General features: G+C 43.8%; 1 protein-coding gene across 1 annotated transcript; it reads left to right on the top strand.

The window, feature by feature from the left end:
- Nucleotides 1–8,214: 8,214 nt before the first annotated feature.
- On the top strand, nucleotides 8,215–60,812 carry oafa (OAF homolog a (Drosophila)). Its single transcript, XM_069894608.1, has 4 exons — nucleotides 8,215–8,616; nucleotides 46,778–46,912; nucleotides 49,154–49,334; nucleotides 56,992–60,812. Exons 1-4 carry the CDS (start codon nucleotides 8,368–8,370, stop codon nucleotides 57,255–57,257), a joined length of 831 nt encoding a protein of 276 aa, XP_069750709.1. The 5' UTR covers nucleotides 8,215–8,367; the 3' UTR covers nucleotides 57,258–60,812.
- The last annotated feature ends 4,041 nt before the right edge of the window (nucleotides 60,813–64,853 follow it).

Raw genomic sequence — 64,853 nt, 5'->3', positions numbered from 1 at the left:
CAAGTGAACAACTCTCAGCAGTTTTTGTCCTGTCATGTGCATTGACATCTATTATATGCAAACTTTGTGCCTGAGGTAAACTTGAAAATGTTTAAAACCAATGCAGTACTTTTGGAGTGAAGACAGTTGTACAGTTGAACTGGCAATGCTCACACACTTGGCATTAAAATTCCAATCATTCTACAATTTCTGAGATTAAGATGAAACATTCACAAAGTTTAGCCAACAGTTTTGAAACCTCACTTCAGACCATGGAACATGCAGCCTTGTGTGTTTTCTGAAGAGTTGACCAAGAGGATTGACGAGGGAAGGCTGGTATTCTTTGCTTATATGAACTTTGGCAAGGCCTTTGACATGGTCCCACATGGTAGGGTTATTCAGAAGGTTTGATCCCTTGAGATCCAGGTAAGTTAGCCAATTGGATATAAAGTTGGGTTACTGGAGGGACTCAGAAGGTAGTAGTGGAGAGTTGTCTGTAAGCCTGTGGTCAATGGTGTGCCACATAAATCAGTGCTGGATTTCCTGATGCAGAGCACAAAAGAGCAGGAAAAATGCAGCAGGTCATGCAGCAATGGCAGAAAGCAGATGCCAATTGATATTTCAGGTCCAATCCCTTCTTCACACCTCATTTTAGACCTGAAAAACAACTGCCTTCTGCTTTCCATGGATGCTATAAAACCTGCTGAGTTTCTCCAGCACTTTTGTTCACTGCACTAGACTCCAGCACCTGCAAACTTCATGTTCACTTGGATTGCCTATTTGTCCTATAAACAATTTGGATGAAAATGTCAGTGGCTTCATTAATAAGTTTGAAGATTTAAATACAATTGGTGGAATAGTGGACAGTAAAGAAGATTGCCTAAGGCTACGACAGAATATAGATCCATTGGGAATGTGGCCAAAGTAATTTAACTCAGACAGGTGCAAAGTGATGCAATTTAGCAAGTGAAAACCAGGACAGAACATATAGAGGATCATAGGGCCCTGGCAAGTGTCTGAAGAACAGAGAAACCTAGAGGTACATTATTCCCTGAAAGTGGTTACACAGATAGACCCAGTGATGAAGAAGGCATTTAGCATGCTTACTGCCATTGGACAAGGCAATGAGTACATGAGTTGGGACATGATGGTACAAGATACTGCTGAGTCCACACCTTGTTGTGTTCTTGGCCCCTGCTCTACTTACACCTATGACTTGTACAACAACAACACAATCTATAAATCCATTGAAATAAATTGTATAAAAAGAGGTGATGACTCAGCATAGAGGAGGGAGAATGAAAACTTGGCCAAATGGTGCACTTAACAATAACCTCACACTCAATGTCACTGAAACCAAGGAGCTGATTGTTGACTTCAGGAAGGGAAAACTAGATGTGTACAATCCAGTGATCTTTGGGGGATCAGAAGTGGAGAGGATGAGGAAATTTACGTTCTTGGGAGTCACCATCTCGAAGGATCTTATCTGGACCTAACACACTAATGACATTGTGAAGAAAGCACGTTAGCACCTCCACTTCCTCGGAGTTTGAAGAGCTTTGGTATGACATCAGAAACCCTGGCAAATTTATACTGATGTGTGATGTGTGCTGACTGGCTGCATCACTGTCTGGTATGGGAATACCATTACCCCCAAGTGTAAAGCACTGCAAAAGGTAGTAAATACAGCCCAGCACATCACAGGCAAACCTGTTCCCACCCTCAAGAACATCTACGGAGAATGCTGCTGTCAAGGAGCAGCAGCAGTCATCAAGGATCCACACCACCCAGCACATGCTCCGTTCTCACAATTACTGTCAGGAAAGAGGTGTAGGTGCAGAAGACTCACTCCACCAGGTTCAGGAAAAGCTGCTATCCCTTGACCATCAGATTCCTCAACAACAAACTCAGTCAGGGACTCATTTAAGGACTCTTACTTTTACACTTTTATTGCTTGTGTTTTTTCTCCTCTTTGTATTGTACAGTGAGTTCTTTACAGTTGTTCATTTGTTTACATGTGTACATTGTGTACAGTGGTTTTTGCACTACCAATAAGTGGAAACTCTGCCTGGCCCAGAGGAAGAAGAATCTCAGGGTTGTATGTGATGCCATGTATATACTCTGACAATAAATCTGAATGAATGTGCTGTTCTGGTCACCATATTACGGGGGAAGCTGAAGAAGATGCAGAAAAGATTCACAGGGATATTGCTCGGGCTGGAGTGCTGATTCTTGTGGGGAGACTGGATGGGCTGGGACTGTTTTCCCTGGAGTGAAGTTGGCTGAGGGGTGACCCTTTGGAGGTTTATAAAGTCTTGAGGGCATAAATAAGGTCACAGTCTTTGTCCAGCGGTAGGGTAGTGTAAAACTAGAGAGTATGAGTTTAAGGTGAGAGCAGAAAGATTTATAGGGGTCAGTTTTTCCACGTAGTGGGCTCTGGGTGTGTGGAGCAAGCTCCAAAAGGAAGTGGTAGGGTCTAGTACAATTACAACATTTAAAATACCTTTGGACACGTCCATGGATAGGAAGGATTCAAGAGGACATGAGCCAAATGCAGGCAAATTGAGTTAGCTCAGATAGACACCTAGGTGCGCATGGATGGGTTAGGCCAAAGGGCTTGTTTCCTTGCTGTATAAATCGATGGCACTGTCTTGTTTATCTGCATTAATACAGTTCAGTTGTATGGGGATCTTGAGACCCAGGTGAGTTCCATTTACAATAATTACCAAATGCACAATGACACCTTAACTTAACCCTTTGTAGAAGAAAGCTAGTAAAATACAAAGCTGGAGAAACTCAGTAGGTCAAACAGTGTCGTTTATATAGCAACGGTAAAAATGCATAACTGATGTTTCAGGCTTGAGCCCTTCATCGATGTATGGAAAAATGTCGGCAGGTGTCCAAATAAAAGAGTGGGGGGGGGGGTTGGCATAGGCAGGAGGTGATAAGTGAAGAAGGGAGAGGGGACAGCAGTGATCAAAGGGAGGGAGAGCTGGAAAGGGGAAGGGAGGGGGAAGGTGGGGGGAGAGGAGAGCAGGTCAGCAGCAACTGGAAAAGTTTATGTTAATGCCATCTGGCTGGAGAGAGCCCAGACAGAAAATCAGGTATTGGTCCACAAATTTGCTGGAGGTCTTGGTGGGATAGTACATATGGCCAGGACAGACATGTGAATATGGGAGTGTGACACAGAATTGAAAGGTTGGCTACTGTGAGGTTTCTGTCATTGGTGCAGATGGAGTGAAGGTGTTCAGCAAAGTAATATCCAAATCTGCATCCAGTCTCTCCAATGTAGAGAAGGCCACAAAGGGAGCACCTGATGCAGTAATAAGTCCCATGGATGCACAAGTGAAGTGTTGCTTCACTTGAAAGGCCTTTTTGGGGCCCCAGACCATGGTGAGGGAGGAGGTGAGGACGCAGGTTTTGCACCTCCTGTGGCCAGAGGGGAAGGTGCCGGGGTTGGGGGGGAGGCTGTAGATTGGTTGGGAGGGCAATATACATGAGGGAGTCACAGAGGGGAGGAGAGGGGAAGGGGAAGATGTGTCTGGTAGTGGGATTCTGTCATGTTCTGGAAATTCTGGAGGATAATGTGTTGGATGCAGAGGCTGGTGCGGTGGTAGGTGAGGATGAGGGGGATTCTATGTTTGTTACACCTGAGGGCAGAGGGGCCATGGAAATGAGCGGGAAATGGAGGAGATGCTGGTGAGGTCTGAGTTGATATTGGTGGTGGGGAACCCACATTTGTGGAAGAAGGCAGACATTTTGGAAGATCTGGACTGGAAGACCTCATCTTGGGAACAAATGCAGATGGAGAAATTGAGAGAAGGGGAGATAATCCTTGCAGGGTATAGGATGTGAGGAAGTGTAGTCAAGGTAGTTGTGGGAGTTAGTGGGTTTGTAATATATATTGGTGGAAAGCTTATCTCCCGAGCTGGAGACAGAGAGATTCAGGAAAAGGAAAGTGAGATGGACTAGGTGAGTTTGAGATCAGGGTGGAAGTTGGCCACAAAGAGAATGAAGTTGACAAGCTCATCGCAGTCTGTCTGGTCATTCTCCATCAACTTTTCCAGTTTCTGCTAACCTGCTCTACTCCATTCTACCTCCCTTCGCCTTTCCAGCTCTCCCACCCCCTTCCCCTAGCCATCCCTCTTCCCCTTGATCACTGCTGTCCCCTCCCTCCCTTCTCCACCTATCACCTCCTGCCTTTGCAACCATGCCTCCTCCCCAACTCTTTTGTTTGGACGCCTGCTGACATATTTCCATACCTTGATGAAGGGCTCGAGCCTGAAACATCGGTTATGTATTTTTATCTTTCCTGTATAAAAGATACTGTTTGACCTGCAGAGTTTTTCCAGCATTGTGTTTTTACTTCAACCACAGTGTCTGCAGATTTTCATATTTTACTACTGAAGAAGGAAGCTAGATGGCTATCCTTTTATTCCAAGAGGTTTCTCATGATTATCTTCAATCATTTAATGGTGAATTGTATAAAAACATTATTATCCATTATTCAGTCACCCTGGCTCATTGCCTCGAAGACTCTCGAGCTCTACATTTTATCAGAAGTAGTCTTACAATTAACACTCTCTATGCCATCAGTTTTAATGCTACAAGGCTGCTTTCTCAGTCTGGCTGTTCATCCTGTGCTCTCTCTCTTTCTCTTTTTTTTTGTGTCAATGGCAGATCCTTGAGGGGTCTTGGCCCAGTTCCCTACAGCTTGCTCTACCCTGCAACTAACTCCCCTTCTCCAGCATCTTAACCATGCACTTGATGTATTCTGATCCTTCATCCTTTAACAGTTGTTGAGTGATCCTGTCATTGTGTTTGATGGGATTGTGCCTGGAATGCATTTGTGCACAAAATCTTTTTTTTTCCTTTGCCGTTTACAGTGACTATATTTTAATTAGAGTGTTTGTAAAGGTCATTGGTTTGAAACATAACTCTGTTTCACTCTCCATCAAATCCTACCATCCCACCAAGGTATTCTGGCCCTTTCAGTTGTTATTCCTGACCAGCTAACCGTAGGCCTGTCTAATTGTCTTCTTCACTGACCACCCTTCACTCTCATGGTATCCAGATATTCTCTGTGGGAGAGTAATACATTCTGTGGCCAGAATAGTTCAAGATACCACAATGCCTTGCTTAAATACATTTACAATAACTGCTGTTGTCAACAGCAGCTAACTGATTGTTTAAAAAAAAATTCCAATCACAGTAGGCACACTGTAACTCTGACAACCGTCTCCCGGAGAACATTTTTTCTTCGGGAAGTTTGTTCCTAAAATGGCATTTAGTTAACACCAACAATTACATTTGTGTTGAAATGTCCATATTTAACTCAGAGATCACAGCTTATATGCCACATGTCAAATGTCACATCACTACTAACTTGATCAGAGCAGGGTGGGAATCTGATAGAAATCAAAATTCAGGTAAACTGTGGATAACACAAATACTTCTTGTGCTATGAAAGGGAAATTTTCAAATAGACCTTCGAGGACTCTGAAATGGTGAGGATTCATGGTAACTTTTCAGACCAAACCTTTCTCTTCTGGTTCTGACTTGGCACCAATTCACCAACTTCCTTTTATTATGTTTTTCTGTTGCATCCTCGACACTAAAATCTCGATGGTTAAAATTATAGACTGGACTCTCAGTTCATCAAAGTCCCTCAACTCCTTTACCATCACCTTGGCATTATCAATAATTAACAGTATAAAATGTTTGGAAGAGCAAGATGAAATTCTAATTAGCATGACAAATTGGATGGTATCCGATGTAAATGCAAAGGAAGGTTTTGCATTGCAATGTAAAAATATTTAGATACAGATGCGTAGGACAATATAATCCTGCTTGACTACCACGATGCTATGACATTAACATGAGTCCATAATGCATCATAAGGACAGAAACGAAATAGGATGTAGCAATACCAAGGTAATGGATGTAACAGAATTTAATAATGATTAGATACAGATCTATAGCACAATGTATCAATGTTTATTTATGTGTAATGAAATATGACCATTTTGAAACAGTGTCTTAATGTAGCAATGTTTAGAGTTTTGTATCTTAATGATCCATTTTGACATGTGACCTAACATAACTATTTTAACAGATGTGTAACTCAATGTAATAATGTTTAGATATGCAAGGATGATTGTAGCACCACATAACAATGGTGAGACATGTGTAACTCAACATAGCATAGTATGTATTTGGACATGTTCAAAGTAATTAACAACCTTTGGACAGTAAATGCAAAGTTACAACAGTTGAAGATGTCTCAATGTAACAATATTTTGATGGAGATGTGTAAACCAATGTAACAGTATTCAAACATGAGTAACTCAATGTAATGTTTATATACAAATGTACAACTAAAAGTAACAATAGTGATCCGTAAAAGTATTCAAACCAAATCTTTCCTTTACATTCTTTGTTTTTCATTCTATACCAGATTTGACTCTAATTCACTCTATTTCTTTGCCTGATGCTCATTTGTAACATTCCCAATTCTAATATCCCAATAGACTAGTCTCTGAGTTCAATGAAGTATCAGAATGATCTTTGCCCTTTGTCATGCCAGTATCAGTAAATAATAGCATAAAACAAACTGAAAAATAAGGTCAAACTAAAAAGGAGATGCCCAACCTAAATTTGGGATAGAGTTCAAACAGAGGGATTTGAGAATTTCTCTTCAATAACATAAGAATAATTAAATTATCCACAGTTTATCTGACATGATTTCAATCGGGTTGGTTTATGATTAGAATTTGAACTCAGTTAGAAAAGAGAAATCAGTGAAGGAAAAGAGCTGGGGAACTGAAATGGAAAAATTGTAGAAAATACTGCCAAACTTGCAGCTTGTGTTAGTTTGGATTGAATTAAATTGAACTCCATGTCAATCTCTGAATGCAATATCCATTTGGACAGAGGTGTATAAAGTATTATTAATCAGCACAGGGGCACGTAATAAAATATACCAAGTTAAAACTCAGTTAGGTGACACAATGTTAAGTGTGAGAATGCAACTGAAAGTACCAAGTGCCTACTGAGATTTGTTTCAATAGACCAGGATACAACAAAACACCAAGTCAACAATTCTGATTTCAAAATGTAGCAGTTTATTGTGCCTAAATGCAGTCTGGATTTAGCTAAAGATTATTGGTTTCAACTGGAGACCTGGAAGGCACCAGATGGTTTATGGAGGTCAACAAACTCAAGATCCTTTAATAGGGAGCAGAAAGGAGATGAAGTCCAATCCTGCTTCACAAGGGCAGGTGATGACCTGACAAGGAAGAGGTGAATGGTGTCCAGGAAAATACATACTTCCTTCAAAATCCATCAGGAAGCAGATGTTTTTTTTTAATGTATAAATGTTGCAGCAAACTGACTCAATCGCCCCTCTCCATACGATGTACTGCCCTCCCCCCCCCCCCCACCATGTTTCTTTCCCCCACCCCAAATACTGCCGTTGTTTTTAGAACCATTGCCTCTGTATTGAGCACAGATTCACTGCATTGTATTTTGCTTGACGCGACTGTGCTGCCCCGACTGCAGAGATTGTGCCGGCGTTTAGGACCAACTTTTATGGTCGATTCTCCTGCATGAAAGTTGATGTCTTTCTGGCAGGGATGATATGGCTCTTTTTGACCATGACATTAATATCTCCAAATAAAACTAAAAGTAAGTGTGGGGGGGGGGGGGGGGGTTTCTGATCCGAAACGTTAACTGACCATTTCTCCCCCATGGGTGCTGTCCTTGACTGCTCAAGATTCTCACAGCTGCAGTCTTTGAGTTTGGCCACATTAATGCCAATTTTTGAGGGAAGAATCGCAGACCCCAAACCGTTAGCCGTTTCTCTTTCCACGCTGAAGTCTGATCAGCACTAGTTTGGTTTTGATTGCTCCAGACTCCCAGCATCTTGCAATCTCTTGCGTCTCCAGCGGAGTTCCCCTTGGCTGAAGACGTCCCACGAAGGTGCCCTTCCAATGGGTCTGAGCTGGGCTGCTGTGCCGGGTGACCAGCCTCCTCTTTGGAAAGTCTGCGGCCGCTTGCAGTGCAATTCTGTGGCTGCTCCGCGTCCTGCCGAGTTTCCCCACCACTTATGTGGATTCGCATTACTCTTGGCGAACGTTTTCTTCCACCTCTCCTGGAGCTCTCTTTCTGCAGAGGGAGGCGGCGGCTTTCGAGCTGTTGCAAGCGGGCGGAGCTGCAGGAAGTGACGGGATGTCCCGGGAGGAGAAGTTGGGCTCAGAGTCGCAGAGAGTTTGAGATTGGAGCTGCGGTTGGGGCCGCGGGGGCGGGGAGGGGGACCGACCATGACGCCGACTTGCCCGGGAACTTGCTGCGGAATCGGGCAGAGCCGCTGAGCTGCGGGCACTCACGATGCTCGGCGGGCTGCAGCCGGCGGCGGCGCATCCCCGGCGACCGCTGCTGCTCCTGCTGGCCCTGGTGTTGGCGGCCGGAGTCGGACCGGCGCAAGCTCTGGTGTCCGGGCTGAGGGTTCGCGTCCGGTTGGCGGACGGGCTGGTCGGAGAGGAGACGCTGCAAGCGGATACCGACACCGACTCCATCAGCATCGAGTTCAAGAAAAGTGACGGGAGCCTCATTACCCTTCTCGCCGACTTGAGAAAGGTGGGAGGTTGTGGGGGTCGGGGCAGCGGACGGGGGAGGGGGGGGGGAGGAAGGGGGCATCGCCCGTGGGGCGGGCGGGTACCTGGATCAGGTGGGGTCAATGATACAGTGGAAGGGGTATCTGGATCAGGTGGGGTCAGTGATTCAGGGGAGGGGGCAACTGGATCAGGTGGGGTTAGTGATTCAGGGGAGGGGGCAACTGGATCAGGTGGGGTCAGTGATTCAGGGGAGGGGGCAACTGGATCAGGTGGGGTTAGTGATTCAGGGGAGGGGGCAACTGGATCAGGTGGGGTCAGTGATTCAGGGGAGGGGGCAACTGGATCAGGTGGGGTCAGTGATTCAGGGGAGGGGGGCAACTGGATCAGGTGGGGTCAATGATTCAGGGGAGGGGGCAACTGGATCAGGTGGGGTCAGTGATTCAGGGGAGGGGGCAACTGGATCAGGTGGGGTCAGTGGTTCAGGGGAGGGGGCAACTGGATCAGGTGGGGTCAGTGATTCAGGGGAGGGGGCAACTGGATCAGGTGGGGTCAGTGATTCAGGGGAGGGGGCAACTGGATCAGGTGGGGTTAGTGATTCAGGGGAGGGGGCAACTGGGTCAGGTGGGGTCAGTGATTTAGGGGAGGGGGCAACTGGATCAGGTGGGGTTAGTGATTCAGGGGAGGGGGCAACTGGATCAGGTGGGGTCAGTGATTCAGGGGAGGGGGCAACTGGATCAGGTGGGGTCAGTGATTCAGGGGAGGGGGCAACTGGATCAGGTGGGGTCAGTGATTCAGGGGAGGGGGCAACTGGATCAGGTGGGGTTAGTGATTCAGGGGAGGGGGCAACTGGGTCAGGTGGGGTCAGTGATTTAGGGGAGGGGGCAACTGGATCAGGTGGGGTTAGTGATTTAGGGGAGGGGGCAACTGGATCAGGTGGGGTCAGTGATTCAGGGGAGGGGGCAACTGGATCAGGTGGGGTTAGTGATTCAGGGGAGGGGGCAACTGGGTCAGGTGGGGTCAGTGATTTAGGGGAGGGGGCAACTGGGTCAGGTGGGGTCAGTGATTTAGGGGAGGGGGCAACTGGATCAGGTGGGGTCAGTGATTTAGGGGAGGGGGCAACTGGATCAGGTGGGGTCAGTGATTCAGGGGAGGGGGCAACTGGATCAGGTGGGGGTCAATGATATGAGGAAGGGGATAAGGGGTTGGGGCATGTGGATCATACTTGAGATTGTAGAATGAGCATAGAAGAATGAGAGAGGTATACAAAATTATGATGGATATTGATAGAGTAAATGCAAGTGGGCTTTTTTCCATTGAGGTTAGGAGAGAGACAAACTAAAGGACATGGGTGAAAGGGGAAAAGTTTAGGGGGGAACTTCTTCACACAGTGAGTGGTGGGCGTGTGGTACGAGCTGCCAGCTGAGGTGGTGAATGTAGGCTCAGTTTTAATATTTAATAAGAATTTGGACAGGTGCATGGATGGGAGAGATATGGAGGGTTACAGATTGGGTGCAGGTCAGTGGGACTTGACAAAAAAAAAGGTTGAACACAGACTAAAGGGCCTATTTTGATGCTGTAGTGTTCTATGTATTGGACATAGATGACCCCACTCCTATAAGGAGGGGCTGGAGTGAGTGGGGAGTGTTATCCTGGGAGAGTGAAGTGGGACAATCCACCTGTGATGGGAAAGAGAATATATTCTGGTTAGTGATGACGGTTTGTGCTCTTGTGGTGGGTGGATATCGAAGGAACTTGAACGCTTAGCAACAAGCTGAGTTTAACTTGAAGTCTGGGGCACAAAGGTCTGGAGTCAAATGAGAGGGGTTGGAAGCTTGAGAAGGTGGCATTAACCTCCTCGTATTTAGGATGAGAAAACTGTGGCTTATTGAACGTTTGGGTGTTAGTAAGCCAAGAGATTGAGAAGTGAGAGCACGCATTTCCCGCTCTCCTGAGTTTCCATCTTCCTTATCAGAATTTTGCCACCACTGCTTTTCCTTTTGGGTTCCTTCCTGCAAATTCGGATTTGCTAGTCTTGTTTACAATGGAATACTGGGGGGATTTTTAATAAGAGCAGGAGTGTGGTAAACTAACAAATCTGCTAAAGGTTGGCCAATGTGGTTGCATATTCTGGAGTGACAGTTGTGTGGAAATGGGCACCACGCAGGAAATGCAAATACTGTAGTAGACTTTCATATTTTAACTTCATTAGCCTGTAATTGCCTGGCTTATCCCTGCTGCTCTTAAACAAAGGAATAACTATCCTTCATGCCACCTTCGAACAAAATGAAGTCTCAATTAGGCCCCAGGTATCTCCACCATTACTTCCCACAGCAACCTGGGCAATATATCTTTGTCTCCTATAGATGCTGAAGAGACCAGCTGAGTTCCTCCAGTATTTCAATGTTTCTACTGCAGTCTCAGTGTCTGCAGCCTATTGTGTTTCACTAATGGATCTCATCCAGCTATGGGAATTTATCAACCCCTATGTGCCATGTATCTAATACCTCCTTCTCAATACTGACCTGCTGCAGGTTATCTGGGTACCTGTTCCTGAACTTGTTCTTTCTCACCTCCTTCTCCTTGGTGAATATAGATGTGACATATCTGCTGGAGCTGATGAGGGTCCTGTTGGGGTGGGAGGGGGGGGTGGGGGGGTTTGATCATGTTTTTCTTTTGGGAGAACCCAGAACTAATGTCACTTTTTAAAACATAAATAAGTGAGACAGATTTAGTACCAAGAGGGTGGTGAATCTTTTGAACTCTTCTTAAAGGAGAGTGGAAACAGAGTCTTTGAATATTTTTTATTACAGAGGTAGATAAATTCCTGATAATCATGTGAGTAAGATGTGTCCTGGCTAGGTGTGAATGCAGCGTTGAGATGAAGACATAACACCTATGATTTTGTTGAGGTTCAAGGCAGGCTTGAGTGTTGTAATGACCTACCCTTGCTCCTAATCCTATGTTCATATCTGTTTCCCCTCTTGGAACCTTTGTTACTGAGCTATCCAATTATCTAGTTTACTTTGCAAAGCACAAAAGTGCTGGAGAAACACAGCATGACATACTGCATCCATAGGAAGTAAAAGGTAACGGAAGGTTCGGGCCTGAGCCCTTGTTTAAATCTAGTTTGTTTGACTGTGTATGCATACCTTCACCATTGTGAAAGCAGGCTTTTCAATTCTGTGCCACAGTGACTGACTGAACTTGACATTTCTTATCTTTAGAAGTATAAGGGAATTTAGAGGCAAGATTAGTTGTATTTCAGCTCCAGAACAAGAAGCTCAGCTGTATTACAGCTACGCATGCCTTTAACTTGTTTAATACCCATCAGTGAAGATTTCTTGGGACTCCCAGGTTGGACGGTGTCTGACTGCATTTTCAGCACATTGTCCATTGTCGGAAACGTGAAGGAAGGCTGCAGAACATCTGCAGAGTCACAAGAAGCTCTAGGGAAGACCATTGAGGAGGGGTTAACCATGAGTATCTGTTCAGAGATGAATTCGTAAATGGAGACATGCAGATTGGATCATTCGTCTGACTGCTGAGAGAGTTTAGAAGAGTTGTGATATGATGACACTTACTGATTGGGATTTTCTTCTTCCTTATGGTCTATTTCTTCCTGTTTTCCAAAAACTGACCTGCAAATTATCCCACCCCACCCAGCAGCTTAGGTGGTGGAAATGAAGAACAGAAAGAGAGAGTTCTGTTCGGTATTCCTTCTCATTTAGTTGTCCGGATTAGTATTAGAGGCATGCATTTATGGAAGTTGACTCCTCACCCTGATTGTCTCTGTTATTTATGGGATGCAGGATGGCAGCCAGGAAGTCTATTTCATGACTTATAACACTGGACAACAATTGTTTTTTCAAAAGGGTTGCTTCCTGAAAAAAATGGGGATAATGATAGACATCTTCAAAATGAACACAAAGATAATTTCAGATTTGCTGTATCACATATAAAGTTGGAGAAATTTTGAATTAAATTTTATTTAGTTCATTTAATTGCATAATGATGCTGACACGTTGCATTAGTTCAACTGACCAAAAAGTGTTTTGCCACTGATTTTCATTTGTACTCAGCATCTGATGCCTCTTGTGTCAGTGTCCAACAATATTCAGCTAGCATTGATGGATTCCAGTTGCCCTGCTACCGCTTTTCCATGGTTACAATGTCCTGGTGAAACCTTTCACCGTGTTCGTCATTGACCACACCAAGATCAGCAGGGAAGAAGTCCCAGGAAATGATATGTTGCTCTTCTTGGCTTTGTTCACTTGAATCATGTTAAAAATAGGATAGGAAATCAAAAAAATGGGTTATATTTACAAAACAGTAATGATAGGAAACTTTTAAGGTGATCTTCATGATCAGCAGTCCAAAATCCATAAAATACACCCAAAATTGTTCAAGAAGCAAAATCTTCATTTTCCAGTGTAATAATCAGGTACAGTCAGAAGTTGTCAAGGAAGTAAAATTCAGAAGTGTGAGCCTTTGCAGCTGGAACATTTGTCACAAACGCAGGTCTGCATTCCACACATGTATGCCTAAAGTCGAGTGGAGTCGTTGCTAGGTGAAGCATTACTTCAGAAATTCATTCACAGTGCAAACTGTCTGATGGATCATGTGCTTTTACATAAATGGCACCCATTTCATTGGGTGTGGGTGTGGAATAGGGTGTTTGTTTGCCCCCTCTGACAGTATCTGTCAATGCACTAGAGATATCTGAGGAAAGTGGTGCTCCCTGATCTTCTCACTGGTTCATTTTCACAAAATGTGACAGACACTGGAATTCAGAAATAAAAACAGGAAATTTGATGCTTTGATGAAGAGATGAACAGAATTAACATTTTGAGATGATAACATTTTGCAAGAATGGTACTTTTATTTCTGACGAAATATGATCTTTGAATCCTTCAAGTATTTGAGTTGACTGTGGAATCATTTTAACTGTTGCTTAGCTGATGACAGAGGAAAGTGTGCAGCAAGACTAATTGCCCAGTGATATGATTGGTGTGTCAGTGGTTCATTGCATTGTTAAGCCTGTTGTAAGGAGAGTCAGCTTGTGTTTGGTATGAAGTTCAGTTATTTCCATGAATTCTTCAGGAAGCAGTAAATCACAGGCAAGCTGTAGAGTATGTTGAGCTGTGTCCTGCTCCACTGATTGTGTATGAGGCCTGAGGTTGTAGGTGGGTGTTAAATTGCTGTTGATTACACCACTGTTCAGGCTAATTCCCATGAAATATAATTTCTCCATGTGGGTGTGTTTTTGTTCTGCTGTGACTTGTTCCACTCCTGTAGGAAGTGCGATTAAGAATATTCATTCCCATTGTTTTTTTTATCCCATTCTTGAGGATTTGACAAAAAAAGTTCTTCTGATTCTTGAGCCGATTAAAATTATGATTAACCCTTTCCATCAACCCGAAGCATGTTCAGGTTGTTGAGTTAATTGGAATGACTAAAGTCTGGATCATTCAAGTCTTGGAATTTGCCAACCCCCTTCCCCAACCCCTAGAGCTGATGTTATATTTGGTATCCTATAAGCTGTTCCCGATGTGCCTCCCCCTTCTCAACTTTCACACTGCATTGTAAAATGAAGATTTTTGGGTAATTTTCCCAGGATCCCTCTCGTGAAGTCATATGTAGGGGCTGCGGCCCCGGGAAATGTTCCTGGACCACCCAGTGTAAAAAGACAAATGGCCTCACAGGGTAAACCTTGTGATGTCAGTGCTTGCGTCTTGTGTCACGTAGGCAATTAAAATGAAAACATACCTACCTTCTGAAACAGCAGGCTGCTTCAGCACGTCGCAATGGCAGCACAATGTGGGATGAATGGCCGTCCTCGTTAACTGTAATCCCTTACGCAGCTGGATATCCCTGAGGGGTCAGCCACTCATCCAGCATTTGTGCTGACGTCGCAATGTGCTGAAGTGCGGGGGTGGGGGGGGGGGATGCATGCCAGTGGCCAGTGGAAGGGGGAGAGGGAGTTAGCAAGTGGGCGACCGATGGACCGATGGGGGTGAACTTACTCCTGTGAGTGCAAAACATGTCATTGATTGGGGAGCAGGATCCCCTCCCCCCCCCCTAAATTGCCAAGGAGGGCAAATTCCTGGGAATTTGGACTGCAGTGTGAAAGGCCCTGGAGGTCCTGAATTCCCGGGAATTTCACCGGGACAAAGTGCGGTGTGAAAACGGCTACTGCTTCGTTAAACGTAGGCTCAAAATCCTTCTGGTTCTCCACAAATTCTCTTGCATCCGTCGCTTCATATTCTGGGGAAAAAGAGAGTCGAAAAAATAAACCAAAGACATTAGAGGGAACAGTCTAGGCAACGAAGTTGGAGTAGCCTGGTCAAGTAATTTCAATAGTGAGGGGAATGAGTGTTTAGGATGGGTATGTGTGGAAATCAAGCAGGCTGCTTTGTCTTGGATGGGGTGTAGATTATCCTAAGTTGTTGGCATTGCCCTCTCCACCCTTATCGTGGCTAGTGCCTTGTTTGAGTTCATTGCCACATTAGACCTGGTATAGTGAGAGGGTACATATTGTAAGCAGTTCCAGCAAGTCAACTCGAATGTGCATATAGCAGTATAAAGTAGAAGAGCAAGAGCACATTGTAGTGCTGTGTCACAGTGAAAAAGTCAATTAGTAGATATTAAGGGCAGCATGAGATCTTTATTGTGAGATTCATTCAGGAGCCTGAAGGCTGCAGGGAAGAAACTGTCTTTCAACATGTTGGTGCATGATTTCACACCCTTGAATCTTTTCTCTCCCAGAAGAGAGTGAGGCCAGGGTGGGATGTGTCCTTCAGTGTGCCAGCTGCTTTTACAAGTACTGATGGAGTGGAGGAGGCTTATGTCACTTCTGTGCTGCATTCACCACCTAATGCAGAGCAACTCCCACGCCACGCCGTGATACATGTAGAATCTGGAAAGGCCTTGGCGTGTAAGAGAGTGAGTCACTCACCACAGGTCACCCAGTCTCCGATCTCTCTTGTCACTGAGATAGTTACCTGATCAATCCAATTGTGTGTCTGGCTAATGGTGACCACCAGAATATTGAAGGTGGAGAGAGCTCTGAGCATCATACATAAGTGTTTGTTATCTCACATTGGAGTTGTTGCCGGCACTTTTGGCACAAAGGTTACACATCATTTATTAGTGCATGCCTGAATATTATCTAATGTTCGCTGCATGAATCTATTCACTGCTACATTTGCAAAGAGCTGTGAATGGAGTTGAGTGCTGCACTCTTGCCATCCATCATCCCCTCTACTGATCTGATGGAAATTGTTTGGATCTAGGACATCGCAGCAGTTCTGACTTGGGAATGACTGAGACCCCCCCACTCCCCTTCCTCCATCTGTGAGCAGAGGAATGTCTTCCACTGCAAGAGTATTTCCCCTTCCATCAAGGCTCCTTCATCTTATCCTTCATCAAGAACTGCTTTGACGGTGAGGGCTGTTACTTTTGCCACCATGATCTGTGTTTGAAACAAGGCTGCGAAGGGATGTGGAGTCAAGTTGTCCTGTCTGGGTTTCCGTGCATTGGTTACTAGTGAATAAGGGCTGCTTGGTATTGCTGTCAACAGCTGCTTCCATCACTTTACTGATGATTGAGAATACTGTTATGGTTTGTTTAGGGGAATGTTAATACTGGGAGTGAGTCATCCTGCTGTCCCATACCATTTTATTTGCAATTCCAGTTACTTGCGTTTGGCAGTGATGCTGGGGCCTCATTCATTAATGCCAAAGAGCCATCTGGGATTAGAATGTGGTGTTGCTGCGACGTTTAGTTCTGGTATGAAATCAGCATTGCTGCATCAAACTATAACATCTGGAACTTCCCATCTCACTCATTGATGGGAATGAAACCACTTATTACCATGTCCCTTGAGAGAATCAAAAATTTTCCAATAAAACTTTCTGCAGATTATTAACTTGTTACAGTATAACTAGCGTATTAATTCATTATGTTATTATGTATTATACTGTTAATGTGTAACGAGTCGGATAACCCTTCTGCTCTTTAATTAGTGCATTAACTCTTTATTGTGTAGCTTGAATTGGAATTTTGGGCAATTGCTCATTTTATGAAGTGATATTCTAGTGAGACAGATCGGCAGGGACACAATAATGTACTTTTTTGTGTTCTTGCAATGCTCTGCTTGTGACTTGCAATTCATTTCTAATCTGGAGAGTTTTTTTACTGATATAAATTTGATTGGCTCATTTGGCAGGATTGAGTAATCTCATGAAGTCAGGCAGGCTGTTGTTGACTTTGTTTCTTTCATGGAGAGGGCAAGACACCAAGGGGAGGAAGCTTTCCGAAAATGACTCTTCTTCCTATTCTTTAAAACACCTTTGATACTTCAAAAGTCAAACCATATTAGTGAGCAATTATCTCTTGAGTAACCAATCCTCATACTTTTAACTTCCAGGCGACGAAGTGAAGCAGTTAAAGTTGAAAGTGAAAACTTCACCAGGGAATAAAGACAATCCTGTTCCTGATTCTATCTGTCTTATGCTTTGACTAATATTAAAATAATGTGTGAGAGCAGGTGTTGCTGTGGGCTTCTGCCAATGGTGCTAGAGATTTCCCTGGTAGCAGGTGGAATTACAGGCAATGCTTCCAGAGGCATTCACTCCACAGGGGTGAGGAAGTCACCACTCTTCATTCATCACTGCTTCTGGTTCTTGTACATCTAGGCTCCTCTCCATGCAATGAAGGATGGGTGGGTTTACTCTGGGGCTTGGTGAGACTAGCCCTAGTGAAAGAGAGTGGGCCACAAGCCAACATTTTAAGTGAGGGGAATCTGATGGATGAAACAGAGAATTTACATGATGTTAGGGGTTTTGTGTGGAGCCACTAATCTGAGCGAGCCCTGAAATAATGTTTGGAAAGGGAGATTCTGAAATTCCTTTTCTATTTAATTCCAAGTCGTGGGGGTCACCAGCATGGCCACACTGTTCCTAACTATTAGCTCTGATGAAGATGCTGATGCTCCTCCTTCTGTGTAGGAGGGAGATAATTAGCTAAACACATTCCATAAGGTCAGAACTCTACCGCTGTTGCTTATGGAGGGACCTTGATTCTCACTCACAAGAAGTACAGTGAACTGTGAGTGAATAGCTGAGGTACAAAGTGGAGCAAAGCGCCTATCTATTCTGCAACTTGCTGAATGAGATAGAAATCACAACTATGAACCACAGCTGGTTAGTGCTTCTGTATGTACCAGAAAACAATTGTCTCCAAACAAGGGTAGAGAGTTGTGAGGAAGGAAAATGAGAGATGGGTAAAGGAGAAATGCAGCAAGTTATTGGTGTCTGAGCCTTGGACCCAGTAGTTTTGTGGAATAGTTTGGGCTGCTGGAGTTGATAATTATTACCTACGGCCACCATGCACTGAAATCCCTCCCTAAAACCCTTCCATTGTGATGTTCCTTTTATTCTAATAAAGAAACTTGGGTTCTTTAAAAAAAAAACTATATTAGCTAAAGAACTCACTAAGGACCGTGTGGAGGCATCCATTTTGAATCCAACCGAACCTGCAACAAACTAGTCTCTGACTCCCTCTAGTGGTTGGGAATGTCACTAGCACTCTATCACTACTTGAGATGTTTAATCTAACAACCTGACACACTAATACGGTATTCATTTCAATTTACAGTTCAACACAAAGATATATACAAATATTAACAGCAAAACTTTTTAAGTGTGCAGTATTCTTTCTTTTAGAGATTAAGTCTGTCAAGTGCTTTGGTAACACATGTGGATCTTCTTAACACAGGTGCTTGTGTCAGCTCTATTGGTCCATTATTCTCTAGCACTTGTGGTCTTTCCTCTGTTGCAGTTTAGGCTGGATCTTTTGGATTTGTCTGTTCCTGCAGAGTTTCCTGTGTTTTCAGCAGGCTCTTTCGATTCCTTCTCAGTATTTGACCATCCTCTATTTTGACAGTGTAGGATCGGGGATTTACTTCCTCCAGAATAGTAGCCTTTTTGTCTCAGGTGTTGGAATCTCTGAGTCTAGCTGCGTCATGTTGCACCAGTGGGCCTAAGCTTCTTGCTGACTTGTCAAAGTTTGCTTTTTGTGTCCATTACAGATGCTTTTGTTTCCTTTCGACATCTTCAACAACTCTGTTCTTGTTTGGGTCTGCAGAGTAGGGAAGTGTGGTGCATAGACTACGTCCCATCAGAAGCTCAATGGGTGATATGCCATGTTCAAGTGGTGAAGCTCTGTAACTCAATAGAGATAGATATGAATCTGAGCCACCGTCTAGTGCTTTCTTGAGCAACTATTTAACTATGTGAACTCCTTTCTCTGCTTTACTGTTTGACTGTAGATGCAGAGAACATGAAGTCACATGTCGAAAACCTTGCTCTTCTGCAAAGTTCTGGAATTTTCTACAACTATACCATGGTCCATTGTCATTTGAGGAATTCTATGTCATGCAAAGATTGATTTTGGATATTTGTTCATGCAAGCAGCAGGAGATATTATGAAGCAGTGCATCTCCGGATAGTTCGATAGATAGTCAATAACCAGCAAGTAATTATTTCCATCCATGTGGAACAGATCAGTCTCAACATTCTGCCATGGTGCTGGTAACTCAGTTAAGATCAATCTGCTATGTGTGTTGTTTCAAACAGGTCTCACAGCTTGAAACCATCCTGTCAATGTCAGCATTTATCAGTGGCCAATAAACAGCAGTTCTGGCCCTCCTCTTGCATTTTTCCATGCCAAGGTGCCCCTCATGCATTCTTTTCAGCATATCTTGTTGCATTGATTGAGGAATGATAATCCTGCTCTGTCTGAGCAGAAGCCCATTGACAACACTCAGCTCAGCTCTGATGTTGAGGTATGGCTGACGTTCACCTCCAGGCCATCCTTATTCAGATTCTTGATGACCTTCTGTAGAACTGTATTCTTTTCTTTTCCAGCTGCGATCTGCTTGGACTTCATGTCAGATATGGGAAGAGATTCAGTGATCAGGTTCATGTGGAGATTCACATCTGTCTCTGTAGAACTCTCATTATGTGCTTCATTCTGTGTCGTTGCCCTGGATAATGCATCAGCTAACATAATAAGTTTCTCTGGTGTGTACACTAATTCAAAGTCATAACGTTGTAGCTTCATCATCAGTCTTTGGATTCATGGTGACATTTCACTGATATTTTTCTTGATTATGGCTATTAATGACTTGTGGTCTGTCTCTGCCATGAATGTTGGTTGGCCATACACATAACTGTGGAATTTCTCGAGTCTACAGACAAGACCTGGACACTCTTTCTCTATTTGTGCATATCGACATTCAGACGTTGTCATCATCCTTGATGCATGTGCTGCTGGCCTCCAATCTTCTCCTATAGCCTGAAGTAGTACGGTACCTATTCCATCTTTTGAAGCTTCCATAGATATTTTTATTCTTCTGGATGTGTCAAAGAAAGAGAAAAACATTGGTTCTATAGTTAGAATGGTCTTCTGTTGTCCCCATTCTTCCTCAAGATTAGCTGCCACTTGAATTCACTTTTGTCCTGTAACAACTTCCTTAGGTACATTGTTTTGGAAGGCAGGTTTGGAATAAATTTGCCAATGCAATTCATCATTCCCAGCACTCTCAATATGCTCTTTTTTGTCAGTGGGTCTTGTCATATCTAGAATTGCTTTCACCTTATTTTTGTCTAGCTCCACACCTGACTCTGACAGTTTATCTCCCAGAAAGGTGATTTCCTTCACACCAAACTGATGTTTTTTTCTAGTTAACTTTAATTCATACTTCTGAATGCGTTGTAGCACTTTGATGAGCTTATCGTTGTGTTGTCTTGTGTGGATGCCCATAGGATCATGTCATCCATGTAACCCATTTATACCTTCTATGATGTGCAACAGTTCCAGAGCTGAGGAAATTCGAAAAGGCATCCTCAGACAAGTGTTTCAGTCAAACAGTGTATTAAATGTACAGTATTTTGTGCTATTATCATGCAGTTTTATTTGCCAGAAGCCCTGGGATGCATCCAATTTAGTGAAAAACTGCACCAGCCATCTCATTTGTAATTTCATCGCTGACTGGAGTCTGATAATGTTCCCTCTTTATATTGGTATTCAAGTCTTTTGGGTCAATGGACACACATAGGTCACTGTTCTTCTTTTTGACATACACCATTGAATTCACCCATTCTATGGGCTCCTCCACTTTCTTTAAGACCCCTAGTGATGTTATTCAATCAAGTTCCTGCTTGAGCTTTTCTTTTAGTGGTACTGGAACCCACATCAAGGCATGCACTACTGGCTGTGCATCCTCTTTTAACTATATGAATGGTAGAACTCCAAATCCCTTGAAGATGTCTGGAAATTGATCCAGTATTTCCTCTATGGTGTTCTGTGCATTTGGCGCTGTTAATGTGGTACACCTTCTTGACTAGCGTTAAGTTTTCATATGCTTTGTCACTACGCAGAGATTCACGTTCATCTGGGACTACTGCTCTTTATCTTTAATTTTCACCTTGAGTTTACATGCACCTTTCTTGTCGCTGCTCTGTCCATTGTAGACTTTGAGCTATACAGGATTTGCATAGATGTATGGTGTTATCTTCATTGCCCTGATGTTATGCTCACAGTTCAAATTGACCTTTGCCCCTGTGTCCAGCGTGAAAGGAATATTTGTTCTATTTGTATGCAATGACACAATCTATTTGCACTGCTCAACTTTGTTCATGCTTGGCTGCTTAGTGTCTGTTGGTTTATACTCTTTCTGCACTACCATGCCCACAAAAAGTGTGTAACTGAGAGCAGTTCCTTCTATAGTGTGTACAGTATACACACTTTCACTTCTCTTTTTTTCCCCCTTTGGAAAAAAATTGCTTTGCAAAATGATTCTGCCCTTTGCACTTATTAGAGACTTTTCCATAGGCAGGGCATCGCTTTGGTGCATGTTGAACATTAATTAAACATTAAAACATTACAGCTCTGTACAGGCCCTCCAGCCCTCCATGTTGTGCTAAATCCTTCCTACCCTATAACTCTCCACGTTCCTTTCATCCATATCTTTTAAAGGCCTTTAATGTTTCAGCCTCTACCACCACTCCTGGCAAGGCATTCCATGGCTTCACAATTCTCTGTGTAAAAAAAAAACTTACCCCTAATGTCTCCCCTATACTTCCCTACCTTAATTTTGTACATATGCCCTCTAGTGATTGTTATTCCCACCCTAGGAAACAGGTATTGGCTGTCCAATCTATTTATGCCTGTCATAATTTTGTAGACCTCGATCAAGTCCCCTCTCATCCTTCTACACTCCAAAGAGAAAAGTCTCAGCTTTGCCAACCTTGCCTCATAAGATGTGCCCTCCAATCCAGGCAACATCCTGGTAAATCCCCTCTGCATCCTTTCCATAGCCTCCATATTCTTCCTATAATGAGGCGACCAGAACTGGACATAGTACTCCAAATGTGGTCTCACCAGAGACTTATAAAGCTGCAACATGACTTCTCTATTCTTATACACAAGCCTCCTATTAATGAAGCCCAGAATCCCATAGGCTTTTTTAACTATCCTATCAACCTGAGCAACTACCTTGAGGGATGTACATGAACCCCAAGATCCCTCTGTTAATCTTTGCTCTTAATTAACCGACCGTTAACCCTGAACTCAGCTTTTCGATTTGTGCTGTCAAAATGCCCCACCTCACACTTGTCCGGGTTGAACTCCATTTGCAATTTTTCTGCCCAACACTGCATCCTGTCTATATCCTCTTGCAACCTCTGACAACCTTCAGCTCCATCTACGATTTCTCCAATCTTCGTGTCATCCACAAACTTACTCACCAACCTTCTGTATTATTAACCAGATCATTTATAAAAATCACAAAGAGCAAGGGACTGAGAATTGATCCTTGTGGCCCTCCACTAATCACTGCCTTCCATGCTGAGTACCTCCCTTCCACCACTTCTCTCTGTCTTCTTCCTGCAAGCCAATTTTTTATCCAGATAGCCAAGTTTCCACGACCTTCTGGATGAGTCTCTCATGGGGGACCTCATCAAACGCCTTACTGAAATCCATATAGACCACATCTACCACCCTACCCTCATCAATTTCTTTCATCACTTCCTCAAAGAACTCAAATAGCTTTGTGAGGCATCTTCCTTTTACAAAGCCATGCTGACTATTCTTGAGTAAATTATACCTCTCCAAATACTAGTAGATCCTATCCTTAAGAATCCTTTCCATTAGTTTACACACCACTGACATGAAACTCATCAGTCTATAATTTCCAAGGTTCTCCTTATTACCTTTTTCTAAATAAAGGGACTACATTTGCCATTTTCCAATCATATGGCACCTACCCCAGAGTCAAAGAGGATTCAAAGACCAGCTAACGCTCCCTCAATTTATTCTCTTATTTCCCACAGAGCCTAGGGTATATCTCACCTGGCCCCGGGGATTTATCAATCTTGATGCTATTTAGAAGATCTACCATAATCACCAAATTGTCCAGCACATAGTCCTGCTCTATTGCGACTTCATCCTGATCAATATCCTTTTCTCTTGTAAATACTGACTCAAAGTATTCATTCAGGTCTTCCCCTACCTCCTCCAATTCTAGGCACATGTTGCCTCTTTTATCTTTTAGTGGTCCTACCTTCACTTTCGTCATCTCTATTTTTTACATACGTATGTTATCCTTAATCCTACCCACCGAAGCCTTTTCTTGCCCCCTTCAAGCTCCCCTAATTTCCTTCTTAAGCTTTTTCCTGGCTTCTATATATTTCTCATGAGCCCTATCTATTCCCTGCTTCCTATAACTAACATAGGCTTGCTTCTTCCTCTCCTCAAGTCACCTTACCTGTTTCATCATCCACAGTTCCATTTTCCTACCATGTTTTCCTTGTCCTAGTGGGATAAAACCTGGCCTGGACGCAGCTCAATTGGTCCCTTAACTTCCTCCACATTACTTCTGTGCCCTTCCCCTTGAATATTTATTTCCAATTAATATTCCCTAGTTCCTGCCTAATCCTTTCATAATTAGCTCTTCTCCAGTTAATCATTCTCCTATTTAGCCTGAGTTCATCTTTTTCTATAGCTATACTAAAGGGAGTTGTGATCTCTTTCACCAAAGTGCTTCCCCACCAAGAGGTCTACTACTTGACACAGTTCATTACCCAGCTCCAGATCCAGTACGGCCTCTCATCTCATCGGCCAGTCCACATACTGTGTCAAGAATCCTTGAACACACCTAACAAATTCAGCCCCATCCATCCCCTTTGCAGTCGGGAGGTCCCAGTCAGTATTAGGGAAGTTAAATTCTCCCATGACTACAATCCTGTATTTCCTGTACCATTCTAAAATCTGTCTGCTTACCTGCTTCTCAGTGTCCGGGAGACTATTTGGGGGCCTATAGACAACTCCCTTCCTATTTCTGATTTCCACCCATACTGATTCAGTAGACACACCTTCCTCAATGTCCTCCTTCTGTACAGTTGTGATACCATCCTTAAGCAACAATGCCACTGCCCCCAGCTTCTTCCTCCCCTCCTCTTTTTTTAAAAACAGCTACACCCTGGTACCTGCATCATCTAATCCTGTCCTTCCTCCATCCAGGTTTCAGTAATGGCTACAACATCATAGTTCCATGTACTGATCCAATCCCTAAGTTCATCCCCTTTAACCCATATACTCCTAGCGTTGAAATAGACACATTACAACCTTTCTGAATGGTTGCATTTACGATTTGCCCCCTTCCTGTCTTTCCTCAACATAGGACTCATAGCATTCTGCTTTTGTCCTACTACCCTAGTCTCTGCATTCACAATCTGATTCCTACCCCCATGCCAAACTAGTTTAAACCCTCCCCAACAGCTCTTGCAAACCTTCCTACCAGGATATTTGTCCCCTTTCAGTTAAGGAGTAGCCCATCCTTTTTATAGAGGTCAGACCTTCCCCAGAAGCAATCCTAATGATCTAGAAATCTGAAGCCCTACCCCCTGCACCAACTCTTCAGGCCACGCATTCATCATCCATAACTTTCTATTATTACCCTGTCTAATGCATGGTACAGGTGCAACCCTGAGATTACCACGCTTAAGATCTTGCCTTTTAACTTCCTTTCTAACTCCATAATTTCCCTCTTGAGGACCTCATCTCTACTCCTATCTATATCATTGGTCCCCAAGTGAACCACAACATTCGACTGCTCCCCTTCCCCTTCCAGAATGCTGTGGAGTCGATCCAAGACATCCCTGACCCTAGCACTTGGGAGGCAACAAACCAACCGGGTGTCTCGATACATTTCAACAAACTTCCTGTCTGCCCTTCTAACCAACGAGCCCCCTATTACTAAGACTCTCCTCTTCTTAGCCCTTCCCTTCTGAGCCGAAGTGCCAGCCTCTGTGCTGGAGACTTGACAGCCTTTACTTGTCTCTGGCAGATCCTCCCCATGAACAGTATCCAAAAGAGCATACCTATTGTTGGTGGGAATGTCCACAGGGATACTCTGCACTACCCGTGCCTTACTTTTTCCTCCCCGACAGTCACCCAGCTATCTGTGCTCTGTCTATTTTGGGTGACTACCTCTCTGTAACTCTTCTCGATGATGGCTTCAGTCTCCTTAATAACCCGCAGTTCATCCAGCTCCAGTTGTCGAACTCAGTTGAGTACCAGATTGTTTACAATTGATTGCCTCTCCATATTTTTGTTGTTTTCTATGTCTCATCTTTTGTTTATGTGTGTGGACACACACTGTGGCTATGACTATGCCTTCGTTTTCACTGGCTTTTGCACTCTCTCTGAACTTTGTCATATTCTGTAGAGCTAATTCACTGGCATGGCATATCTTCACAGCGTCAGCTAAGCTAAGTTCTATCTCTTGCAGCAACCTCTCTCACTTTCTTATCAATAAACCCGAACACAATTTGATCACAGATCATTGAATCTTGCAACAATCTGAAATTGCATGTTCTTGCTTTTAATTTCAAGTCTGTTAAACATGTATCAAAGCGCTCTCCCGCAGCTGCATGAACGAGTGAAAACTATAACTCTTGAATGTTTCATTTTTATTTGGTGAACAGTGTTCATCCAACATCTCGGTTACCTTGTCAAACTTGCCCTGGTCTTCTGCCTCGGCAAAAACAAATGTATTGAAAACCTCTAGTGCTTGAGGTCCCACCACGGCAAGTAGCAGTGCAATCTTCCATGCATCAGGTTTGCTATCGACTCCCAATTGCTTGCAGGTACAGTATGAATCTTTGTTTAAACCATCTCCACTCGTGGTTGACATTTCCAGTCCAATTTACAGCATCAGGAGTCATCACACTTTCCATTTCTCTGCTGCTATCAACTTCTCACTCCTGGTACCATGTGATGTTTCTTTTATTGTAATAAAGAAACTTGGGTTCTTTTAAAACAACTATTCTTTATTAGCTAAAGAACTCACTCATGTGGAGGCATGCATCTTGAATCCAACTGAAGCTACAACAAACTAGTCTCTGACTCTCTCTAGTGGTCAGGAGTGTCACTAGCACATCCATGTCCTTTAAGATTTACATCCGGTACCGCACGGATGGCAGTCTCTTCAATCTGAGGCGCCTGCAAGCTCACACCAAGACACAAGAGAAACTTGTCCGTGAACTACTCTTTGCAGATGATGCCGCTTTAGTTGCCCATTCAGAGCCAGCTCTTCAGCGCTTGACGTCCTGCTTTGCGGAAACTGCCAAAATGTTTGGCCTGGAAGTCAGCCTGAAGAAAACTGAGGTCCTCCATCAGCCAGCTCCCCACCATGACTACCAGCCCCCCCACATCTCCATCGGGCACACAAAACTCAAAACGGTCAACCAGTTTACCTAGCTCGGCTGCACCATTTCATCAGATGCAAGGATCGACAATGAGATAGACAACAGACTCGCCAAGGCAAGTAGCGCCTTTGGAAGACTACACAAAAGAGTCTGGAAAAACAACCAACTGAAAAACCTCACAAAGATAAGCGTATACAGAGCCGTTGTCATACCCACACTCCTGTTCGGCTCCGAATCATGGGTCCTCTACCGGCACCACCTACGGCTCCTAGAACGCTTCCACCAGCGTTGTCTCCGCTCCATCCTCAACATCCATTGGAGCGCTCACACCCCTAACGTCGAGGTACTCGAGATGGCAGAGGTCGACAGCATCGAGTCCACGCTGCTGAAGATCCAGCTGCGCTGGATGGGTCACGTCTCCAGAATGGAGGACCATCGCCTTCCCAAGATCGTATTATATGGCGAGCTCTCCACTGGCCACCGTGACAGAGGTGCACCAAAGAAAAGGTACAAGGACTGCCTAAAGAAATCTCTTGGTGCCTGCCACATTGACCACCGCCAGTGGGCTGATAACGCCTCAAACCGTGCATCTTGGCGCCTCACAGTTTGGCGGGCAGCAACCTCCTTTGAAGAAGACCGCAGAGCCCACCTCACTGACAAAAGGCAAAGGAGGAAAAACCCAACACCCAACCCCAACCAACCAATTTTCCCTTGCAACCGCTGCAATCGTGTCTGCCTGTCCCGCATCGGACTGGTCAGCCACAAACGAGCCTGCAGCTGACGTGGACTTTTTACCCCCTCCATAAATCTTCGTCCGCGAAGCCAAGCCAAAGAAGATCATGATCTGCATTCATCAATCTTATGGTTAGTTATCCTCGTATCTTTTCCATTTTGAAAGCCTGGGTGAGAATCAGCACTTTTCTTTCAAAGGCTACCAAAAGCTCACAATGACAATTCAGGCCAAGGTCTACTGTCACCCATTGTGAAGGTTACTCTGCTCCATTGTCTCCTGGTTTGGCCAACCCAAAGGGAGCTCATAGATTAATTGTGCTGACCTGCACCCAGTGACTGTGATGGCTTTGTTCTGGGATCACAGGCTTTCCACAGCAAAATGGCCTTTGATTATAGGACTAATCATAATCTCATGGGAGCCTTGTATTGCTGGACATTGGCTTGGATATGAAGAGTTTGGTGCCATTCAAAATGAGCAATGATTGCTCCTCGTGTATCTAGTTATCTGATGATCTGAACATGGGTAGTGGAAAGGGTGTTTCTATATGAGTATGGTCAGCCATTCATACACAGACAAGATTAGGTTCAGGGGTGCCTGGCTGGATGTGTTTGGATCTCTTGGACTTTCTCTTCTTTCTTATCTAACTGCAAGAACCATGGAGCAGTCACTCTCTGAGGCTCGATGAGGAACACTCACCATGCTGGTGGTGAATGGGCTGATGGATGTGGAACACCACATCCTGGCCAAGTTTGCTTTGACTCAGATGATCTCATGCAGGATTAATCTGGAGAGAATGAAGTATTCTGTTGGGAAGTGGGTTGAAGTTAATTCCTGACTGTTAATTTGCCTTGCACCCAAACTATATTTTGCATTTATGTTCCACTTTTAGAACTAGAAATTGCTAGATCCCTTGCCTGCAGTGACACTAGTCCAAGTGAAGTGATGTTGACCAAGACACTGAGCACACTTTGAGGGGAGGGAAGGGTAAAGGTTCTGGACTGTGGAGAGCCAATAAAAAGATGTGTTAATTCATAAATTTGGGATGGACAGTATCTCTGATAAAGAGGAAGGGACACAATGAGCTGGAACACAGCAGGCAATGTTAGCTCTGACTGGAACTTGTCCAGAAGAGGATAGAGCTCTGTCTTAGAGCTAGAGAATGAAATTGGCAAAGAATGAATAGCAAGAGACTTGGTGATTCAGAGACTGAAAGCTGATCACAGTCTGAGTCACCTCCCTGTGCATTGAGAGGTTTCTCTGGAACAACATTGCAAACATCTGGAATAGAATTCCAGGGGCCAGTTATGGGTCTGCAAATGTCCAGGTCTTTCATTAATCAATTCCTGACAGTACAGAAGTCTCCACTTGCTGGAGGACTATAGTGTTTACAGCTCAGAGCAGGCAGACAGCACTGTTCTCCACTGAGCGTATGTGCTTGCGTGCACAGATATGTGTGTGTGAGTATGTTCAGTGTACGTTGAGTGTGTGTGTGTGTGTGTGTGTGTGTGTGTGTGTGTGTGTGTGTGTGTGTGTGTGTGTGTGTGTGTGTGTGTGTGTGTGTGCATGAGCTTGTGTATCTACCCACAAATGATTCTCTTACCTATCACTACCCTTCACCCAGCTCTTCTGCCCACTGAGATAACACCTACGGGAATACAGAGCAACAGTATGACAGAATTCATTTCTCTGACTTGGCATGCTCCTGCTGTCTTTGGCTATATCCCTTTAACAGTGGGAAAAATCCCAAAGCAGCCTCAGAAGAATCTGCAATGCAGAGAAAAGAAGTCACAGGAAGCACCTGGATTTGGTTGATAAGTGGAATGAAGAGAGGTGGGCAGAGCAGCATGGGGATATAGAATCACTCCACTTTTGGGGGTGATTTTATCATGGGATACTCAGTGGGCAAAAGAAGTCTGACTGCTGGAGGGTGTGGGTGGAGTCTAGCTTGAAAAAAAAAACTTGAGTCAGGGACTAATGTTTTGTCATTCCACTTCAGCCTGTCTTTTACCACCAAGCCTGTACGAGAGTTTGATGAAAGAATATAATCTGGTCAGAGATCATCAATAAACCTGTGGGTTGTTGGGACACAAATGTGAATGCAGTGAAGGATTTCACATGAACACCAACTACGTGTATGGTAAAAATAAAGCAAGGTACGAACACGACTCCAGGCTCAAGGTCATTTTTATAACGAGCGTGTCTGAACCCAACATGACATTGGTGTCAGAAGTGGAGCTTTGAGCCAGAAAGAAGGACAGGCTGTGAAAGAACAAATGTGGAGGTTCCCGATTGGGAGCAGTGGCTCCTCCAATGGTGACATTCACGATAAAACCTCCAGAACCTTTCGACTTCTCAAAGCCACAGGAGTGGGAGAAGTGGATAAGAAGATTCGAGAGCTTCAGACTGGCATGTAATTTAAATAATTCCTCTGAAGCTAATCAGGTGAATATGCTGGTATACTGCATGGGGGGGGCAAGGCTGACGACATGCCACGAGGTTTAACGGGCGTGCAGCAGCAGGACGATGCAGTACGGAAAGGGTTCGATTATTATTTCGTGCCTAAGAATGTAATTTGTGAATGGATGACATTGAATGAGAAACAGTAGCCACGTTCATTACAGCCTTGCAGTTCTCTGTCAGTGCATACGAATATGGGGATCTGCACAACAAGTTTTTACGCGACAGACTAGTAGTGGGTCTAAGAGATTCATCACTGTTGGAGAGGATGCAACTCAACAAAGACTTCACCCTCATGAAAGTAGTCACAATGGCTAGACAATCAGAGGAAATAAAGCAACAGCAAATTTACTTGCGAGAAATGTGTGCAAGCAAACTGGCAGTAGACGCAGTGCAACTTGAGAGAGGAAGGCAGCAGAAGTTTAAAGGCAAAGGGCAGCTGCCAGGACACCAAAAAGTTAAAACAATGACACAGAACAAAGTAGAGTGCAAGGCATGCCCCAAGTGTGGAAAACTACCGTTCCACCCAGCATTTCAAGGCCCAGCCAAGAGTGCAGAATGCCACAACTGCGGCAAACGAGGATATTACGGAAAAGTCTGTAGTTCAACTTGCATATTGAATGAGGTAGCAGAAGACATGGGCAGATTGTTCCTTGGAGAAATAGCATCAGGCGAGGAGCCCTGGATGGCTGATATTAGAAAGCAGCAAAGTGACCTTCAAAATCAACACAGTGGCCGATGTTACAGCCATTCCTGAGCAGGTGTTGAAGAGAATTATATCCGGAGATGGCAAGCTAGGAAAAACACAGAAGCCACTCTATAGTCGGGAGAGTGAAATTGATGGTCCTGGGATTGGCAAAAGAAACGCTCTCATACAGAGAGAGGAGCACCACAGAAGGAGTGTATGTGGTGAGAGACTTACAAGCGGCGCTGGTGAAACTCCATCTAGTGGCTAGATTGGGTCCCCTAGACCAGGAAACGATCAGGAAGGAATACACCAAACTTTGTGATGGACTTGGGCTAGTACAGAAGCCATATGTCATTAAATTCAAAACTGATATGAAACCATTTTCATTGAAAGTACCTCAAAAGGTCCTATTGCCACTCATGGGCAAAATGAAGAGAGAGCTTGAAAGAATGGAGACACTTGGAGTTATCAGCCGCATAGAGTAGCCTACACAAAAGTGTTGTGCAAGGTGGTAGCACTAAAAAAGAACAAAGAAGTTGTTTACATTTGTGTGGACTTGGCACCCTTGAATGGATCAACGGGCTGAGAAAAGTTTAGACTTCCTTTAATGGATCAAAACTTAGTCATGCTCACTGGTGCACAATATTTTACCAAGTTGGATGCAAACATGGGATTTTGGCAAATTCCTTTGTCCAAAGAATCAGCTCGCTACACAACATTTATCATGCCATTTGGGAGTTACTATTTTAACCGCCTACCCCTGAACACTTGCAGAACAGAATGGTGACCAAGATTACTGCACAAAGGACCAACACAACACGAGGGTCCATGCAGTCCTAGAAAGAGCAGAAAAGGCGAGGGTCTTTCTTAACATGGCAAAGTGTGAGTTTAGAAGGAGGCAGGTGAAATTTCTGGGGTACATCATCTCAGCAGACAGCATGAGACCAGACCAGACAAGACCTGTGCAGGACATGAAGAAGCCAACAAACATTAGTGAGCTCAGAAGTTTCCTTGGTATGGTGAACCAACTAGGGAAGTTCATACCAAACCTGGCTGAAAAGGACAAACCAATGAAAGACCTGTTGTCCAAAAAAAACCAGTGGAGCTGGGGACATGAACCACAGAGGGCATTTAGTAACCTCAAGCAAGAGCTATCATCCACACCAGTACTTCAGTTGTATGATCCAAATAGGCAACTGAAAATATCAGCTGACGCTTCATCATATGGACTGGGAGCAGTATTACTACAGACAGATGGAGACAATTGGTCACCAGTCGCTTATGCTTCCAGATCGCTAACAGAAACAGAGCAATGGTACACGCAGCTGGGGAAAGAGGCATTGGCACTGACTTGGGCTTGGGAGAGATTCAAAAATTTTATTTTGGGACTACAGTTAGAGTTGGAGACGGACTGCAAACCACTTGTGAGTCTGCTAGGTGGGCAAGTGCTGGATTCGCTGCCGCCACGGATACAGAGGTTCAGGATGAGGCTGATACTCATACACACCTGGGAAGAACCTCTCACTCCCCACTACAAGACGGAACCACAAGTGCAGACAACCTCACGGAGGACACTAATATTTACATTGAGACAGTGTAAAAGTCTCCCAACAAGCGACAGATACTTGACAGAGCTCCAAGAGCAACTATGCACTGACAGTGTGTGTGCAGGTCAGGAAATACTGCATTGGAGGCTGGCCAGACAGAAACCAGTTACAAGGACCAGTCAAACACTACAGGCAAGAGAGGGTCGTTCTGAGTGTGCACAATGGACTACTCCTGCGTGGTATGAGATTAGTTATTCCGGCTAACATATGGAACAAGGTACTCGAGAAAATACACGAGGGCCACCAGGGGATTGTAAAGTGCTGGGATCGTGCCAATCAAACAGTGTGGTGGGCAGGTCTGAATAATCAAATAAGCAAGGTTGTCTTGAGGTGCAGAGAGTGCATCCAGGAAAGAACAAATGTAAGAGAACCGCTGATGCCGAGTAAATTCCCTGACAGGCCATGGCAAAAACTTGGTGCGTACTTATTCACTCTTGGAGAGACACATACATGTTAGTGGTGGACTATTTCTCTAGATTCATAGAAATAGCACAACTCAGTCTGACATGAGCTACCGATGGAATTGTTCATTTAAAAATCAATGTTTGCACGGCATGGCATTCCAGAGACATTAGTAAGCGTCAATGGTCCACAATTCTCTGGACAAAACCTGAAAGCATTTGCAGAGCATTATGGGTTTGAGCATGTGACCAGTAGCCCTAAGTATCCACAAAGCAATGGTGAGGCAGAGTGAGCAGTACAAACAGTGAAGAACCTGCTCAAGAAATCAAAAGCCCCTTACCGTGCACTATTGGCATACAGAGCCACACCAGTGAGCAACGGCTACAGTTCAGTCCAATTGGTAATGGGACGTCGCCTTCATATGACTCTACCAACCCTTCCAGAGAGGTTGCAGCTGGAACTCCCAGACCTGCTACAACTCCAGAACGAGGAGAGGGAGAAGAGGTGTAAGAATGCAAAGGTGTGTAAGAAAAGACACAGAATGAGCAACCTGGAAAAGCTGGCAGCAGGAGATGAGGTGTGGATCTCCGATGCAAGACATCGGAGATGTTACTGATACAGTAACTTCCGTGCACCACAGCCTATGGCCGTACATGGTTAGTGGACCACAAGGGACAACTGAGATGGAATCGCCAACATCTCATTCCCGTACCAGAGTCTGCAGGTGAAAAGCAACAAGAGCACGGGCTGGAAATGGACACTCCTGCAAAGGCAGGTCTAGAGACTCTACCGACTGAACACAGAGTTCGTCTGGCATAATAAGAATGTCAGGACGAGAAGTAAGAAAACCGCAGAGACTAAATCTGTAGAGACTCACCCAGAGTCAAGAAAGACTTGTGTATTGTAAATGCTGTATGTGCATTTTCATCAGAATGCGTAAAGGTAACTGTAGCAGGTGAAGCCACAGAAAAGGGGGCTTCAAACACAAAGTAAGGGGGAATGTGGTGTAACACTATTGGTGGGACATCGAGCAGGCCGATGATGTCAAGGGGCGGGACTTCCGCTTCTTGGAGAAAGGCTCAGGACTAGCAGGGAAAAGCCTGTGCATGTAGATATTCATTAAGTGTATGGTAAAATAAAGCAAGCTACGAACACGACTTCAGGGTCAAGGTCATTTTTTTAAATGAATATGTCTGAATCCAACACGACAGTTACTTCCTCCCATCTCCCTTTCCACTTGCTCATCTGCCTATCAGTCGCCTTCAGCCTTCCCATCTCCATACTCAGCAGAACTTCTTAGAGCACAAACTGTTCTCTCAGCGAACAGGAATTGATGAATCAAAGACGATACCAGGTAAAAGTACCGATATTGCCTCAAAAGTGAATTATTTAATGCTAAACCAGAAACACAGTAATTGAGTACATTTGTGCTCTTGACACTACATTTGTAATTCTGTGTTAGCAAGGAAACTAGCAATCTGTAAAAATCCGCTGGCTTCAGAAAAGCTGACTATGGTGTCCACCCAATCTTGTCTGTATTGGCTCTAATGCCTGATGACCACTAAGGACCCTGAAGTGAACCAACAACCAGTTGCGTCACCACACCTTCTCAAGGGAAAGCCGTTCAATGTGGTCTTGCTAACAGTGCTGCATCTCCAAAGAAATGAAGGACCTCATTTATTTAATGCCTTAACACCATCAGGACATGAATAACATCCCTCAAACAGCTAAGGGCTGCATTGCAAGATAATCTCTTTAGAACGGTGTCAGTATATGGATGAAGAACTCTGTGGCACACTGTTTACAAAAGACCATGGGCAGATGAAGCCCAAGGGTAATGCTGTATTTGAATGATGATGGTACTGCAGAGCTACATTGCAATGTGGCTTTTTATCTTCAGCACAGACTGGATGGGCTGAAGGGCCTATTTCTGTGCTGTAGTGTTCTTGGACTTGAGCTCATGATCTGTCATACAGATTTTCTGTATTGATCAGTCACATCAGAATGTGCCTGATGAAGGTAACGCATGATGTGTTGGAAAGCATTGACCTTATTGTTCCCCACACATCTTTCCACTTGTTGCTAAATTTCAGTCCTATCACTGTTACCATTTTAAACTGTGATTGAACACCCAGTGAGGCCAGGTCTTGTTTATGGAGTTTTCTCTGCTTTCTGCTCCTGCTAAGATCCACGGGGAGTTTCCTGATTGGACCTGGTTCAACTTCAGACTTTTATCTGCTTATAAACAGGAAGTGGTTTATTTATCCATTCAGTTTCTGAAATATTTGTTAGGAGACACAGAGATTGCAAAATGTGAAACGTAATTTGAGCCAGACACTGATCAAAGGCTATTTTCTTGGAAGTGTTTTTGTTTAGAAGCACAATCCTTTCTGTTCTCGCTTGTAAATCTACAACTTTGTTATGAGCTGCTCTGAGCATGAGCATCATTTGCTTGTTAATCTTCCAATGGATCCAGGTTTGGGGATGAGAGAGACTGGTTGGTAAGTGGGAGTTTTGAAATTTCAGTCCACTGCAGGGAGTGGCTCTACGAAGTAAGTTCGATCAATGTTCAAGTGATTATATTTAGCTTACTGAACTCTTCCATGGGGTAGGTGTGTGTGTGTGTGTGTGTGTGTGTGTGTGTGTGTGTGTGTGTGTGTGTGTGTGTGTGTGTGTGTGTGTGTGTGTGTGAGAGAGAGAGAAAGAAAACCATGTATGTCAAGTGAATTCCCTCCATTAGTGGGAGGTGGAATGAAACATAAAATCCAGGGAACATATAGTAGGCCATGCAGCATCTGGGGTGAGGGAAACAGAGTTAAGGTTTCAGGTTGGAAACCCTTCATTTTGAAATGTTGCCTCCTGTCTCTCGTTCTGTAGAATCTACCTCTTCTAAGTAAATAAAGTTAAGTTTATTGTCATCTGATGGCACAAGTACAATCCGATGAAACAGTGTTCTCTGGTCCTCGGTACAAAACATGCAGACACACAATCAGACATAACACACATACAAACAATACATATGCAGGACAAGCATTCATATAGACTCTACAAATAAATATTATTTTGTAAATATGAGAGTCTTAGATGGTTTAGTGTGAGCAGTTCCTTTGGTCGTTCGGCATTCTTACTGCCTATGGGAAGAAGCTGTTTCTCAGCCTGGTGGTGCTGGCTCTGATACTCCTGTATCTTTTTCCCGACAGGAGCAGCTGAACGATGCTGTGGACAGGGCGGAAGGGGTCCTCAATGATTTTCCGTGCTCTCTTCAGACAATTATCCCAGTAGATCATGTCGACGTGGAGGAGGAGAATTCACTGGTCCTCCTTTCCACTCTTAAGGTCTTGTGCATTGATTGACCTCCCATCCATTTCTCTGCAGCCACCGTACCACACCGTGATGCAGCTGGCCAGGATGCTCTCGATGGAGCTCATATAAGAGGTTGGCATAATGGTGGCAGGTAGCATTGCTCACTTTATTCTACTCAGGACGTGCAGTAGCTGTTGCACCTTCCTGATAAGTGAGGGGCTGTTGAATGTCCACGATAGGTCAATAGTTAAGTGAACTCCAAGAAACATGGTGCTCTTCACTCTCCACTACTGAGTTATTGATGTATAGTGCAGGGTGGTCATTCCTGGGCTTCCTGAAGTCCACGATCACTTCCTTAATCTTGTCCACGTTGAGACTCAGGTTGGTACTCTCGCAGCATATCACAAGGTTTTTCTCCTCTATAGTGCGACTCATTGTAATTGCTGATAAGGCCAACTACTGCTCTGTTATCTGCTAACTTCATGACACTCTTGGAGCTTGGATCTGGCAATGCAGTCATGGCACAGTAGTGTGAATAGGAGTGGGGTGAGCACACAGCCCTAAGGTGTGACAGTGCTCAACGTTCAGCTACCAACCTGGACAGACTCTGGTCTTTCCATCAGGAAGTCCAGAATCCAGTTGCAGAGAGAGGGATTCCAGAATTTTCTGTTTTTATTTCAGATTTCCAGCATTTTCACTGTTCTGATTTTGATTTGCATTGGGAAATGAGACAGTGGAAATCTATCCGGGGAATGGAAGTGGAGAGAGAATGGATATTAAGTAAATCCTCTGGTGAGCCTGTGGTTGAAGTTTGGGTTAGGAGCAGGCTCCTGTGGGTTTCTGGCGCCATCAAGTGGTCAATGATTTCAGCAGGCAAAGCAGTGCTGGAGCAAATAAGCAAGGCCACAAATGGTCAGTTAACATTTCGGGTCTGTACCCTTTATCAAGACTAGAGAGAAGGGGAGTGAAATTACATATATAAAGGAGGAATGAAGATAGGGAGGGGCCTAGAGGTGAAGAGGCAGGTAGAGAGAGAGGAAGGGAGGGGGGGGAGAAAAGTTAGAGGGGAAAACATATGGTAAGTACAAGATTGGAGTAGGAGTAGGCCATCCAATAAGATTATGGCTGATCTGATAATAGGCTCATCTCCATCTACCTGTCTTTTCCCCATATCCCTTACTATGTAAAAATCTATTGTCTTAAATATATTTACTGAGGTCGCCTCCACTGCTTTAATGGGCAGCAAATTCCATAGATTCACCACCCTCAGGGAAAAGCAGTTACTCCTTCCTCATCTCCGTCCTAAATCTACAACCCTGAATCTTGAGTCTAAGTCCTTAAATTCTGGTCTCCCCCAATAATGTAAGCAACTTACCTATGTCTATCTTATGAATGCCTTTTATAATTTTATACACATTTCCATATGATCCCCTCTTATTCTTCTAAATTCCAGTGAGTACGTTACCAGATGATTCACTCTCTCCTCATAGGCCAACTCCTCATCTCTGGCATCAGCCCGGTTAACCTACTGTGCATCACCTCCAAAGCCAGTACATTTTTCCTCGTCAGGAGGCTAAAACTGCACACAGCTCTCCAGGTGCAGCATCACCAGTACCTTGCACAGTTGCAGCATAAGCTCCCTGCTCCTAAATTCAATCCCTCCATCAATGAAGGCCAACATTCCATTTGCCTTCTTGATAGCCTGCTGCACCTGGAAACCAACCTTTAGCGATTCATACACAAGCACTCCCAAGTCCTTCTGCACATCAGCAGGCTGCAATTGCTTGGCATTTAAATAATAGTCTGATCTTCCATTTTTCCTTCCAAAGTGGATAACCTCATATTTACCAACATTATACTCCATCTGCCAGACCCTTGCCCACTTACTTAATCTATATCTTTCTGCAGACTCTCCATATCCTCTGCACAATTTACTTTTCCACTGAGTTTAGTGTCATCAGTAAACTTAGATACACTACACTGTTCCCTCTTCCAGATGGTTTATGATTATTTTGAACAGTTCCCCTTTACTGCACTCGTTATATCCCAAAAGAACTCCAATGGATTTGCCAAACAGAACCTGCCTTTACTGAGTCTATACTGTGTCTACATGATGAGTCCATTTTACTCCAGATGCCTTGATTTTTCTTCTTTAATGAAAGCTTCAAGCATTTTCCCAACTACGGATGTAAAACTAACTGGTCTATACTTCACTGCCTTTTTCCTACATCCTTTTTTGAATAGTGGCATGACATTTGCCATCTTCTAATCCCCCAGGATCTGACCAGACACCAGTGAAGCCTCATCTATAATTTCTGCCATTTCTTTCAGTACCCTGGGATGCATTCCATTAGGACCAGGGACTCATCTATCTTTAGACTTAAGTTTTCTGAGTATGACCTCTTTAGTGATAGCTATTACATCCAGGTTCTCTCTTGGGATCACATCCATAACATCTATCTTTGGCACATTCAACATGACTTCCACCGTGAATACTGACACAAAATCATCATTCAAAGCCTCAGCCATTTCCTCATAACCCAATATCAATTCCTGCTTCTCAACTTCCAAGGGGCAAACCTTCACCTTAGCCACCCTTTTGCGCTTTATAGATTATAAAATCTTTTTTACTGTCTGTTTTTATATTTTGTATTAATCTTTTCTCATAGTCTATCTTCCCTCTCTTTATTACTCACTTCATGGCTCTTTGTTGCTTTTTGAATTTTTCCCAATCTTCTAATTCCCCCCTGCTCTTGGCGACTTTGTATGCACGAGCTTTTAGTTTGATCCCTTCCTTAATCTCCTTGGTTATCCAAGGCTGGCTGTCCCCACTCTTACTGCCCTTGCTTTTAACTGAAATATACATTTGTTGAACACCATGAAAAACCTCTTTGAAAGTCCTCCACTGTTCCTCAAGCATGCTCCATATAGCCTATGTTCCCATTCTACCCTGGCCAACTCTCCTCATCCCTTTGTAGTTTCCCCTGTTTGGGCATAACACACTGGTTTTAGACCTCCATTTATATGAGGAATTCAATCATACTATGATCACTCTTTCCAAGAGGATCTCTAACTACAAGATTGCTAATTTTACCTGTCTCGTTGCACAGGACCAGATCCACGATTGCATGTTCCATTATAGGTTCAGTAACATGCTGTTCAAGAAAGCTATCATGATTGCATTCTATGAAATTCTCCTCAAGGATGCCTCAAACAATCTAATTCACCCAGTTTATGTGCATGTTAAAGTCCCCCACAATAACTGCTGTTCCATCCTTGCATACCTCCAATATTTCTTGGTTTCTTGCCTGTGTCATTGTAATGTTATTATTGAGTGCTCTATAGACAACTCTCTTGGAAAAACAACCAACTGAAAAACCTCACAAAGATTAGCGTATACAGAGCTGTTGTCATACCCACACTCCTGTTTGGCTCCGAATCATGGGTCCTTTACCGGCATCACCTACGGCTCCTAGAACACTTCCACCAGCGTTGTCTCCGCTCCATCCTCAACATTCATTGGAGCGACTTCATCTCCAACATCGAAGTACTCGAGATGGCAGAGGCCGACAGCATCGAATCCACGCTGCTGAAGATCAAACTGCGCTGGGTAGGTCACGTCTCCAGAATGGAGGACCATCGCCTTCCCAAGATTGTGTAATATGGCGAGCTCTCCACTGGCCACCGAGACAGAGGTGCACCAAAGAAGAGGTACAAGGACTGCCTAAAGAAAGCTCTTGGTGCCTGCCTCATTTACCACCGCCAGTGGGCTGATATTGCCTCAAACCATGCATCTTGGCGCCTCACAGTTCGGCGGGCAGCAACCTCCTTTGAAGAAGACCGCAGAGCCCACCTCACTGTCAAAAGACTAAGGAGGAAAAACCCAACACCCAACCCCAACCAACCAATTTTCCCTTGCAACCGCTGCAACCGTGTCTGCCTGTCCCGCATTGGATTTGTCAGCCACAAACGAGCCTGCAGCTGACGTGGACTTTACCCCTCCATAAATCTTCGTCCGCGAAGCCAAGCCAAAGAAGAAAAAGATAGACAATTCTCACCAGTGATTCTTTTTTTTTTCTCTATGCTATTCCTAATCTCTACCCAGATGGATTCAACATTTTGCTCCTTAGATCTTGTACCATCTCTCACTATTGCCCTGACCTCATTCTGAACTAAGAGTGCTACCCCACCTCCCTTGCCTTCCTGCCTGTCCTTCATTATTACCTGATATCCTTGGATGTTTAATTCCCAGTCCTCTCCACCCTGCAACTACGTTTCTGTAATGGCCACTAAATCATATCCCTTTGTACTGATTTGTACCACTAGTTCACTGACCTTGTTTCGAACACTATGGGCATTCAGATAAAATGCCCTGATACCCATTGTGCTTTCAAAATCTGGTCATCTTTCTCTCTTTTTGCACTTGACTTTTAACCCTTGACACTTTTCTCTTTTTTAACTTTTGGTTTTACTTTGTCCACACTCTTCTCTTTTACTTCATCCATCCTTCTCCAATCTGTTGAAACCTCCCCCCTACTATTAGTTTAAAGCCCCATCCACAGTCCTTGTTATGTAATTCACCAGGATCCAGCTCCCTTCAAGGTTCAGATGGACATGGAGCCCCTCCTCTTTGAACAGTTCCTTCCGAATACTGGTGCCAATTTCCCATGAATGGGAACCACTACTCTCACACCAATCCTTGAGCCACACATTTAACTCTCTAATCTTCTGGACCCTATGCTGTGATGATGTCATGGAAGGGAGGGGGGCATATTATACTGACTGCTTGCTATTGGCTGTGGCAGTAGAGATACTCCACCCTACTGGTATAACAGATGGAGATGTTTTCCCACTGGCCAATCTAGTGGTGGTTATAGTCTGTCAATAAAGGCCAGTATTAGTATATCACTTGTCTGGTCCATGTCTATGGCATATCATGTGCCAATTTGCACGTGGCTCAGGCGGTAATTCAAAGATTAGCATCTTTTTGATTCTGCTTTTTAATTTGGTCCCTAGCTCCTTAAATTCCCTTAGCAGAATCTCTTTCCTGGGTCTACCTACGTCATTGGTACCCATATGGACCATGACAATTGGATCTTTCCCCCTTTACTGCAAATTTTTCTGCAGGTCAGATAAGATGTCCCGAACCCAGGTACCAGGCAAGCAACACGGCCTTCGGATGCTCTATCCTTGCGATAGAGTGCTTTGTCTATTCCCCTAACTATACTATCCCCAATTACCACTATGTTTCTCTTCTCTCCACCCTCTTGAATGGCTTCCTCAACCACAGTGCCACAGTTAGTTGCTCATCCTTCCTTCAGCCTCTATTCTTATCCACACAAGGAGTAAGAAACTCAGACTTGTGAGACAAGATCAAGGAGTGAGGATCCTCTCACACTGTCTCTTGGATCCCCCTACCTGCCTCACTCGCAGTCACACCCTCTTGTTTCTGACCACTGGCCAACATTGAGGCAGTTATTCTCACGGGTATGACTGCCTCCTGAAGCACAATGTTCAGGTATCTCCTCCCTGATGTGTCGCAGTATTTGAAGCTCATCAAATTTTAGGTCTGAATTCTTCAGGTACCACAACAAGTTCCACCTGCTCCCACATCATGCAGCTACAACACATCATCTGATCCTGCATGCCTTCTTTATTTAGAATCCTAAAGTTTGGTGACTTTTATATAACCACTACAAAAGCCTTACCTGCTCCTCACCGCTGCCTCCTCGCCAAAGCCTCCAAGTGCCACTCCTACACTATGCCACTCACACGCCGGCTACTCTGCTTACACTTCCACCTCTTTTTATTGGCTACAGCTAATTAGCCAATGGGAAAAATGAAAAGAGCACCTACCTCTCCCACTGCTTTTTAAACCCTTCTCAGCTTCTCATACAGTAGGTAAAGAAGAGTTGCAAACACTAGACCCAGATGGGGATGGGGTTACCTAAAATTAGAAACCTCAGTGTTCATGCTTGTAGTGCATGTCGAAAGAATCAAAGGCTTGTTGATCCAAACCAAGGCTTTTATTAACTAGAAGACTGGAGCGAATCACATGTAGATTGACCAGTCCAGAATGATATGGGTCTGGCTAGGAGCAACCCTTTAAGACCTGCCAGTAGGCGTGGCTATGCTCTCAGCCAATCACAACCATCCTATACCACAGTATATACATATACACATTGGTGTTAGAATCCATACTATCACATTTACCCTTTCTTTGAGAACTGACTCCTGGGTGAATGGAGTTCTGTAAAAAAAAGGTGGGGGGGAACTGGTGGGAGGTTAGGGGCTGTAATGGTCAGGGGGCCTGATTGTCTGGCGTGACCGCCGTGGTGTTGGGATTGGGGTCGCTGGAGTCGTGCCACTGGTGGGTTCGTTGGGTGCGGTCACTGCTTCGCTCAATTCCCCAACGGCGTTGTCGACAGGCTGGCCTGAGTTGGTGGGGTGATGCTGATCCCTCTGTTCGAGCACGTGACCTAGGGGAGAAGGATTCGGAGGAGGTTGGGTTGGGAGCACTGCTGGGTCCGATCCGGCTTGGGCTCGGTCCCTTACCGAGACTGTGTCCTTCCACCCATCCAAGTACTCAACGTGTGCATAATGTGGGTTTGCTTGGAGCAGCATCACTCAGTCAACCAAAGGGTTGTTCTTTGAGTACCGGACGTGGCGTCGCAGGAGGACAGGCCTGGGAACTGTGAGCCACGCCGGCGGGGTTATTCCTGATTCGGATTTCCTTGGGTAAGAGAACGTCCTTTTATGGCATTGGTCACGGTGCATAGGAGGGAGTGGATGGAGTGTAGCATGTCCTGCCAGCGAGTGGTGGGGAGGCCTTTGGACTGGATGGCAAGCGTAACCGCTTTCCAGACGGTGGCATTCTCTCTTTCGACCTGCTCATTACCTCATGGGTTATAACTGGTGGTCCTGCTCGAAGCAATACCACACTCTAGAAGGTACTGCCGCAGCTCGGAGCTCATAAACGAGGACCCCCAGTCACTGTGGATGTAACTGGGGTACCTGAAGATGGCGAAGATGCTGTGCCTATGACTGAGGAGGTGGTCATGTCCGAGCAGGGCACAGCAAACGGAAAGCAAGAATACTCATTGATCACCTTAAGAATGTAGGTGTTACGGTTGGTCAACGGTAGGGACCCCTTGAAGTCCACGTTTAGACATTCAAAGGGTCAAGTGGCTTTGATGACGTGGGTGTTCTCCAGACGGAAGAAGTGGGATTTGCACTCAATGCACTCCAGGCAGGCTCGGGTCATGGAGCAAATCTCCTCGACCATGTAGGGCAGATTGCGAGCCTTAACAAAGTGTGTGAACCAAGTGACCCCTGGATGACAGAGCTCCTCGTGGAGTCTCTGCAGCCTGTCCAGTTGTATGTTGGCGCAAATCCCCCTGGAGAGCGCATCTGGCGGATCGTTGAGTTTACCAAGCCGGTATAGTATGTCATAATTGAAGGTGGAGAGTTCAATTCTCCACCTAGCAATTTTGTTGTTCTTGATCTTATCTCACTGGGTATTGCTAAACATGAACGAGACCGCGCTTTGGTCAGTCAGCAGTGTAAAGCACCTGCCAGTGAGCTAGTGCCTCCAACATACTGCTTCGACTATGGCCTGGGCCTCCTTCTCGGCAGAGGAGTGTCGGCTCTCAGGGTTCTGGAGAAGAAGGCTACCGGCCGGCCTGGTTCAAAGTAGCTGCCAGTGCAAAATCAGATGCATCACTCTCTACTTGGAATGGAATGGACTCATCGATGGCATGCAGCGCTGCAGCAGCGATGTCCAATTTGATGCGGTCGAAGGCTGCTCTGGCTTCAGTTGACAGGAGGAAGGAGGTGGTCTAGATAAGTGGCCATGCCTTGTTGGCATAGTGTGGAACCCATTGGGTTGAAAAGAAACCCAGGCAGCATCTGAGTGCCTTTTGGGTGTGGGGGGGTGGGGTGGCAAGTCCATGAGGGGACACATGCAGTCAGGGTCTGGCATTACCACCCTGTTCTCCACCACACAACCTAGAATTGCAAGCTGAGTGGTCCGGAAGACACACTTGTCAAAATTGTAGGTTAAGTTCAGCTGAATCGCAGTCTGAAAAAATTTCTCGAGGTTGGCATCTGGTCCTACGTGTCATGGCGGCAGATGGTGACATTGTCCAGATACGGGAAAGTAGCTGCTAGCCCGTTCTGGTCCATTTCCCGCTGGAAAACTGCGACACCATTCATGACCCCAAAGGGTACCTTGAGGAATTGATACAGCCGCCCGTTCACTTCGAAGGCCATGAAAAGTCAGTCTTCTCGGCGGATCGGGAGCTGGTGATAGGCCGAACATAAGTCACTGGTGGAGAACACACAGTATTGGGCGATCTGATTCACCGCATCCGTGATCCGTGGGAGGGGGTACGCATCCAGAAGCGTGAAGCGGTTGACTGTCTGGCTGTAGTCAACCACCATCCGCGGCTTCTCCCCGTTTTTAACAACCATCACCTGGGCCCTCCGGGAACTTGAGCTGGGTTCTGTAATGCCCTTGTCCAGCAGTCTGCGCACCTCGCTTGTGATGAATTTTCTGTCTTCATAACTATACTGCTGGCGTTTGGGGGCCACTGGATTTCAGTCAGGGGTGAGGTTTGCGAAGAGTGCTGGAGGAGCAACCAGGAGGGTAGAGAGGCTACAAATTGTGCGCCGGGGCGCGGGGGCGGGTAGTTTGGGCTGTCGCTGGCAGGAGGCCTCCGGGTGGAGTGGTTACAGACAGAGAGTGGGGTATGGGGCCCCCCATAGTGCTGGGAAACAATTCAGAACTGGCACTGAAAATCTACTCCCAGCAATACGGGTGCGCACAGTTGGGGAGGACTAATAATTTAAAATCGGTAAATGTGATGCCCTGGACTTTCAGGGTCACCATGCAATACCCCTTTACCCCAGTCGAGTGCGACCTGGTCGCCAATGAAATCCTCTGGTCAGTGAGGAGAATAACCAGTCCGCAACGGTGGACCAGGTCTGGACAGATAAAACTCTCGGTTGACCCTGAGTCAAATAAGCAATTGGTATGGTGTCCATGCACTTTAATCAGTTCCATTGCTTTAGTAAGGGGATGGGGGCAGTCCTGGTCCAGGGTCACTGATGCAGCGACTTGTGCTGGGAACAATGGAGTCTTGTGTGATAACATCACGCAGCGTCGGGCCTGAACTGCGTGGTGACGTCACAGAAGCAGTCGGGCTGGAGCTGTCAGCATTGAGGAGCTGGAGCTGCTGTCTGCAGCCTGCTGGGGGTGTCGGCCAGCCAATGGTAAGTGCTGGGTGTCGCTTCTTGCAGTCGGCGGTGGGGCGAGCAGTCATTGGCGGTAGCGGTGGTGGGTACTGCGTCAGTGGTAGCGGCGGCCATGGTGGCAGGTACCTGGTCAGCAGCGTCGGTGGCGGCGGGTTCCTGGTCGGCAGCAGCGGTAGCAGCACCGGGTACCTGGTCGGCAGCGTCAGTAGCGGCAATGGCGGCGGCAGCGGTCGTTGAAGTCGGGGCTGGGGCCTGGTTGGTTGTTGCTCCATGTGGGAGGTCCAAGCAGGCCAACGTCATCGCAGCAAGGGTGGGCTTTACCTACCGCGCTCGGCACTTGCCCCGTGATGTCAGGCGCTGCCGCGCAGTGGAGTCCTTGGTCTCATTGGACGAGAGGTTTGAAGAAGAGATGTTTGAATGGGAGGGTGAAGGTTGGGCCTCACACAAGGCACTGTGTTTGACGGCAGCCATTTTGGAGTGACAGACTACAGCTAAGTGGCTATTTTGAAGGCACTTCTGGCACCTGGCTTTCCTTGCCGGACACTGGGACCTGTGTAGCACTTTGGGGTCACATCAGGCAGTGTAGCAGTGGCCGACAGGACGTCGGTGGGCCATGGGTAGTAGGGTTGAGGGAGGGCATCCTACTCACTTCATAGCATGGGGTCCAGCCCTGAGAGTAAGCATCCATACTTAAGACCGCAACCTCCATTGTCTCTGCGATCCGGATCACGTCCTCTAGGTTTTCTCCCCCATGCTCTAGCAGGTGCTGCCTCGCCTCATTCGATCGGACCCCGGCCACATAAGCATCCCAAATGAGATCGTCGGTGGTCTCAGCAGCAGTTCCGTCTGTGCAGGCACAGGCTTTGCCCAGTGCCCTTAGTACTTGACTATAAGCTCTACAGGACTCACCGGGCAGTTGCCTCCTGGTCGCTGGTTTGTACCGGGCGTAGACCCTGTTTACCGGTCGCTCGTAGAGTCCTTTCAGCACCTTCATGGCTGCGGCGTAAGTGGCTGCATCCTGGATGCTCTCATAGACTCTCAGGGACATCATAGACATCAATACTAGTAGTCGATGGCTGATCTCCACCACGGCAGGGTCAGAGAGTTGTAGGTAAGCTTCGAAACACCTCACCCAGTGCTTAAAGTCATTCGGAGCTGTAGCCAACTGCGGGTCGATGTTGAGGCGTTCCGGTCGCAGCATACGCTCCATCCCCTGAAAACTTTCTAATTAATAAAATTGTAGTGCACGTCGACAGAATCAAAAGCTTGTTGATCCAAACTAAGGCTTTTATTGACTAGAAGACTGGAGTGTATCATATGTAGGTTGACCAGTCTAGAATGATATGGGTCTGGCTAGGAGCAACCCTTTAAGACCTGCCAGTCAGCGTGGCTATGCTCTCAGTCAATCACAACCATCCTATACCACAATATATACATATACACATTGGTGATAGAATCCATACTATCATAATGCTGTTGGGTTTAAGGCTGGTTATATAACCCAAAATGTTGATTATATAATCTTTACCTCTTATGGGTGCGACAAGAACTGCTGAGATCCTCCAAAATTTCAGTGTTTGGACATCAATTTCAGTTCAGCCCTTTTACTGGGGGCTCTAAGCTCAAAGTGTCCCTTGAGGAGGGGTGGAGTATGGGCCATCGATAGAAAGAGGTGTGAAGGAAGAGAGAATCATGGCAGTGATCTTGTCCCTAAAACCTGAAAGGTACATTCTGAAATTACTCCTGTGGTCTGATTTTGGAGAATCTGCGGACTGATTTTTATTTTTGTGATGAAATTTTCCATTTTGCACCTCCTCAACAGGTTAGACCTCTGGATCTTGCTGGGCTGAGCCATTATCGCAGGTCTGGAAAGACTGGTAACTAAAGAGTGCAGATGATCTGTTGTTCTTCTTCTCACCTATCTTCTCCCACAACAGTGACTGATTTTTGTCTCCTCGAAACAGGACGTGAAGATTATCCGTTCCCTGATCTTGGGAGAAATGGAACGAGGTCAAACGCAGTTCCAGGGTCTGTGTTTCATTACCAGGCTTCATAAGAATGAAATTATTCCAAGTGAATCCATGGCAAAACTTCGACAGGTGAGACCTGGTCCCACACCCACCCAAAGGCCAGAAGCAACCTCTAACCATTCTGACTACCTCTTTTTCATCAATCTCTCCCTTCTCCTCTGCAGGTTTGTAAAGTGATGTTCTGTGGCATTTTGTTAAGTATTAGGATGGCTGCAGGAATGAGGTGTGATCGCTTGTCTCTGGACTAATCGAAGGGAGTTCTATTGTTGTGATCACTGTCAGAGATGAGATTGCAAACCATGGGTGATTCTCTTGTGAAAATTACAGTTGTTAAAGATAGTACTGCAGGGTACTTAGAAAAATCAAAGCCAATCAGGTTATGTGATTTAGTGAAAGATAAATCATAATGCATTAATTTATTGGCATCCTTTGAGCATCGTTTCATGTGGAATGGATAAAATTTCCAAAAGGTAGTTGATAAAGTGTCACATCAAAGTTTATTGTGGAAAATAAAACCTCATAGAAAATAAGAAATGGAGTGGATTGAAGATTAACTCAAATTAAAGGGAAGAGAAATGGGTCTTTTATCAATTACATGGGACAACAAATTTTTTTGGAAGGTTTGCTTCCTAAAAAGAATTGGAGATTATGATAGACAACTTCAAGCTCAAAACAAAGATCATTTCAGATTTGCTGCATCTTGTAGGAAGTTGAAGAAATAATAAATTAGCATCTATTGAATTTAGAATGTTTAATTGCATAATGATGCTGACACATTGCATTTGTTCAACTGACCTAAAATGTTTTGCTGTTAATTTTCATTTGTTCTTGGCATCTGATGCCTCTTGTGCCAGTGTCCAGCATTGATGGATTCCAGTTTCCCTCCTATCACTTTTCCATAGTCGCAATGTCCTGGTGAAACCTTTCACCATGTTTGTCACTGACTGCACCAAGATGAACAGGGAAGAAGTCCAAGTGCGAATGCAGAAAATGAATTTTCAATGACATGTTGCACTTTGTAATTTTACATGCATGAAGTGGACTTAAAATATGACAGGAAATCACAAAAATAGGTTATATCAAAAAAATGGAATGTGATAGGAAAATTTTAAGTAAATTTTCACGATCAGTAACCCAAAATCTATAAAGTACACCCAAAAGTGTTCCGGAAGCAAATTCTTCATTGTTCAGTGTACAGCACAGGAATTTGTAGTGAGGCTTCGATGTTTCATGATTCATTAAAAAAAAGAGAAAATGTTACTTGATGATAAAAGATGGGGAGGAAAGTTGTGAAAAGGATATATGGAGACCACAAAGGGGATATAAATAGTTCAAATTAATGCACAAAGATCTATAAAATGGAGTATAATGTGGCGAAAAGGTGAAATTGACCATTTTGGCTCAAAAAAATGTAGGAAAAAATGAGGAAAGCATCCAATTGGGGAGAGATTGCAGAGGAATCTGAGAGACCTAGTGTGCAATTCATAAATACTTGAAGGCAGGAACTGCTTGTAATACTGAATCTTGGAGCTTATTATGAAGGGGGATTAAATACAAATGTAAAGAGGTTCTGATTTAGCTGTATTGAACCCACATCTGGAGAAAAGTGAACAGGTTTGACCTTCTTTATGGAAGATTGTTTTTTTTAATATTTTAAAGCAACAGTAGGTAAATTCTCAAAAAGCAACAAAGTGAAAAATTACTAGGGGGAGGTAGCTGGGAGTTTTGATTGCAATTAATTTGGCTGAAACATTATTGAATACTGGAGCAAGCAGGCCGCAGGGCTTACATTGTCCCATTCCTGATTGCAATTCGCACATTCCAGTAAAGAACTGCTCTCATTCCAGTACCACATTTACTGGGATTAGAAATAAATATTGATCTGGACACTTTAGCAGCAATCAATATTAACCCCGTTTAATCTAATTTCAGACCTCTTACAAGTTGCTTCACGAGGAACGACTCAAATCCTAGCAGTCCCTTAAACTGCCTGATCTTTAGACCAGAGGCAGAAATTAGCATTTTCCTACTGTCTGTATTCACTGTTGTTGATGGATCTGTCTCCCTTTCTAACTGAGTGAGTTACAAGAGTAGGAGACTTGTATTGGTGGTATGGTTCGTTTGATGAAATGCTCTGATACAGAATTTGATGAAATTCTCTGAAGGGAATACTTTTGTGGTTTAACCATATTTCTTCATTCAAGATACTGCTGTATTTGTGTTTATATTGTTGAAATGCAACCTTTGCCCATCTTCTCATCCTGCTTCATCATTCCCACTTGATATTGAATGCATTCTCTTTCACTACAGAAAGACCCAACAGTAGTGCGAGTGGCAGAAGAGCAGCGAGGGCTCGAGCATTTGTACATGGACATGGCAGTGAACTATAGCCGGACTAGCCAGCTGAGTATCCACATACACAACATGTGCGCAGAGGCCACAGATGGTATCTATGCAAGGGAGAGCGATGTGAAACATTGGAGGAATTCAGGTTGGTGAAATTGACCCAAGAGACAGGGAGGCAAATTGCTTCACAGGAGCAAGAAGCCATTCAGTTTCTGGAGCCTGTTCCATATCTAAATTGGATTCTGACCTTTTAGTATCTATGTTTTAATGACAGTCTACCAATCTCAGTTTTGATATTTGCAATTAGCCTCAATTGTGATGTTTCTTTTAAGTAATAAAGAAATTTGGGTTCCTTTATATTAAAAATATTTCATTAATAATTCTCGACCTTGTGGTGCAGCCATTTTTTGTATCTAACCTGAGGTACGGCACGCATCTCTGACTCCCTCTAGTGGTCAGGTGTATCACTAGCATTCTATCACCACATCCCCTTTACTTAAGATGTTCAATCTAGCAATATTGAACACTAATAGAGTATTCATTTAAATTTAAAGGTAAACACCAACATAAAAACAAATATCAGCAGAACAAACTTTTTAAGGTTGTATTCCTTTTTCTTTTAGAGATTCAACCTGTCAGATGCTTTGATAGCATGTGTAAGTCTTCTCAACTCAGATACACATGTCCATTCTGGTGATGTACTACTGTCTAGCACTGGTGGCCTTTCCTTTGTTGTGGTACAGGCTGGACCTTCTACATTTGTTTGTTCTTGCAGCATCACTTGCATTTTCAGCAGGCTCTTTCAATTCCTCCTCAGTATTTGACCACCTCTATTCTGATGGTGTAGGATCTTGGATCTACTTCCCCAGAACAGTGGCCTTCTTGTCCCAAGTGTTGGAATCTCTTGAGTCTCACTGTGTCATGTTGTGTCAGTGGCCCTAAGCTTCTTCTCTCCATTGCGGATGTTTTTGTTTCTGTTCGACATCTTCAACACCTCTGTTCTTGTTTGGGTCTGTGGAGTAGGGACATGTGGTGTGTAGTCTATATCTCATCAGGAGCTTAGCAGATAACATGTCCTGTTTAAATGGTGAAGCTCAATAGAGGTAAATAAGGATCTGAGCCACTGTCTTGTGCTTTCTTGATCACCTGTTTAACTATGTGAAGTCCTTTCTCTGCTTTACCATTTGATTGTGGATGCAGAGGACTTGAAGTCACATGTTGAAAATCGTACTCTTCTGCAAAATTCTGGAATTCTCTACAACTATACCATAGTCCATTGTCACTGTAGACAATTTGAGGAATTCTATGTCTTGCAAAGATCGATTTCATATATTTGATCACACAAACAGCAGACACGTTAGGAAGCAGCACCATCTCAGGATAGTTCAATAGAGAGTCAATAACCAGCAAGTAATTCTTTCCATCCAGGTGGAACAGATCAGTCCCAACTTTCTGCCGTGGTTCTGCTGGTAACTCAGTTATGATCATGGGCTCCTTTGTCTTCTTTGTTTGATGTTTCAAACAGGTCTCACAGCTTGAAACTATCCTGTCGATGTCAGCATTTATCCCTGGCCAATAAACAGCAGTTCTGGGCATCTACTTGCATTTTTCCATTCCAAGGTGTCCCTCATGCATCCTTTTCGGCATCTCTTGCCACAGTGGTTGAGGAATTATAATTCTGCTCTGTCTGATTAGAAGCCCAGTGATAGCACTCAGCTCAGCTCTGATGTTGAGGTATTGCTGACAATTCACCTCTAGGCCATCCTTCATTCAGATTCTTGATGACCTTCTGTAGAACTCTGTCCTTTTCTGTTCCAGCTGCAATCTGCTTGGATATCATGTTAGATTCAGTGATCAGGTTCACATCTTTTCTGTGGAACTCTCATTGTGTGCTTCATTCTGCGTCAGCTAACACAATAAGTTTCCCTGGTGTGTACACCAATTCAAAGTCATAATGTTGTAGTTTCATCATCAATCTTTGGATTCATGGTGGCATTTCACTGAGATTTTTCTTGATTATGGCTATTAATGGCTTGTGGTCAGTCTCTGCCACGAATGTTGATCGACCATACACATAACTATGGAATTTCTCAAGTGTGTAGACCAGACCTGGACACTCTTGCTCGACCTGTGCATATCAACATTCAGATGATGTCGTCGTCCTTGATGAATGTGCCACTGGCCTCCAATCTTCTCCTTTAGCCTGAAGTAATACAGCACCTATTCCATCTTTTGAAGCTTCCGTAGATATTTTTATTCTCCTGGATGCGTCAAAGAACGAGAAAAACATTGGTTCTATAGTTAGAATGGTCTTCTGTTGACCCCATTCTTCCTCGAGATTGGTTGCCACTTGAATTCACATTTGTCCTGTAACAACTTCCTTAAGTATATTGTTTTGGAAGACAGTTTTGGTATGAATTTACCAATGAAATTGATCATTCCCAGCACTCTCAATATGCCCTTTTTTGTCAGTGAGTCTGGTCATATGTAGAATTGCTTTAACCTTGTTTTTGTCTGGCTCAGCACCTGCCTCTGACAGTTTATCTCCCAGAAAGGTGACTTCCTTCACACCAGACTGTGGTTAACTTTAATCCATACTTCTGGGTGCATTTTAATGTTTTGATAAACCTCTTGTTGTATTGTTCTTGTGTGGATCTCCATGGGATCATGTCATCCATGTACACATGTACCCCATTTAAGCCTTTTATGATGTGCAACACTTCCAGAGCTGAGGAAATTCCAAAAGGCATCCTCAGACAGGAGTATCGGCCAAATGGTGTATTGAACCTACAGTGTTTTGTATTATCTCCATGCCGTTTTAATTGCCAGAAACCCTGGGATGCATCCAGTTTAGTGAAAAACTTTGCACCAGCCATCTCACTTGTAATTTCATCCCTAGTTGAAATCTAATAATGTTCCATCTTTTATTTAATAAACTATTGAGGCTAGGTGGGTAAGGGGGAAGGGAGGTGAGAACTGGAAAGACAGGAAAGGGGGAGGGGAAAGAAAAGATGAGCAAGTTTAGCAAAAGCAGAAAATATGATGTTAATGTCATCTGGCTGGAGAGTGACCAGACAGAAAATAAGGTGTTTTTCCTTCAGTCTGTGGGTGGTCTGGGTTGGATGGTGCACAAGGCCATGGACAGACATGCGAGCCTGGAAATATAACTGGGAATTGAAATGGTTGGTTTCTGGGAGGTCGCTGTTATTGCAAACAGAGAGGAGGTGCTCAGCCAACCAATCTCCCTATCACCGGTCTTTCCAATATAGAGAAGGCCACAAAGGGAGGACCAGATCCAGTAAATAAGTCTTGTGGACATAGTGAAGTTGTGCTTCACTTGAAAGGCCTGTTTGGTGCCTCAGATCATGGAGATGGAGGAGGTGTGGGTGCAAGTGTTGCACCTCTCGTGGCCACAGGGGAAAGTGTCAGGGGGAGCAATGCATGGGGAGGGATGTGTTTATGAGGGAATCATGGAGGGAGCAGTCCCTGCAGAAGACTGAGAGGGGAGGAGAAGGAAAAATGTGAATGGTGATGGGATCCTATAGTAAGTGCCAGAAATTCTGGTGGATAATGTGTTGGACGTGGAGGCTGGGGGGAGGAGGGTGGGAGATGAGGATGAGAGAGATTCTATGTTTGTTGCATCTGGGAGCAGAGGTGGCCAGGGCAAATGAATGGGAAATGGAGGAGATGCATGTGAGGGCAAAGATGATGGTGGTGGAGGCGATGCCACGTATGAGGAAGAAGGCAGACATTTCGGAAGATCTGGTCTGGAAGACCTCATCTTGAGAACATATGCTGCAGAAAAAGAAAAATTGAGAAAAGGGGATGAAATCCTTGCAGGGGACAGGGGGTAAAGAGGTGTAGTCCAGGTAGTTGTGGGAGTTTGAGGGTTTGTAATATATGTCATTGGAAAGCTTGTCTCCCAAGATGGAAACAGAGAGATCCAGGAAGGGAAGAATGTTATCGGAGATGGACCAAGTGAGTTTGAGATCAGAGTGGAAAGAGGATGAAGTTGACCAGCTCATCCCAAGTGCATGAGGCAGCCCTGATGTAGTTGTTGATAAACCGGAGGAAGAGGTGATGGGTCTTGCCTGTGTAGGCTCGCAGCATGGAGCCCACAAACAGGCAGGCGTAGCTGAGACCCACACGGGTTCCCACAGCCACTCCTTTGATTTGGAGGAAGTAAGATGAGTTAAAAGAAAAGTTATTTAGAGTGAGGACAAGCTCTGGCAGGTGGGGGAAGGTGGTGGTAGAGGGTGACTGGCGGGTCTATGATCCAGGAAGAAGCAAAGTGCTTACAAACCTTCTGTGTGGGGGATAGAGGTTTAAAGGGATTGGGCATCCATCGTGAAGATGAGGCAGTCCAGTTTGTCCCAAATCATCCCAAAATATTTGTATACATTTTAAATTGTATCTCTGTGTAAATATGTGATTCTGTGTGTGCGCTGTGGTCCAGAGAACGCTGTTTCATCTGGTTGCATATGTACAGTCATATAATGAACATGAACTTCTAGTTGAACTTCTTGTCCCTTTCTGATTGTAATACAGGCTGCACTTCTCTTATCCAGCACTCTGTGGACTGGCAACTCCCACGGTTCAGCACATTTGAATCTACTGCCATTAGTACACACTTCTTACAGACAGCATAGGATTCGAACCCAGGCCCTGATCGCTGGTGCTGTAAAGGCCTTGCACTAACTGCTATGCTAACTGTACAGCCCCACAGTATTATTTCCTCCTTTAAGCTTTGTTCTACCTTTGATATGTTTACATAGAGAGTTCCCTTAGCGATCAATTGGTGTTTTCCAGCATTTTCTATGGTCCGGCAATGACCAAGTCCCAGCTTAATAAAAGACATACAACCTGTACTATGCCCTTCCCAGCAGAAAAAAAAACTTTCAGTTCCTTTAATAATGTTAAACATTGATGTGAGTCCTTAATGCATATGCTCAAGGAATTGGAATGCCGGATTGTTCAACTTCTGACATTTTAATTTAGTGTTATTTTGGCAAATCTACTGCGAGCTGAGCTCAAAACTGACTGCAGCACTCCAAATGGGTTTGAAATGAAACCTTCTAAGATTCAACTTTCACCCATATGTATTCCACTTCTCTTGGTTATTGAACTGACCCTGACAAGCCAATGCATTTTCACTCACAACAAGCACTGGAGTGTTTTAATTACAAGAATAGACTGGAATTGGCTAGTTTTATTTAGCTGGAACAGAAGCCATTAAGAGAGAACATGATTGAGTATATAAATGTATGCAGCTTATGGATTGGGTAGACGGATGGAATCTTTTTTTCCTTTTATCAGTGATGAATAAGACTAGTGGATGCATAGTTATGGTAGGAGATTTAGAGGGCATGTGAGGGGGCTCGTTTTCAACTAGAGAGTGACAAGTATCTGAAATGTACTGCCATTGGAAGCCGAGTTGCTGAAAGCTTTTAAGCTCTTGAGTCACACAGGCATAGAAGGGCTATGGGACAAGTGCAGGAAGATGGGATTAATGTGGATGTGCATAGACTGAATGGCCTGTTTCCACACTATATGACTCTGTGACTACTCCCAGTGAGTCAGATGGTTTGGGTCCAACTCCATTTCTTTTTAAAAGTTTAGCATGCAACACCAGACCTCAATGTATATGTATTTGCATACACACCAGGTTGGCACAGGCTCCATCTTAATTTTTTTTAAAAACACCTTCTGGTAATAGGTTATGAATCTAGTTGTCTCTGTAAATAAGTTTCCAAACTCCCTCCTCCTGTTTTTGTTTGTGCTCTCCCTCCCTTATCCACCTGTGGGCATGTGCTCCTCCCCCTTCCCTACCACCATTTTATTCAGACGCCTGCCTACATTTTGCTCATAACTTGATGAGGGGCTCAAGCCTGAAATGTTGGTTATGTACCTTTATCATTGCTCTATAAAGTTTGCTCTTTGACCTGTTGAATTTCTCCAGGGCAGCACGGTTGGCATAGTGGATAGTGTAACACATTTACAGCACCAGTGATCGGGACGGGGGTTCGAATCCCACGCTGTATGTCAGACTTTAGTACGTTTTCCCCGTGACTGTGTGGGCTTTCCCTGGGGGATCTGGTTTCTCCCTGATGCTCTCATCAATAACTCCAAAAGACTGGAAGTTATGTAAAACTGATAGGCTTTTATTCACAAGAGAATGGAGGCACGTCCATGCTGGTCAACAGTCCTGAACTGGGGATGGGGCTGTGGAACGGTCACCTTTATTCATGAATCTGTGGAAGGAGCCACAGGTACAGTCACCAATGGGCATGCCCAGACACTTAAATATGTAAACAGTGGTTACCACACTCCCACCCTTCAAAACATACCGGGGGTGTTTTAATTAGGTGTAAAATGGGTGGCATGGACTTGTGGGCCAAAATGGCCTGTTACCGTGCTGTATGTCTAAATTTAAAAATAAATTTAAATTGTTTTTTTTCTTCAATTACTGCATCTGCAGACTTTCATGTTTCACTCCAAACCTCTTGAATCAAGTGACTCCCTTTTGAGGACTGTTCTAATAAAAAGCAGTCATTATTAACACAGCTGCACCTTGTGATTTCAAAATCAGTCACTGCTTATAGATTTGAATAGTTTGTTGCTAATGTTGTTCCCATTTAGGAGATAAAATATTTGAATTTGTTTATTAATGTATATTAATACTTTTAGAATATTGCACTGCCTTACTTGTCGTGCACTATTTTTGTTATTAATTTATTTATTTTTTATAGTAATGTTGTAAGATGGTTATAATATGAATTTTTACACTAAGATGCTGCTGCAAAACACCGAATTTCATGACTTGTTCGTGACAATAAATCCTGATTCTGATTAAAGGACATGTGTCCACTTTAGGGCAGTATTGGATGTAAAGGAATGAACATTTTAAAATGTTTTTTGTCTTATCTGTGGGTAACAGGGATTTAGAGTACTGAGGATTTATTGAACTCTTGAAGGATAGGCCTTCAAACAAATTAAAACAGGGCTACGCTCTTGAATAGTAGATGGGTAAATGTAAAAGTGCTCCTTTGGCATTGTTTTGAAGAGGAATTTGGGGGTTAGTATGGTAATTTGTTGAATAAGTTGAAAAAAAATGTTACCTAGCCATATCAAGGTTGCATTTCCTACATACCAATAATGGCGACCTTTTGAAAAGTACGTGGTGAGTAACAGGGAAGTCTGCAGATGCTGTGATTGTAGTAAATACACAAAAGTGCTGGAGAAACTCAGCAGATCCCACAGCGTCCATGGGAGGCAAATATCCCTTTTACACAGCTGTTAAAAGGCAGGAATTAACTGCCTTTTAACTGCTTCACTTACTTGTGTGAATGCGATGAACACAGTATGGGGGGGGGGGGGTGTAATTTTTACCCCAGTACCTACCTGCCAAGGTAGGTAGTATCAGAGCCAATGCATTTTGCATCAGCTCCTGTGTAAAAGGCTTATCCACCTTCCCAGGATGCCACCGCTGTGATGCTGTTGGTCGTTTTCTTTTGCACCTTGATGTAAAAGGTCACACTGATACGGATTTTCTTGGTTCAATGTGAACGACCCAAGCTGGCTTTAAACACGGGTCGTTCACATACCAATTAAATGGGATCACTGTGTAAAAGGGATAAAAGATATATAACCAAAGTTTCGAGTCTAAGCCCTTTGACGAAATTTATCTTGGGATGTTCTGAATGAAATGATAAGTACTCTATAAATACAATATTTCATTTTGGAACCTCCAGCTGCTAGTTGACCCCTGGTTGACCTGTTTCTCCTCTTGTACTGTTTCTCAGGAGTCGATGTTTCAGCGTTTGAAGCAATCCATGTTTCGGAAGGTGTTCCACGATGTCGGGTCAGTCGGGACTGGTGGAAGAGTTGCATCTGCCGCTACTCCTTGTGTGTGGAGTGGTACCCCTGCTTCCTGAAGTACTGTCGGACAAAAGATGCCGCTGGGAAAACCAGCACCTACAAGTGTGGCATCAAAAGCTGCCAGAAATGTTCCCAGTTTGATTTCTATGTCCCACAGAAACAGCTGTGTTTGTGGGATGAGGACACTTAATCCCTGCCCTCCCCACCCACTGCTTGTGTTTGATAGGGAGGGGTTCGGAGAGAGATAGTGATAACTTTAGACCATATATTCATCTTGTGTGCCAAACGGAGACTGGCGGTCACCTTTGGAGTACTCGGGCTGCAGTCATTCTTGAGGGAAGATCCCTGCGGTGAGAGTGAGCCGAAGAGGATTTGAATATTTCAAAGTGGGGAAATGAGTACAGGCCCCAAGCACTGGTCTGAGCTGGGTCTGGGATTGGTGGGGTTACTAGGGCTTCGATGGGGATCCGGGATTTGCCTCTGCTGCCCACATTAGTGCGTCCTGTACATTCAAGTGTGACTTTTGGGAATCTTCAGAAACCGTGAATGTGTAAAATGAATTTTACTTGTGCTTTTTGAAGGACTGTAAGTTTCAAAGTTGGGAATCCCTGTTTGGAATACCTTTCCACAAGGGATTGCCTAGTTTACTTCTTTGGAAGTTTGCATTAACTAATGTTGTATCTTAATTAATCTCCCTGTTCGAGGAGATTGTTTAAAAGGTGAGTATTTCAATGTCCTGCTTGACGAATGTTGCTGAGTCTAATCCAGGAGTTACTCCTTGTTAATGGCCAGATGGAAAACTTGCTTGGCCCTTGAATTGTAGAAATCAGCCATTGGCTTCAAAGGCCATTTTCTTAAACTTTTTTCACATCTAATAACTCATAGTGGAGATGTGCCTTTAATGGATCAACAGTGGCAGGATAAATGACTTCATCCTGGGCCTGAATTGCGACTCAGATTGGTGGGCGAAATTTATCCTCTGCTTTACTTATCAATACTCTACAATTTATCACCAATGGCTTATTAGCATGTATAAAATATACAGCACACCCATCTCTGTTGGCAAAAGCTAATTTTGTGACCAGGAATCAAATCCATAGCCATAAGAGCTATGAAATATTAACCACTAAATTTCTAGGTCCTATCCTTAGGATCATTTAGTCTTTCGAGAACACTAAATTGTTGATGATGTGAGCCAAACTCCAGTTATTTATCCATTGAAAACTTTCACGAAGAGTATTATTCAATACAGATCAGCCAGCAATTTGAAGCAGATGCTGTTTTGCTCTAATGTCAGACATTGACACAGATCACTATTGAGTCCACTTGTAATCTGCCAGAAGAGATCAGGCTATCCCCGTCCAGGGAAATAGGAAAAGGAACTCAAATTAGTAGGTCCTTGTCCCAACCGTGAAGTTCCACCAACTCGTATTATTAGTTCTTCCTTCTTTGTGTGGCTTTCCTCTTGGACTAGCCAGTTCATCCTGCAGTCCAGATTATTGGTCAAGAGTGATGTGGCCTGTATTTTCACCAGATACTGAAATCACAACAAACAGGAGTCAAATCTAAAGACCACCATTGGTCTCAGTTCTTTGCCTCTATCTTTGCTTGCAAGATCCGACTAAAAGAACCCTCTTGTGTTCCATTTAAATAGTGTAAATCTAGATGTGGTCTCCATCCTGTGAAATTTAGCCAAAATTGAAGAATAAGTTCCCTTTTATAAATATATCAAACCTTTGTCTTCAATCTCCAGCTTCAGAATTTTTTTTAAAAATTTCGACATACAGCACAGTAACTGGCCCTTCCCACCCATGAGCCCATGCTGCCAACTACACCAAATAACCTACAACCCCCATACATTTTGAAGGGTGGGAGGAAACCCATGAAGACACAGGGAGAACATACAAAGTCCTTACAGGCAGTGCTGGATTAGAACCTGGTTTGCTTTTGCTGTAACAGCATTGTGCGAAGCAGTATGCTAACCGTGCTGGCCTGATTCTTTCCACTTTTCAGTTAAAGAACTGATATCATCCCTAGAATTTATTAATTACAAGAAGGAAGCTAGAGAGGTGCCTGGTAGGAAAGATCATTGTCACAGTATTGAATTTTTATTGATGTTTTTTTCTGAGGAAATAATATTGTGAAGTAGAAACTTAAATAAGACTGAGTAACCAAAGAGCATAACAACTACCCTGAGCTTTCTTTCTAAATAAACACATGCCTTTTCTGAGTTGAGTGTTCAGTAGATGAGGAAAACTCCTTTACACAAGCACACTCTTTTCACTATAATAACCTCTTGGCTTCTGGGCATTTCACAGTATTGAAGGAAGTACAAGTGCATTACCATAACCTTTTCAAACCAGAGCAGAATATATTTTACAATATGAGAATGGATGCAAAGCCTTAACTCCTTGATCCAGGTTTGACTTTTCATACAATATATTCCCAGTTTGTGGATGTAAAGGAATATTTTTGTTTCTAACTGTGTGCTCCCAAATATTCGTTTCTTTTGTGACTTCTGGTTAGGTACAATAAAGGAAATATGCTGAGTTCTGGAGCTTAGGAGAACTGATGATGTAGTGCCTTATTCCAATGAAACTTCCAGTTCTTGAACCATTGAATTATCAAGCCTTAGTAGGGAGTGTGTTGTTGTTTAATCCCAGTGTGTGGCTCTGTCCCCTGGCCATAGTTGCTTAAAGGGATGAGAGTTTTGGGGCCTATATCTAAGGATGATGCACTGATATTAGAGAGAGTCCAGAGGAAGTTTACGAGAATGATCCCAAGAATGAGAGGATTTGCTTATGAAGAACATTTGATGGCTCTGGGATTATACTCACTGGAATACAGTAGGATGAGGGGGATCTCATTGAAACCTCCCACATATTGAAAGTGCTGGATAGAGTAGACGTGGAGATGTTGTTTCCAGTATTGGGAGAGTCTCATACCAGGTGACACAGCCTTTAGAACGTAGATAAGGGGATGTTTCTCCAGCCAGAGGGTCATGAATCAGTGGAATTTGTGACTGCAGACACCTGTGGAGCCCAGTCATTGGATATATTTCATGCGGAGGTTGGATTGGTTCTTGATTAATGTGTGCCAAAGGTAATGGGGCGAAGGCAAGAGAATGGAGTTGAGAAGAAAAATATATCACCCATGATTTGAATGGTGGAGCAGACTTAATGGGCTGAATGGGCGAATTCAACTTTCATTTTTCTTCCTCTCATTCTCTTCAGGTGATGAGTTTGGATTTTGATTATAATAATCTGGTCTCAGATGCTTTTGACCACCAATATTTTTCAGGGAGTCTCTGCTTCTGTTGAATATTCTGTGTTTTGTAGTTCTCACAGGTGACCCTTGCAAAATAGAACCAGATAGTTTGATTTTACTACCGCCCAGATTACGATATGCCAGGTGTTCACCAATTGTTGTCCCTCTTGGGGTTTGGAGGAACTGTCACAAGGCCTTTGCCTGTTTTAACTGGCTACCTGTGGAGGTGGTATTTTTGAGATCCCAGAGCCTCAGACAAAAACCTTTGGAGCTGCCATTCTGTTGAAAAGAATATTTAGGAGTAATCATGTGTTTCTGGGATATTGTTTTGGGATCTGAAGCATGGAAAACCTTCCCTTCAATAATTGCAATCTCACAAAAGTGCCTTCATGTTCTGTTCAATGTTTCAGAATTCCTAACAAATTATTTTTGTATTAATGTGTTTAAAATAAAAATAAAAGATGGCTTTATTCATTGATTCTTGTTGTGTGTTCAATAATAATCTCTTGGGCTTTTCATTCATTTTTCTCCCATAGATTCCCATTGTTTGGTGCGTTCAGGCTGGAGACTGGCCTGAAGTTAAGAAGAGTATGAATGAGAGAAAAGAGTGAGGTCCGGGGTTGGGGGAGGGGGGGTGCAGTGTGCGGAGGCCTATGATAGAGAGGTGCGTGGGTCAACTGAGCTGTAACACTAAATCTTAGATGGGCTCCATGTGGAGGAAGATATCACAGTATATTACAGAGTATTCAAACAGTGCAGTTGCAGTCCTTGTGAAACTCAAAACCAAAGCAGAGGACTTGCTTTAAGCTGTGTTGTCTGGGGCAGTACCTCATGGTCAGGGATAACATGCTTCCCATTCTATTCTTGGTGGCTGATGAGACCAATGTGGGGCATCAGGAGCAAGAGCATGCTACTTGATCCCTGAATTCCACTCTACTATTCAGAAGTGTAAGACTGATCTTCAATCTCAATATCATTTACCTGTCCTTTCGCCATATCCTTGATTCCTTTTATTCAAAAGCCTATTGATGTATTTTGAATGTAAGTGTTGCTTGGGCCACAACCCCCTGTGGTAGAGAATTCCCCACTAAGAGTGAAGGATTTTCCCTTTCTGATAATCACAAGTAGCCTACCCATTATTTTGAGGCTCATCCTCAATTCCAGACTCTCCAACTAGGAGGAGAAACATCTTCCCTATATCCATCCTGCCATTGAAGAGGGTTCAAAGGCAGATAACGAAAATTATCCTGGGGATGAGAGGGTTAATGTATGAGGAACTTTTGATTGCTCTACAGGACACTGCTGGGGTTCTTCAGAAGATGCATGATACACTGCTTGTAGCATAGCATCGTGTCCACCAAGAATGATGTAGATCCAGGAGGATCATTGCTGTGGGTGGAGAACTATCCATTGTTAAATCAGTGGAATGTAGCTGGAAAGAACTGAAGACTTTGTAAGAGGGTAGAAAAATGTTCAGAGAGAGGAGAGAGATTTCTGAGAACGAGAAAACTCAGTTTCTACTTCAGCAGCGAATGCTGAAATGAGATAGAACAACAGTTTGAGAAAATATTGAGATAACATCTGAAAAATGAGTTGATAATAGAAGGCACAAGTTGAAAGGATACATAATGAAGCATAGAACAAGATTGGTCGCTTTATCATTAATTATTATTAGGAAAGGAGGCTCATCCAACTGATGGAATTGGAAAATAATATCATTGATGGAATAATCCAAAAAAGACAGGAATATTAATTGTTGATCATAAAGCAACAGTATTGTGTATATGGATGGAACAATATGACTGAGAAGGGCTATGACAAACAAACAGGTTGAATTAACAAGTTAGATAATCTAAATCTAAATATAATTTAAATTCAAATCAAATGAATACAAATCAACTTCCTGGGGTTTTCATGGACTGTATTCTCATACTACATATGAAGCAGTAAATTAACTAGTCCTTTTTCATTAAGATTTTGGCAGTTCTCCAGCACTGACTCATAGCACAAATGTCGATTCCCTGGGACATTATATTCATATTGTCAATGCTCACATTTGCCAAGAGATCGCTTCTGATGTACAGGAAGTGGTCCATCTTCTCCAGGTTCTCACTGTGAACCTTTTATGTTGGAGGATGGTGCTATGGGAACAGGTTGAGGACTTTTATCTTTTGGATGCTGAGTGTAAATTGCATGTTCTCGTATGCTTCAGTAAAGCATTGGCAATGGCTTGAAGCTCAAAGAGTAGAAGGAGCATTTACAATGGTATTGAGAATTTTGAGCTCATGCGTCAATGGCAGAAGGAGCAGATCACCTCATAAAGTATCTTATCATCAAACTCTTCTTGTGAAATCTATGGAAGAGTTGCTTTTCTGATTTTGCCCCCTTGACCATAGATCCAGAGTGGAAGCAAGTCATTCTTGGCCCCAAGGGTCTTCTTCCTAATAAGAAGAGTTGAGATAGTTGAGACAAAGCAAAGTCTACATGAAAAAAATAGATTGAGGAATGTGGAAACAATATAAAGATAGTGGGCCTTAAGGAAGATGAAGAAGGCAAGAATATGAGAGAATTTATAAAAGAATGGATCACCAGGATCCTAGGAAGACCAGAACTACAGGAAGAAATGGAAATAGAAAGGGCACACAGAACATTAGCCCCTAAACCACAACCACAACAAAAACCAAGATCCATTCTAGTAAAATTCTTAAGATATACAACAAGAGAAAATATATCGGAGAAAGCAATGAGGAAAATAAGAGAAGACAAAAAACCACTGGAATACAAAGGTCAAAATTTTTTTTTCTATCCAGATATAAGTTTTGAACTCCTGAAGAAGAGGAAGGATTTTAATGCAGCAAAAATGATCCTATGGAAAAAATGATATAAATTTATGCTAAAGTATCCAGCGGTACTTAAAATAGTTATTCCAGGGCAACAAAACAGACTATTCTTAGATCCGGAGGAAGCAAGAAAATTTGCAGAACAACTAAAAAACAGACAGAGAGAGGAAGATATGTCTTTGGCTTGGCTTCGCGGACGAAGATTTATGGAGGGGGTAAAAAGTCCACGTCAGCTGCAGGCTCGTTTGTGGCTGACAAGTCCGACACGGTTGCAGCGGTTGCAGGCGAAAATTGGTTGGTTGGGGTTGGGTGTTGGGTTTTTCCTCCTTTGCCTTTTGTCAGTGAGGTGGGCTCTGCGGTCTTCTTCAAAGGAGGTTGCTGCCCGCCAAACTGTGAGGCGCCAAGATGCACGGTTTGAGGCGTTATCAGCCCATTGGCGGTGATCAATGTGGCAGGCACCAAGAGATTTCTTTAGGCAGTCCTTGAAGATATGTAACGAGAACAAAAATGACCACAAACTATATGTATGTGTGTATGTATATATATAAAAAAATAGAATATAGGTAAGAACTAAGAAGGGGAAGAAAGGAAGTATGGGGGGAATTAAGAGAGTGACTGTTGTTGTATATGAAAATTAAAATCTTTTCTGGGGGGTCTGGGTGGGGAAGAGTTACGGTCACTAAGAAATCAGTTGACGCTTGCGAGAGAATTCGCAAATCCAAATGGAGAGGGGAGATGTGGTCGCCCGACAAGGGACAAAGGGCAACTCAGGAAGGGGAGGGGATAGTGGGGTTAAAGAAATTTTAGATAGGAGAATAAGGGAAATATTTTATGTTTTAGACATGTTGTCTTATAATGTGTTCAAAAAAAGAAAGCAGAAATGGATAAGAAGGAAAGGTGATGATGAGGAAAGATAAACAAAGTATGAAATGGCTATGTTGAACTATATGACTTTAAATATTAATGGAATACATAACCAAATCAAAAGGAAGAAACTGCTAAATTTACTGAAAAAAGAAAAAATTGATATAGCATTCGTACAAGAAACACACTTAACTGAAGTGGAGCACAAGAAATTAAAGAGAGATTGGATAGGACATGTAACAGCAGTGTCATATAATTCAAAAGCTAGAGGAGTAGCTATATTAATCAGTAAAAATGTACCAATCAAAATAGAAGAGGAAATAATAGATCCAGCAGGGAGATATGTAATGATAAAATGTCAGATATATTCGGAGTTGTGGAATTTACTCAATGTATATTCACCTAACGAAGAAGATCAAAAATTTATGCAAGATTTTTTTTTAAGATAGCAGACACGCAAGGGAACATACTAATAGGAGGGGATTTCAACCTTAATTTGGATTCAAACATGGATAAAACTGGGAAAAAAATTAACAGAAAGAACAAAGTAACTAAATTTATAATTAAATCGATGCAAGAAATGCAACTTTTGGATATATGGTGGAAACAACACCCAAAGGAAAAGGAATATTCATATTATTTGGGTAGACATAAAACATACTCAAGAATAGACCTATTCCTGTTATCAGCTCGCATGCAAGACAGAGTTAGGTAAACAGAATATAAAGGTAGAATATTATCGGACCACTCAACCCTGATATTGATAATAGAGTTAGGGGACATCCCTCCAAGAATGTATAGATGGAGATTAAACT

The sequence above is a fragment of the Narcine bancroftii genome, chromosome 8 (assembly GCF_036971445.1).
Source record: "Narcine bancroftii isolate sNarBan1 chromosome 8, sNarBan1.hap1, whole genome shotgun sequence".
Lineage (NCBI taxonomy): Eukaryota > Metazoa > Chordata > Chondrichthyes > Torpediniformes > Narcinidae > Narcine > Narcine bancroftii.
The sequence above is the reverse complement of the archived record's forward strand: the minus strand, read 5'-3'. Positions and strand labels throughout refer to the sequence as shown.

Coding starts and splice junctions, on each gene's coding strand:
- oafa (XM_069894608.1), top strand. CDS start 8,368: ATGCTCGGCGGGCTGCAGCCGGCGGCGGCGCATCCCCGGCGACCGCTG. Junction 8,617..46,777: donor TTCTCGCCGACTTGAGAAAG/GTGGGAGGTTGT, acceptor TCCTCGAAACAG/GACGTGAAGATTATCCGTTC. Junction 49,335..56,991: donor GAAACATTGGAGGAATTCAG/GTTGGTGAAATT, acceptor ACTGTTTCTCAG/GAGTCGATGTTTCAGCGTTT.